Source organism: Dasypus novemcinctus, chromosome 27 (assembly GCF_030445035.2).
Source record: "Dasypus novemcinctus isolate mDasNov1 chromosome 27, mDasNov1.1.hap2, whole genome shotgun sequence".
In the NCBI taxonomy this organism is placed as follows: Eukaryota; Metazoa; Chordata; class Mammalia; order Cingulata; family Dasypodidae; genus Dasypus; species Dasypus novemcinctus.
The window spans coordinates 53,454,565-53,526,653 of NC_080699.1; the positions used below are offsets into that span (position 1 = coordinate 53,454,565).

The 72,089-nt window shown below is 43.2% G+C and overlaps 1 long non-coding RNA gene and 1 pseudogene across 3 annotated transcripts; both read left to right on the forward strand.

The window, feature by feature from the left end:
* The first annotated feature begins 14,368 nt into the window (after window positions 1-14,368).
* On the forward strand, window positions 14,369-24,162 carry LOC131276300 (COP9 signalosome complex subunit 8 pseudogene; annotated as a pseudogene).
* A 17,632-nt stretch (window positions 24,163-41,794) lies between these two features.
* LOC139437762 (uncharacterized) lies at window positions 41,795-52,645 on the forward strand. 3 transcript variants are annotated; one of them, XR_011647678.1, is made up of 3 exons: window positions 41,795-44,006; window positions 44,975-45,130; window positions 49,110-52,645. It is a non-coding gene; the product is annotated as an uncharacterized lncRNA (long non-coding RNA). The 3 variants fall into 3 exon arrangements; XR_011647677.1 differs by having other exon boundaries at window positions 44,975-52,645; XR_011647679.1 differs by having other exon boundaries at window positions 41,795-44,001; window positions 44,975-52,645.
* The last annotated feature ends 19,444 nt before the right edge of the window (window positions 52,646-72,089 follow it).

Here is a 72,089-nt window from a genome sequence, read left to right on the forward strand (position 1 = left end):
CTCCCTGTTTGCTGGCTGGAGTAAATTCATTAAAATAGAGGGCAGGAGCTGCAGGTCTGTTGAGGCTCAGGGCCTGGCTATCACATGGACAGTCCAGAGTTTCAGGTTCCCTGAGCATACTCCAAACTCCAGTCCCAACCACAGGTCTGGTAAAAGTAACAGGATTGGCTTCTGAATAAAAGATCACATCTGAGTTCAACTCCATCCCACTCAGGAATACGAACTCCAAAATAGGGCCAAGAGACATGGCACTGAACTCCATCTGCCATGACCATAGAAGCTTGAAGTCTCTGGAGCCCTCAGAAGAACCAATACCTGGGGTTGTATCTACTTTGGCTGTCTCTGGCACCCTGCTGAGGCATGCATAAAAGTGACCCCTCTGATGGTCTCCTGACTCTGTTTTGGAGACTCATAACCATATAAACTCATATTTTTTTGTACAAGGGACTCTGAGTGTACATTGGAAGGTCTTGCAAATATGTAATTTGTGTCAGAGGTTCTTCAGGCTTCGTGCATTTGTGTGATTGTTACCATGTATATCCATTATGGAAGGGAATGTCTTGCATGTGTCTGGTTGTTGTGGGACTACGGTTTCTGTGTCTGCAGAATTGTGGGTAGACGGTTGCTATGTAGTTGCTGGCACAGGGTGTCTTTTTTGTTTAATATTTTTACTATTGAAATAATGGAAATGCTCTAATAATGATTGAAGTGATGAATGTACAATACCAAATACCACTGATTGTATGTTTTGTATTAATTGAATGATTTGTTAATATGTATTAATACAATTGACTCATTTTAAAAATAAGTATTATCCATGTATGATTCCCTCCTATATAAGCAGAAGTGAAATACAGTTTTCTGAAAACTGCTTTAATATAAGTTAGAGTGTGTGTGGAGGAAAGGGATCCCTCATTAGCTGATGGTGTGAGTGGAGAATGGTGGAGCCCTTGTGGAGGACAGTTTGACATTTCCTCAGCAAGCTAACGACAGAACTGCCAATTGCTCCAGCAATCCCACTTCTGGGTATATAACAGGAAGAATTGAAAGCAGGGACATGAACGGATCTATGAACACCAACATTCATAGCAGCATTATTCGCTATTTTCAAAAGATGGAAGCAACCCAAGTGCACATAAATAGAAGGATGGATAAGCAAACAGTGGTGCATACATACCATGGAACACTACTGAGGTATAAGAAGCAATGCAGTATTAACACACAGGATAACCTGGATGAATCTTAAAGACCTCATGTTAAGTGAAGTGGGCCAGGCACTGAAGGGCAAATATTGCATGACCTCACTGGTTTGAATTAAGCATTTTGAGCAGTCTCATGGAGCTAGTGTCTCCAGGGGACACAGAGGGAATAGGGGTTATGAGCCTATGCCCATATGGGCAGTAACTAGGATAAGGTGGAAGGGTGTCATTGTGCAGTGCATGAGGATGACAGTGGTGCAGTGATGATATTGAGATCAGCAGTGCTGGTCTGTGATCGGGTAGAGTGGGGGTTTGCACTATCCATGGGTTGGGAGGAGGGTCAAGGGAAGGAACAGATGAACTCTGGGGATTTGCAGATCTGTGCTTAAAACTACAATGTGGGTGATATTCTTTTAACAAATATGGCAGGTGAAGATTACTGGTGTAGGTATTGGATGGGAGTGGCATACAGGAGAGGTTGTACTTGGGGCAGGTTTCTGTGGAATATATAAGTGCTCATCTTGTCATTATGTGTTATCTCAGTGGGTGGAGACTCACACAATAAGCAAGAAAATATTAAATCCCAATCCGGGGGAGTCATGCTATCATCTCAAATAGAGGGGCAAGAGTCTCTCGAGAGCATAGGCAGTGTCTCATAACAGAAAAGAGACAATTATGCCAAGTACTCAATATTATTGCAAGTAATTATGAGTCATACTCCTCAGAAAGTGAAACAGTGGGTACCATAGTTGCTGGGGGTGGGGAAACACAGGACAATTTTAGGGCATTAGAATTGTTTTGCCTGATCTTTTTAAGGGTAGACTCTGGAAATTTAGGGTTCTAAATAGTAGAAGACTTTAGAAAACAGAAAAATATTTATTATTGTGTTTTGAATTTTGATTCATGATACGAAGAATATTGAATGAATTTGAGTACGTTTTGGTCAAAATATGCCAAAACCCAGAGGCTAAATCACAGAAATATCCCATACACTGAAATATCCTCATACTAAGTTACTTTTTATGCATGCGAAGGATTTTGGTTGATTGATGTTTTAACAGACAGACTTACCCCCTCATTGATTCTCATAATTCAGTGGGAGATTCTGGAGAGTTTCTTTGGCTATATGATGGTTGAGCACATGATTTCCAAGCTTTAAAACACATTTCTTTTTTTAACTTTTTAATTGCCCTTGTAAAGACCTGTACTGCACTGTTGAATAGAAATGGTAATGACTACTCTTCTTTGTCTTTTCCCTAATGTTAGGGATATGGTGCTAGCATGCCGCTGGTACTTGTAATGCTTGCTGTAATTTCTGTTGGATGTATTTCTTTTAGGTTGTGGAAGGTCTATTGATAATAAGTGGAAACTGTTAACTACAGGCTATTTTCATCTGTTTCTGTTTTCATAACCATTTTGTTTTTGATTAAAGTGTACTGTAAGGATAATATTTTTAAAACTTCATCAAAAGTGTAAGGGATTTGCATATAACCCACCCTTCCCCCTCCCACAAGTTTCCCTCTGAGTAGGATCTTACCATTGTGTGGTACATTTATTACAATTGATGAATAAAACATTAAAGTATTACTGCTAACCAAGGTCAGTAGTTTACACTGCAGTTTACACTTAATTCCAATGCCTTAAAAATGCCCTATTTTCTACCTAATATTCCCAGCCCCTCCCCTCAGAACCTCTACTAAGCACTATCTTTGCATCAATGTTACATGTTCTTCCATTGTTACAATATTTTTATTTATTTATTTATTTATTTTTATTGACTTTGTAATAATATTACATTAAAAATATATATGTGAGGTCCATTCAACCCCACCCCCCCCCCCAACAACACTCGTTCCCATCATCATGACACATCCATTGGATTTGGTAAGTACATCTTTGGGCACCTCTGCACCTCATATACAATGGTCCACATCATGGCCCATACTCTCCTCCATTCCATCCAGTGGGCCCTGTGAGGATCCACGATGTCCGGTGATTACCGCCGAGGTGCCATCCAGGGCAGCTCCACGTCCCAAATACGCCCCCACCTCTCATCTCTTCCTGCCCTTCCCCATACCCATCGTCCACCATGTCCACTTTTCCCAATCCAATGCCACCTCTTCTATGTGGACCTTGGATTGGTTGTGTCCATTGCACCTCTATGTCAAGAGGAGGCTCAGATTCCACATGGATGCTGGCTGCCATCCTCCCATTTTCAGTTGTAATCACTCTAGGCTCCATGGTGTGGTGATTGTCCTTCTTCAACTCCATCTTAGCTGAGTGTGGTAAGTCCAATAAATCAGATTGTAGGTGCTGGAGTCTGTTGAGGCTCAGGACCTGGCTATCACATTATCAGTCCAGAGATTCAAATCCCCTAACTATATCTTAAACCCCAACGTTAACTGCACCTCCAGCAGATTAGTATGAAAGTCTTATGAAGGGAGATCCCATCTGAGTCCAGATTCATCACACATAAACACCATTTCCAGAGAGGGGCCATCTGCCCTGGTAGTAAACCCCATCGGCCATGACCATAACTCTCATGGGTCTCTTTAGCCTTCATAGGAACCAATATCTGGGGGTTGTATCTGCTTTATCTGTCTCTCTGACTCTGCTCAGTTGTGCATGAGGGCAATCCTTCTGCCAGCCTCCAGACTCTTTTTTAGAAACTCGTAGCCATATAAACTCATTTCTCCTTTCCATTTCCCCCTTACTTTAGGTCAAACAGCATTTTAAAGTCATGTTGTTTTATGTAGACATGGATATTCTGCTGATCCGCATTGAACCTTCCATATAAGGTCCTTTTCCAGTTGCATCATCAGTTGGTATTTGATAGTGGTCCCTCGTTGCCAGGGAGGCTCATCCCCGGGTGTCATGTCCCACGCTGGAGGGAAGGCATTGCATTTACATGCTGAGTTTGGCTTCGAGCCTGGCCACATTTGAGTAACATGAAGGCTGACAGGAGGAAATTCCCAGGCACAATGTTGCTCTAGGCCTTGTTCTTATTTTAGGTTTATCAGCTCACAAGCATAGTCATTAGCATCAGGGGCTCACTGTTGAACCCTCACTCCCTCCCGGTCCCCGCCGCTGTACCTGGGAGACTATCGCTGCTCCCCTAGGGACCACGACAGAGCACCACTGGCCAGGAACCCAGTACCCCCCCTGCTGGGTTTTTAATTGTTGCCACTATGAGTATATCCAATCATTACCATGCACCCTGGACATATGTTCTGTACAGCTCCCTGTCAGCCATATATCACCTGTCATTGGTATCCCATACCAGTATCCCTCCATTGCCATTGTTGAAACACTCTGTGATCCAGAACTCCCCGAAATTTGAAGCCCAATATAATGTCATGGTCCCTTACTAGGGAATGGCATATAGCGATGGGTTTAAAGGATAGATAAAGAACTTGGATAAAGTTAGATAAAGAACTTAGATAAAGAATGTTGACTTGAAAAAATTCCACATCCTATCCTTTTTTTCCCCCCCCCCCTAATTATTCAGCGTTTCTTCGTAGGAGTCCTAGACCACAGCAATGCATATATATAATATACAGCACTCCCATACATCCACCACAACACCTTTTTCCTTCCACAGCGATACTCTTACACCCTATTCACATCATATTTACTTAAGGTGATGTACAGAGTCTGAGATATTAGCTTTCTAACATGGTAATATCTGTGCTTACATTATGGTGCATACTTTAGGATACACAGTTCTTTACATTTTTAGTTCTCCTATGTTTTACATTATGGTTTACATTATCAATCTGTCGTCTCCTATATGTTATGGTGTAATATTACATGTTTTATATCCATCCTTGTGTACTCTCAAGAAACTCCTCCCTTGCCCCCCATTTACTTTGGTTCCACACATTTAACGTCCATTTTCCCTTCCACCTTGGTGCCCACAGTGACAGTCAACCTCTGTTTCCTGAGGAGCCACTTCCAGAGATAGATGGAATAGTGTTTAGGGCCTAACTTGCTCATTTGCCCCAATGCCCTGGGAGCCACCTTTTCTCTCGAGGGATAGAGTTCCCTCTATTTGGTGGCATTAGTCCTCCCCAGGATGTGGGTCCACCCCCACTCTCACTACTTGGGATACTACCCCATGGTGTCACCCACTCTGGCAGAATGAGCATTTAGACATTCCCCAGGAGCCCGTCCTGCATCAGACCCTCCCCTCCGAGCATTCTAAACAGGTAACCCTCTTTATTATATTTTGATATTATTTTCTCGGCATTTTACTCTCCACCAACACCTGACCCTCTCCTGTGTTCGTATGCTACCCCTCCCTCCCCCCACTTTTGGGCAACATTACCCAACCGTCCCTCCCCAGCCACCCTCAAACCCGTAAAGCCCCAACCAAAGGCAACCCCTTGCCCCCATTTTATCTCTTCTTTGTGTTCATACTTACCACCATCTCGTCTTAAGTTCCACCCCTGCAGACATCGGCTCATATCCTTCCTCCACCCTCCGATTTCCTGTAAGCCTATCGTTCAGTCTCTTGCTATCTAGGGCAGCTTGTTTATTTCATAGCATTGAGGTCATGTAGTATTTGTCCTTCAATGTCTGGGTTGCTTCACTCAACATAAGGTTCTCAAGATTCATCCATGTTATCACATGTGTTTGTAGTGTGTTTGTTCTTACAGCCGAGTAGTATTCCATTGTGTGTATATACCACATTTTATTGATCCACTCATCTGTTGATGGGCATTTGGGTTGATTCCAACTTTTGGCAATAGTGAACAATGCTGCTATGAACATTGGTGTACATATATCGGTTTGTGTCCTTGTTTTCAGTTCTGCTGGGTATATACCCAGCAGTGGTATTGCTGGGTCATATGGTAAATCTATGGCTAGTTTTTTGAGAAACCGCCATACTGTCCTCCAGAATGGTTGGATCCTTCTGCATTCCCACCAGCAGTGGATGAGTGTTCCCCTTCCTTCACATCCTCTCCAGCACTTGTATTCTTCTGTTTTTTTCATAGCTGCCAATCTTATGGGTGTAAGGTGGTATCTCATTGTAGTTTTGATTTGCATTTCCCTGATAGCTAGAGATTTGGAACATTTTTTCATGTGCTTTCTTGCCATTTGTATTTCTTCTTCGGAGAAGTGTCTGTTTAAGTCTTTTTCCCATTTTTTAAATGGGTTGTTTATCTTTTTATTTTCAAGATATAGGAGTTCTTTATATATGCAAGTTATAAGTTTCTTATCAGATATATGATTGCCAAATATTTTCTCCCACTGTGTGGGCTCCCTTTTTACTTTCTTGACAAACTCCTTTGAGGTGCAGAAGGCTTTAATTTTGAGGAAGTCCCATTTATCTATTAGTTCTTTTGCTGCTCGTGCTTTTGGTGAGATATTCATAAATCCATTTCCTATTACAAGGTCCTGTAGATGTTTCCCTACACTGCTTTCTAAGGTTTTTATGGTCTTGGCTCTTATATTTAGGTCTTTGATCCATCTTGAGTTGATCTTTGTATAAGGTGTGAGATGGTAATCCTCTTTCATTCTTCTACATATGGCTATCCAGTTCTCCAGACACCATTTGTTGAATAGGCCACTGTCTCCCAATTGAGAGGGTTTGGTGGCTTTATCAAATATTATGTGGCTATATATGTGAGGTTCTATATCAGAGCTTTCAATTCGATTCCATTGGTCTATGTGTCTTTCCTTATGCCAATACCATGCTGTTTTCACCACCGTAGCTTTATAGTATGTTTTGAAGTCAGGTAGTGTGATTCCTCCAATTTCGTTTTTCTTTTTCAGTATCCTTTCCAAATTAATTTCATAGTTAGTTTTTCTAGTTCCTTAAAGAAGGCTGTGTTGATTTTTATTGGGATTGCATTGAATGTGTAGATCAATTTTGGTAGGATAGACATCTTAATAATGTTCAGTCTTCCTATCCATGAACAAGGAATAGTCTTCCATTTATTTAGGTCTTCTTTGATTTCCTTGAACAATCTTGTATAATTCTCGTTGTATAAGTTCTTTACCTCTTTAGTTAAATTTATTCCTAAGTATTTGATTTTTTTATTTACTATTGTGAATGGTATTTGTTTCTTGATTTCCTCCTGATCTTGCTCATTATTGGTGTACAGAAATGCTACTGATTTTTGCGCATTGATCTTATAACCTGCGACTTTACTAAACTCATTTATGTGTTCTAGAATCTTTGTTGTAGATCTCTCAGGGTTTTCTATGTATAGGATCATGTCATCTGCAAATAATGAAATTTTGACTTCTTCCTTTCCAATTTGAATGTCTTTTATTTCTGGTTCTTGCCTCAGTGCTCGTGCAAGTACTTCTAAGACAATGTTAAATAGAAGTGGAGACAGTGGGCATCCTTGTCTTGTTCCTGAGTTTAGAGGGAAGGAGTCTAGGATTTCTCCATTGTAAACAATATTGGCTTTAGGTTTTTCATATATACTCTTTATCATGTTCAAAAAATTCCCTTGTATTCCAATCTTTTAGAGTGTTTTTATCAAGAAAGGGTGCTGTATTTTGTCAAATGCTTTTTCTGCATCAATAGATATAATCATGTGATTTTTTTCCTTCAATCTGTTTATATGGTGTATTACGTTGATTGATTTTCTTATGTTGAACCATCCTTGCATACCTGGGATGAATCCCACTTGGTTGTGGTGTATAATACGTTTAATGTATTGTTGAATACGATTAGCAAGTATTTTGTTAAGTATTTTTGCATCTAGGTTCATCAGAGAAATTGGTCTGTAATTTTCCTTTCTTGTGATGTCTTTGTTTGGCTTTGGTACTAGGGTAATGTTGGCATCATAGAAGGAGTTGGGTAATGTTCTTTCCGTTTCGATGTTTTGGAATAGTTTCAGCAGGATTGGTGTCAGTTCTTTCCGGAATGTTTTGTAGAATTCACCTGTGAAGCCATCTGGCCCTGGGCTCTTCTTAGTTGGGAGATTTTTGATAACTGATTCTATCTCTCTGCTTGTGATTGGTTTGTTAAGATCATCAATTTCTTCTTTCGTCAATATGGGCTGCTTATGTGTTTCTAGGAATTTGTCCATTTCCTCTAGATTGTCATTTTTGTTGGAATATAGTTTTTCAAAATATCCTCTTATGATAGTCTTTATTTCTGTTGGGTCAGTGGTGATATCGCCTTTCTCATTTCTTATTTTGTGTATTTGCATCTTCTCTCTTTTTTTCTTTGTTAGTGTTGCTAAAGGTTTGTCAATTTTGTTAATCTTCTCAAAAAACCAGCTCTTGGTCTTGTTTATCTGTTCAAGTGCTTTCTTATTTTCTATTTCATTTAGTTCTGCTCTTATCTTTGTTATTTCCTTCCTTCTTCTTCCTGTTGGGTTACTTTGTTGTTGTTTTTCTAATTCCTTCAAATGTGCAGTTAGTTCTTCGATTTTTACTCTTTCTTCTTTTTTGATATATGAATTTATGGCTATAAACTTCCCTCTCAGTACTGCTTTTGCTGCATCACATAAATTTTGGTATGTTGTGTTATCATTATCATTTGTTTCAAGGTAGTCATTGATTTCTTTTGAGATTTCCTCTTTGACCCACTGTTTTTCTAAGAGTGTGCTGTTTAATTTCCAAATCGTGGTGTGAAGTCTGGGCTTCTGTCCCTTGCAAATCTCCAGCTTGACTCCACTGTGGTCAGAGATAATGTTTTGTATGATTTCAATCTTTCTGAATTCGTTCAGCCTTTCTTTGTGGCCTAGCATATGATCTATCTTGGAGAATGATCCATGTGCGCTTGAGAAAAATGTATATCCTGCTGTGTTTGGGTGTAGCGATCTATATATGTCTATTAGATCGAGCTCCTCTAATATACTATTCAGATGTTTTGTTTCTTTGGTGATTCTCTTTTGAGATGTTCTGTCCAGAGTTGATAGTGGTGTATTAAAATCCCCCACTATAATTGTAGATGTATCTATTCTTTCACTTAGTTTTCCAGCTTTTGCCTGACGTATTTAGAGGCACCCTTGTTAGGGGCATAGATATTTATGATTGTTCGATCTTCTTGACAGATTTTCCCTTTCACTAAAATGTAGTATCCTTTTTTGTCTCTCACAATTGTTTCACATTTAAAGTCTATTTTGTCTGATATTAATATAGCTACTCCTGCCTTTTTTTGGTTATTGTTAGCTTGTATGATTGTTTTCCAGCCATTCACTTTCAATCTCCATGCGTCTCTGGGTCTAAGATGTGTCTCTTGTAGACAGCATATGGATGGGTTATATTTCCTTATCCAATGTCCCAGTCTGAATCTTTTGATAGGTGAGTTTAATCCGTTGACATTCAGTGTTATTACTATCAGGGAATTATTTGTGTTAGCCATATTTTGATTGGATTTGTGTTTGTCATATTTTGTTTGTATATTTTTTTGGTCTTTTTTGTTGTTGTTGTTGGTCTTATACTCTCCTCCAACTTTGCCTTTCCTGTTTTTTCCTTTCTTCCTGCAGAACTCCCTTTAGAATTTCTTGAAGGGGAGGTTTCTTGTTGGTATACTCTTTCAGTTTCTGTTTGTCTGCGAATATTTTGAACTCTCCATCATGTTTGAATGCTAGTTTAGCTGGATAGAGTATTCTTGGTTGGAAATTTTTTTCCTTTAGTACCTTGACTATATCATACCACTGTCTTCTTGCCTCCATGGTTTCAGAAGAGAAATCAGCACTTAATCTAATTGAGCTTCCCTTGTATGTGATGGTTTTCTTTTCTCTTGCTGCTTTTAGGATTTTCTCTTTGTCTTGAGCATTGGATAATTTGACAAGTATATGTCTTGGGGTGGGCCTGTTGGGGTTTATGACTTGTGGAGTGCGCTGTGCTTCTTGGATATGTACATCTGTCTCTTTCAGTAGATTTGGGAAGTTTTCAGCCATTATTTCCTGCAACACTCCTTCTGACCCCTTTCCCTTCTCTTCACCTTCTGGAATGCCTATAATACGTATGTTTGAGCGTTTTGCATTGTCATTCAGGTCCCTAAATCCTAATTGGATTTTTTCTATCTTCTTATTGACCCCTTCTACTATCTGTTTGATTTCTGATGTACTGTCTTCCACATCACTAATTCTCTGCTCTGTCTCTTCTAGTCTGCTGATATTTGCTGCAAGTGTATTTTTGATTTCTTGAACTGTGGTGTTCATTCCCATCATATCTGTTATGTTTTTGCGTATGTCTGCAATTTCCCCTCCAAGTGATGTCTTCATGTTGTTAACCTCTTTCATTACTGCATCAAATTTGTCGGTGATGAATGTTCTGAGTTCTTTCATTGCTTGTGCCAAGTTTTGCTCCCCTTCGTGCTTATTGGTTTGTTGATCGGATTCAGTCATGTTTTCCTGATTATTGGTTTGGTTTGTAGATTTTTGTTGCTTTCTGGTCATCTCTTTATTTTGATGAATTTAATCAGTTCCTTAGCTTCTTTGTCTGCTCTTGGAGGTTAATTAGTTGTTATTTTTGCATAGGTGTTATATCTTCTCTTTGTCACTTTTTTCTTCTTACTCAAGTTACTTGTTGTTGGTTAAGTTCACTTTAGAAGAAAGTATTAGTGTTGGGAAAAGACAATTGTGTCAGCAAGGGTAAAGTGTAAAGTGGTATTGGTAATGTATGTTAACAAAGCAAGAATATGAGATCTGGGAGGTTGGAGGTTAGATTCATGTAGATTGTATAGAGTTATAGCTGTAGGTAGAGTATCTTTTATGAAGTAGATGACTGAATATAGGCGGAATATGGTATGAACTACAAAGCTATTGTTTTCATTAGAGAAGGAAAAAGAAAAGAAAGGTAATAGTTTCAAGAGTGGATAACAGACAGAAAACAGAACAAAGGTATTAGAAATTAAGAGTTAGACACTTTGTGCATCAAAGAATGGGAGGTGGGGGGTGGAATATAGGAGAGACAGTAGATGATAGTGGTTATCAAGATGCAGGGGAAGAGGGATAGTGTAGGTAGCCTAAATCAGTTCACACAGAAATGAGGCAGTGGAGGATGGGAAAACCCAGCAAATGTGAGGTGTTCCCTGTAGCACGTATTGTGTACTTGAATTAAAATAAAATAAGTGGAAAATGAGGGACAAGAGGGAAAGAGAGAACCAAAAAAAAAAACACTAATTATAATAAAGAAAAAAAGAAAGGCAAGAAGAAAGGAAGAAAGAAAAAGAGGATAGGCAAGCGGTGGGGAACAGATGGGGGGAGAGAGATACAGGTATACACGTGTCACAATTGCAACACTATCTAAAACAACAACCAAAAAAACCCCTAAATATCTGTATATAAAAAAAAAAAAGGACTTTGGGGGAGACGCTAGGAGAAAAGACTAGGGGATAATGCAATATTAGCAATCAGGGCGTCAAAAAGAGTAAAAAATAAGATAAAGTGAAAATAAAAACAAAACAATATGAACCATTAAAGATAAAACTCAAACGTTGAGGTCCAGGGCACTCAAGGACCCCAGGTAGACCCCAGAGCGTGATGGATTCAGGGGTGGAAAGTCTGAGACACTGAAGACTCAAGAGGTGTGAGTCTGGGGTGTGGACCGCCAGAGTTCAGGGGACCCAGACCTGGCAAGCTCAAATCTGGTCCACAGAAAGCTTAGGAGCCCCGCAGTGCAACACAGCCCTCAGGGATCCCCGTAGCTGGGTGCCAGCCCTGTGGGGGAAGCCAGATCCGCGAATTTTATATTGAATTTCTGATCCCTGAAATTCACCTAACTCCTCAGGGTATCAGCCTTTGGACAGCTCCCTCCCTGTGCTCCCTCGCAACGGCCACTTGAGGGCGCCTCTACACCACGGCCAGTTCAATGACCCAGATCCCAAGCCCCGCCGGGTGGGGTGGGCTTCAGCTGGAAACGCCGAAAACAGACTCTAAGATCCGAAATCCCAAACTTCGCAAAATATCCTCCAATCAGCTTCCAGACGTGTCCTCCTCCCTCACTGCACCCTACAACAGCCTCCCAATTGTGTCCCCTTATTGTCCAAAATCCAATTCCTTTGCAGATCGGCAGCCGGCCCTGTGGGGATGGGGCTCCAGGCGGAAGCGCTGCCCCCCCTGTCCCGCGACCAAAAACGTCCCCCGCTTCACAAGAAAACACCGTCTGTCTCCCCAAATCAATCTGCAAAGGAGTCTTGTCCCAACAATCCCTCACCAGCCAGCCCAGTATCCGCGAATTTCTCAGCACCGCAAAGCCTCTAGTAAAAGAAAAAAAAAAAACAAAAACCCTGGCCGCCGCGGCTCCGGAGCTTCAGGAGCACCCGCTACCGCGGCTCCGCCCACCCAAGGAGGGAACTTCCCGAGCCCAGCTGGGACCTCCGTTTATATATTATAGATGTATCCTCTCTGTTACCTTCCCACCGAATTGACGTCCAGACACCTTCCAACCAGCAAAAATCCCCGAAACAGCGCGGTCTCAAAGAGCCTTCAACGCTGCCCAGCCGCCCCCTGCAGAGACACTACCAGGCAAGCTCACGCAGCCACCATCTTGCCCGTATTTATCCACAACGGATCTTTTTAACTGGAAAAGCCACACCTCACCATTCTCAGAGAAGCCTCAAGCCACGATGGACATTTTCCAGTCCATCATACAGACCCACAAACCCACCTGGGTTGATTGTAAACAATTTATAATGACTTTATTAAACTTTGAAGAAAGAATGCGTGTCATGCAGGGAGCTCTAACCTGGCTTAGCATCCACCTGAGGAAAGTTTGGACAGTGACCAATATGCCCACTTGCAGTCCCCAGAGGAGGACCCCCTGTGGGATCCAAAGAGCACAACCAGGCTCAACTGACTAGAAACTTTCCATAGGGCCTCAGGTGAATGATTCATGGTGGGGAGCCACAAGACAGTAAACATGGCAAAAACTACTCAAATTCTACAGGCTCTGGATGAGAGTCCAGCTCAATTCTATGAGAGGCTGTGCAGCATGTTTTGTGTATGCACACCCTTCAAACCCAGATGCTCCTGAGAGCCAAACAATGGTCAACACAGCATTCGTTTCCCAATCACAAGCTGACACCCAAAGAAAACTGCAGAAGTTGGATGGGTTTGCTGGAATGAATATCTCTCAGCTCATGGAAGTAGCTAGTAAAGTCTATGCCAAACATGATGTAGAAACAAGGAGGGAAGAAAGTCAGAAGATGAAGAAGAAGGCAGATCTGACAGTGGCAATCATGGAAAAATCCATTCCTGTGTCAAGGAGAGTAAATTGGGAATCCCCTGTCCCAAGGAGAGGGAAGGGCCTATGCTAGGGCAAAATTAGTGTGTGTACTGCAAAGAAGATGGGCATTGGAAGCAAGAGTGTCCCAGCTGGCCACTCAACCCTGCCACTGCAGTTAAAACATTAACAAGGAAAGCTAGTGGGGCATCACAAACCAAAACCTGGGTCCAAAAAAGTTCAGGAAAAAAACCCTGCAAATCAGATAATTGGGCTGGCAGGAATAGAGGACTCTGATGGAGATTATTAGGACAGACTGGGCTCCTATTCTCCCGGCCCTGCAGAGCCTATGGTCAGAGTCCAAATTGGGGGCCACACCATACATATGATGGTTGATGCTGGGGCTCAACATTCTGTAATGACCAAGCCAATTGGGCCTCTCTCAAAAAGACAGGCCACTGTCATAGGTGCAACTGGCACGCAGCCACCATCTTGCCGAAAAGCCTTCCCATTGTTACAATATTAACGTTTACTTTGTCCATGGTTGCTGACCACCTTAAGTTGGTTCTTTCCTAAACCATACATTTTTTGGGGTTTTGATGCCCACTCTGTCTCAGATTCAGAGGCAGTTTAGATCTCATGGGGCAGATGTAAAGGGCTGTTTTGCTTGCAGTTGTAAATACTCTGTTTCAGATGACAGTTGTCCTTCATCATCATTTTGTCCGTTGTCTTTGGCAGACCCCTATAGGTGAAACACAACACTGTCCTTAGGATTTTGGAGCAAAACCCTGCCATCCTATGTAGATAATGACTCCCCTTTTGAGAAACAGCTTTTGGCCTGCTGCTGTGTCTTAGTAGAGCCCAAATGCTTAACTATGGGTCATCAAGTTACCATGAGACCTGAGTTGCCTATCATGAGCTGGGTATTGTCTGACCCACCAAACCATAATAAAGTGGAAGTGGTATATATGAGAAGGGCTTGAGCGCATCATGAAGGCATGAGAAAGTTACATGGGGAAGTAGCCCAAATGGCCATGATAACCACTGCTGCCATGCGATTTTCTCCTTCCCAGCCCACAGGTTTGGCCTCTTGGGGAGTCCCTTACAATCATTTGACTGAGGAAGAGACAACACAGGCCTGGTTTACAGATGGTTCTGCACGGTATGCAGGTACCACCCAAAAGTGGACAGCTGCAGCATTGCAGCCCCTTTCTGAGACATCACTGAAGGACAGAGGTGAGGCAAATCCTCCCAGTGGACAGAACTTTGAGCAGTGCACCTGGTTGTTCATTTTTCTTGGAAGGAAAAATGCCCAGAGGTGCATTTGTACACTGATTCATGAACTGTTGCCAATGGCTTGGTTGGAATGTCAGGGACTTGGAAGAAACATGATTGGAAAATTGGTGAGAAGGAGGTCTGGGATAGAGTTATGTGAATTGACCTTTTTCAGTGGGCAAAACACATGAAAATTTTTTGTCCCATGGGAATGCTACCAGAGGATAACTTCAGCAGAGGAAGATTTTAATTATCAAGTGGAAAAGATGACCCAGTCTGTGGCTAATGCTCAGCCTCTTTCCCCAGCCACACCTGTCATTGTCCAGTGTGCTCATGAACAAAGTGGCCGTGGAGGTAGGAATGGAGGTTATGCATGGGCTCAGCAACATGCACTTCCTCTTACCAAGGCTGACATGGCTACATCCACTGCTGAGTGCCCAATCTGCCAGCAGCAGAGACCCACACTCAGCCCCCAATAGGGCAACATTCCTTGATGTGACCAGCCTGAAACCTGGTGGCAGGTTGATTCTATTGGACTACTTCCACCATGAAAGGGGCAGTGATTTGTTTTAACTGGAATAAATACATACTCTGTATATGAGTTTGCATTTCCTACATGCAATGGCTCTTCCCAAACTAGCATCCATGGACTTAACGAATGTCCTATCTACTGCCGTAGCATTCCACACAGCATTGCTTCTGCTCAAGGAACTAATTTCCCAGCAAATGATGTGCAGGAATTGGCACATGCCTATGGAATTCCCTGGTCTTACCATGTTCCCCATCAGCCGAAGGAGCTGGATTGATAGAATGGTGGAATGGCCTGTCAAAGACTCCTTAACAATGCCAACTAGCTGCTGGCAATACCTTGCATGGCTGGGGCAATGTTCTCCAGGAGGCTGTGTATGCTTTAAATCAGCATCCACTTTATGGTCCATGGGTCCAGGAGTCAAGGGGTGGAAATGGGAGTGGCACCACTCACTCTTACCCCTAGTGACCCACAAGGACAATTTTTGCTTGTAATCTTTTTGCTTCCATAGTCTTAGTAGTGATGTTACCATCCTTTTCCTGGTTTTGGTAATTTAGTCCTCTTTTACTTCAGTTGAGCTCAAGATTTGACTATTTTATTGATCTTTTCAACATAATATTGCTTTTTATTGGTTTATAGTATTTCATTGGTTTCCTTTCTGATGTTTATTATTTCCTTTCTTCTCTTTGCTTTGGACTTAGTTTGCTTTTTTCTACTATCTTAAGATGAAGTTTAACTTACCGATTTGTGGTGCTTATTTTCTGACTTGAGCATTTAAGCAATAATGTTCACTCTGAGCATTACTATAATGTGTTACACGTGTTATTCTCAACCCCATTCATTTCCACTCTATTACAATTAACCAAATTATATCACTACATACATCAGTCATCAGCTCCCATTCTCAACCCTTATTCCATTTCTTAGTAACCCATACTCCAGAGTTTATTTCCATGAGTTTCCTCATCCCTGGGAGACATAAAGCATGGTGGGGGGAAGTTATTACATTTATATGCTGATTTTGGCTTAGAGAGAGGCCACCTTTGAGCACAGGGTGGTTCCCACTAGCTAACTCTTCCGCACCTTGCAATAGTAGGCTAAGTTTTAATTTCAAGAGTGAAGGCTCACAAGCAAAGTCATCAATATCAAGGGCCCATCAGTGGACCATCCTCCTTCACTAGTGATTGCCTCTGTACTTGGGGGATTCTTGCTGTTCCATTAGAGAAAGTGGAAGAGCTCCTCACAATGGGAATTTGATATTCGTATTTATTGTGTGAATCGCCACTTACTGTAAAAATGCTCCATGAACACTAAAATACATTTTATGCCTTATATGTATGCCCAGGTGAGCTTCCCAACATATATCCCCCACACTGGCACCCCACACCAATGCTCCTCCCTTACCATAGTTGAAACCCTTCTGAGACCCAAAACTTCCTTAAAAATGAATCCAAGGATATCACCAAGTATAATTAACAGGAAAATGAAATAATAAGTTTAAATGTAAGAAATAGATAGGATGTAGAATTTTTCCAAGTCAACACGTATTCTATATCTAACCTTTAAACCCATCGCTATATCCCATTTTGCTAGTAAGAGATCCTGACATGATATTGGGGCTTCAATATTCAGGAAGTTCTGGATCCCAGAGTGGTCCAACAATGGCAGCGGAGGAATACTGGTATAGGATACTATTGACAGGGGACATATGGCTGACAGGGAGCTATACAGGGCATATGTCCAGGGTGCATGGTAATGTTTGGATATACTCATAGTGGCAACAATTAAAAACTAAAGCTGGGGGGGTACTGGGTCCCTGGCCGGGGGTGGCTGTGCCGTGGTCCCTAGGGGAGCAGCAGCAGTCCCCCAAGTGCAGCGGCAAGGACCGAGAAGGAATGAGGGTCCAACAGTGAGCCCCTGATACTAATGACTATGCTTGTGAGCCTATATGCCTGAAATAAGAACAAGGCCTAGAGTAGCACTGTGCCTGGGAATTTCCTCCTGACAGCCTTTATGTTACTCAAATGTGGCCAGTCTCAAAGCCTAACTCAGCATCTACATGCAATGCCTTCCCCCCAGCGTGGGACATGACACCCGGGGATGAGCCTCCCTGGCACCGAGGGATCACTATCAACTAACAACTGATAATGCAACTGGAAAATGACCTTGAATTGAAGGTTCGATGTGGATCAGTAGAATATCTCTGTCTACATAGAATAATATGACTTTAAAATGCTGTTTGATCTAATGTAAGGGGGAAATAGAAAGGAGAAATGAGTATATATGGCTATGAGTCTCTAAAAAAAAAAGAGTCTGGAGGCTGTCAGAAGGATTGCCCTTATGCACAGCTGAGCAGAGTCTAAGAGACAGATAAAGTAGATACAATCCCCAGGTATTGGTTCCTTTGAGGGCTAAAGGGACCCACGGGTTCTATGGTCATGGCAGATAGGGTTCATTGCCATGTCAGATGGCCCTTCTTTGGAGCTGGTGTTTCTGCGTGATGAAACTGGACCCAGAGGGGATCTCTTTTCATAAGACTATCATGCTACTTTACTGGAATTGTAGTTGGTATTGGGGTTTCAGATATATTTAGGGGATTGAATCTTTTTACTGACAATATGATAACCAGGCCCTGAGCCTCAACAGACTCCAGCTCCTACAATCTGATTTATTGGACTCACCTCACTCAGCTAAGATGGAGTTGAAGAAGGACAACCACCACACCATGGAGCCTAGAGTGCCTACAACTGAAAGCAGGAGGATTGCACCCAGTAACCATGTGGAATCTGAGCCTCCTCTTGACATAGAGGTGCAACGGACACAACCAATCCAAGGACCTCAGAGAAAAGGTGGCATTGGAGTGGGAAAAGTGGACATGGTGGCTGATGGGTATGGGGAATGGCAGGAAGAGATGAGATGTGGAGGCGCCTTTGGGACTTGGAGTTGCCCTGGATGGTGCTTCAGGGGCAATCACCGGACATTGTTAATCCTCCCAGGGCTCACTGGATGGAATGGGGGAGAGTGTGGGCCATGATGTGGACCAATGACCATGAGGTGCAGAGATACCCAGAGATGTACTTACCAAATGCAATGGATGTGTCATGATGATGGGAGTGAGTGTTGCTGGGGGGGGGGGGAGGGGTGCGGTGGGGGTGGTGGGGTCGAATGGGACCTCATATTTTTTAATGTAATATTTTTACAAAATCAATAAAAAAACAACAACAAAAAAAACAAAACAAAATAAAGAGCTGATAGGAATCTTACAGTACAGTTAATTAAGTAAAATGTTGGCTATTAAAAAACAAAAAAAATACATAATAATTTAGAGAAACTAAAATTAAAAATTTAAAATATGAATATTAAAAATACAATGAAAAATATTTTTTTAAAAATTTTTGTATGTTTTCCCTTTCATCACTGTAATATATATCGTCCTGCATGTACAGTGATCTTATTTTCTTCAATTCCTCCAGTGTCTTTCTTTTTTTTATTTTGTCTTCCAAGAAGTTTTAGGTCACAGTTATGTCACATATAGAATACAGGTATATTAGTCAGTGAAAGGGGTGCTGATGCACAATACCAGAAATTTGCTGGGCATTATAATGGGTATTTATTTGGGGTAGGAGCTTACAGATCCCAGACCATAAAGCATAAGTCACTTCCCTCACTAAAGTCTATTGGAGCAAGATGTCTCACAGTGTCTGCAAGGGTTTTGGCTTCTGGGTTTCCTTTATTCCTGGGGTTTGCTTTTCTCTGGGTTCAAGGTTCCCTCCTGGTGCTGGCTTCCCTTTCCTTTGGGTGCTGACTTCCCAGGTCTTCAGCATCAAACTCTAACATCAGAAATCCCGAACTCTGTTCTTCACCATGATATTTATCTGTGAGTCCCCACCCACCAAGGGGTAGGGACTCAATGCTGTAATCATAATTCAATCATGCCCATGTACAGATCAGATTCCAAGCATAATCCAATATTTCTTTTTGGAATCCATCAATTATATCAAACTACTACAACAGGGGACTCCTATATAACCATCATCTTTCCCCCTTTACCTCTTCCCATATTAATAACATTTTTATATGTGGATGGTATATTTTTTACAGCTGATGTACCCATATTGAAATATAGCTGCTAAGGGTGGGCCATGGTTTACATTATGGTTTACATTTTGAACCATACATTTTATAAATATTTGATGAAATTAAACATGGCCTGTATCCATCATTGAAATATCATGTAGAACACTTCCGTTGCTCCCAAAATGACCCCAGTTTCTTCTATTCTTCCCTCCCCCTCCCCTTGGGGCCCATGGTGAACACCAGGCTTTATTTCTTGGAGAACAAGATTCATAGTTACTTGCAATAACACTGAGGGTTTGAAACACTGGTCTGTTCTCCCCTATAAGGCACCACCCATACTCTCAAGGGACTCCCACCCATCTGTTTGAGAACATAGCAGGCCTCCCTGGGATGGGAATCCAACAACATCCTGTGGATCTTTTCCCATTGAAAGAACACACTATGGCAAAATGACCTCTTGAACACTCCCGAAAAGGCTGTCCCAGGTATGCCTTGTCCCAAATGCCCTTCCATCCAACACACTAAATTAGTAACTCTTCCTTGTAAAATTGACAAAAGAGCATTCCCTACTTTGTACTTTTAATCACATCCCTGCCAGTCCCCAGTGTTTACCTGCTCCCTTCTTCAGTCATGTCCCAGTTCTAAGGACTCCCTCCACATCCTACCCCCGACAGATCTGCACCAAACCCAATAGTATCACTACACCCCTGCCATGTCATTTCACTGCACAGCTACACATTTCCACCTCATCATAGATTTCACCCATATAGGTTTTGGCTGACAATCTTCTTATCCATTTCTATTTCCTGTACACCTATCTTCCAGATGCTTGCTCTGTGAGTCAGCTCAAATTGCTTAATTTATATCAGTAAGGTCATGAAATATTTGTCCTTCAAAGCCTGACTTGCTTCACTCAACATAAGATCCTCAAGATTCATCCATGTTGTATTATCCGTTGTGTTAGTGCTATATTGTTTTTTCCAGCTGAGCAATATTCCAATGTATGTATGCACCACATTGTTTTTATCCATTTATCTCTTGATGGGCATTTGGGTTGATTTCAACTGTTGGCAATAGTAAATAATGCCACAATGAACATTGGTGTGTATGTATCTGATGTGTCCTTGCTTTCAATTCTTCTGGGTGTGTATTCAGCAGTGGATTTGCTGTATCATGGGGCAGACCTCTAGTTAGTTTTTTGAGAAACTGTTGAACTATCATGCAAATGACTGCACCATTCTACATTCCCACCAGGAGTGGATGAGGGTTCCCATTCCCCCACATCCTCCCCAATACTTGTAGTCTTCTGCTTTTTTATATGGTTGCAAGTCTAATGGGTGTAAGATGACATCTTGTTGTAGTTTTGATATTGATTTCCCTAATAACTAGTGATGTTGAGCATCTTTTCATGTGCTTTTCAGTCATTTGTATTTGTTTTTTGGAGAAGTATCTATCCAAAGCACTTGCCCATTTTTGGAGTGGGTTTTTGCCTTTTCATTTTCAAATTGTAGGGTTTCTTGATCTATCCTGGATATTAGGCTCCTATCAGATATATGGTTTCTGAATTTTATTCTCCCCATAGGTAGGTTGCCTTTTCACTTTCCTGACAAACTCCTTTGAGGTACAAAAGTTTTTAATTTTGAAGAGGTCCCATTTATCTATTTTTCTTCCTTGCTTGTGCTTTGGGTGTGAAGGCCATAAAAGCATTTCCTACTACAAGCTCCTTTAGAGGCTTCCCTACATTATCTTCCAAGGTGTTTATGGTGATGGCTCTTATATTTGGATCTTTGATTGATCTTGTCTTGACTTTTGTATAATATGTGAGATGGTGTTCCAGTCTCATTCTTTTGAATACAGAAACCCAGTTCTCCAAGTACCATTTGTGGAAGGGGCCATTCTCTCTCAGTTGAGTGGGCTTGGTGACCTTGTTGAATATCAGATGAGTGGGTATGGAAGGATCTATATTAGAACTGTCAATACGGTTACATTGTTCAGTGTGTCTTTGTGCTAATACCATGCAGTTTTGGCCACTGTAGATTTGTAGTATGTTTTAAAGCCAGGTAGTATGAGTCTTCATATTTCATTTCTCTTTTCCATGCATCGTTGGTTATTCAGGGCCTCTTGCACATTGAAATAAATTTTTGTAGTTTTTCCAATTCAGCAAAAAAATGCTGTGGTGATGTTTATTGGGATTGTGGTAATTCTGGAGATCAGTGTGGGTAGGATAGACATCTTAATGATATTTACTCTTTCTATCCATGAACAGGGAATATTCTTCCATTAATTTAAGCATTCTTTGATTTCCTTAACAGTGTTGTGTAGTTTTCTGCATAAAAGTCATTTACATCTTTAGTTAAATTTATCCCTAGGTGATTCTTTTAGTTGCTATTTTAAATGGTATTTTTTCTTGATTTTCTCCTCAGATTGCTCATTTTGGTGTGCAGAAATGTTACTGATTTTTGCACATGGATCTTCTAATCTGTGGCATTACACAGAACTCATTTATAAGCTTAGAGGCTTTGTTGTCAATTTCTCAGGGTCTTCTCTATGTAGGATCATGTCATCTGCAAATAGTGAAATTTTTACTTCTTCCTTTCAAATTTGGATGCCTTTTATAGGTTTTTCTTGCCCAAGTGCTTGAGCAGGTACTTGTAAAACAGTCTTAAATAGGAACAGGAATTGTGGGCATCCTAGTCTTGTTCCTGATCTTAGAAGAAAAACTTTTAGAATTTCACCATTTTATGTAAGGTTAGTTGTGGGTTTTTCATATATACCCGTTAACATATTGAGATAGTTTCTTTCTCTTTCTATCTTTTATAGTGTTTTTATCAGGGAAGGGTGCTGTATCTTGTCAAATGTTTTTATGCATCTATAGAGATGATGATGTTATTTTTTCCTTTTGATCTGTTTATATGGTGTAAAACATCGGTTGATTTTCTTATGGTGAGCCATCCTTGAATACCAGGGATGAAGCTCACCTGGTCATGGTGTCTAATTCATTTGACGTGTTGTTGAATATGATAAGCATGTATTTTGTTAAGGATTTTAGCATGTAGGTTCATTAGAGAGATTGGTGTGTAGTTTTCCTTTCTTGTGGCATCTTTGTTTGGCTTTGGTATTCGGGTGATGTTGGCATCACTGAATAAGTTAGGCTGTATTCCTTTCGCTTCTTTTTTTTTTGGAAGTAGGATTAGTGTTCTTTCCAGCATGTTTGGTAGAATCTACCTATGAAGCCATCTATTCCTGAGCTCTTCTTAGTTGTTAAGTTTTTGATGAGGTGTAAACAAGGTGATGCTCTCCCATAAAGACCTTTGCCTTCTGAGGCTGCCTGCCAGTGACTCTTGGGCATTGGCTTATCTATTGCATGACAATGCAAAGCACATCACCTTCCCTTTTGTTTTCTGAGTTCAACTTACTTGCAGCTTCTGACTGTTGACCATAGCTACTTCTTCTGTGTCCATTTTCTTTGGCTTATAAGGACTTGAGCTATTTTGGAATAAGGCCCATCCACATTCACTTTGTATTCCATTTGGGCATACCTTTACTCGTACCATCTTCAAATACCTTAATGGCAAATGGGTCTGCACCCATGGGACCAGGGGTTTGGATCAGAAGTTGCCATTTGTGGGGCACATGATTCAGTCCCCAATACCTGCCTTGAGAAGGAAGTGTCCATCCCATATGGACAAGAATTCTATGGGAAACTGTGATAAGCAGAATTTTAGGATATCCCCAGGACTTCCCACCCTCTCGTGTCTAGTGTGTGCATAAGTCCAAGCTCTGTGGATGAGATGAACTTCACTCCCTTAATTATGCAGTAGATCAGGACAAGAATCAGGGACTCAAGGCTCCTGGAGAAATTGCTACACCCCTATGCGGTCAGCTTGTAGTTTTATTTTATTTTTTTTTTTCTTTTCTTTTTTTTTTTTTTAATTTTTTTATTTTTTATTGACTTTGTAATAATATTACATTAAAAATATATATGTGAGGTCCCATTCAACCCCACCCCCCCACCCCCCCTCTCCCCCCCCCAACAACACTCGTTCCCATCATCATGACACATCCATTGGATTTGGTAAGTACATCTTTGGGCACTTCTGCACCTCATATACATTGGTTCACATCATGGCCCATACTCTCCTCTATTCCATCAAGTGGGCCCTGTGAGGATTTACAGTGTCCGGTGATTACCTCTGAAGCACCATCCAGGGCAGCTCCATGTCCCGAAGATGCCTCCACCTCTCATCTCTTCCTGCCTTTCCCCATACCCTTTGTCCATTATGTCCACTTTTCCCAATCCAATGCCACCTCTTCTATGTGGACACTGGATTGGTTGTGTCCATTGCACCTTTATGTCAAGAGGAGGCTCAGATTCCACCTGGATGCTGGATGCAATCCTCCCATTTTCAGTTGTAATCACTCTAGGCTCCATGTTGTAGTTTTATATCTGCTCCAAAATGACATGCATAATGCAAACTCTCTTTGGAAAGGAATGCCACCTGCTATAAAATCTGCCCATTCTGGACTTGTGGTAGTTTGGTCAATAGGACAGAGAATCTTGTGGAGCTATTTTCCTGGGATCTTATGACCATCAAAACTTACCTGTGTTCTGAGATGGTTCAGCTAATCATGGAGATATGAAGAGATGCAATGAGGACACTTGTGTCTTTGCCAATGACTTTGCCTATCCTTTAGTAATTGCCAGTGGCTTTGCAGCTTTTGTGAGCCTTCATGGTGAAGAGGCTGTGAAAGGGATATTGTAACACCGATTGCAAGCTGACTCCACTACAGAAGATTTATACTCAAAAAGCCAGTGGTAGGGACCTGGAATGTTTCCTTTAACAGGTTTATTCTCTTACCAGAGCTGCCCCAGACCCACCAATCCCCAATGCACAGCAGGTCGTTAGAGTGACCAGCACCATGGCTTTCCTTGAAAACTGATGGGGCATTCTGACTTCAAGATCCACCTTCAGAGTCCTGAATACTAACAAATAAAAAAATGTAAAACTATATATATATAGTCCTTAAAAAGTATGCTGAATTTTTTGAAATAATTCTCACTTTGTATTATTTAATCATTTGGATGGGCCACATTGGTGTTATGTGGTTAGATTGTGTTTCCTGTTTACCTAAAATATAGCTCTCGTGTTTTATGTAGAGCATTGGTGGTCAACTGTGTTTTCCTTGCTCTTTCCCCAAAACACACATGTCAATCCCATCTATAGCACTGATTGATAGTTATAGTGAGTCATTTAGAAATTGAGGACATCCTCCCACAGTAGAAAATGCACAATCGCTGGGTATTTGACTCATCCTCTTTGGAGAATATGCTCTCTATGACTTCCCACCTCCTGAGAATTCTTGATGTCGAATACTAAAACATAGCTGAGGAAACAGTGTTTTAGTCAGCTAAGCCACGACAATGCAACATAACAGAAATGAACTAGATCTCACCATTAAATTTTATTATCTTACAAGCTTAGAGATTTGAGACTGAGATAAATGTCCAAATCAAGGTGCCATCAGCTGAGAGACTGTCCCTAAAGACCAGCTGCCAATGACCTTAACTTCCTTTGTCACATAGCAAGGCAATGGTGGTATCTGCTGGACTTTCCTTTTTCTCTGGTTTTCATTGCTTCAGCTTCTTGCTTCTGGCTTTCTCTCTTAGCTTCTTGGTCTTTCTCTTTATTTCTCTCAGTGTTTTCACCCCATTTATAAAGGATTCCATTAAGAGGATTAGGAACCAGCCTGGGTCACACCTTACCTGAAGTAACCTAATCAAAAGGGCCCACCCTCTCTAAGTTCACACCCACAGGAATGGACAGCTTTAAGAACATGATTTTCTGGGGTACATGCAGTCTCAAACGACCACAAACAGTTTGTTAGCTTTAGACTTTTTTCTGATGCTGTGAATGGATTCTCTGTTGGCAGTGGATGACTTGGATGTAAAAGAAAATATTTTTTAAGATTTTATTTATTTCTCTCCCCTTCCCCCCCACCCCAGGTGTCTGTTCTGTGTTTTCTGTGTCCATTTGCTGCGTGTTCTTCTTTATCTCCCCTTTTGTTGTTGTCAGCAGCACAGGAATCTGTGTTTCTTATTTGTTGTTGTTGTTGTGTCATCTTGCTGCATCAGCTCTCAGTGTCTGCGGCACCATTCCTGGGCAGGCTGAACTTTCTTTTGCACTTGGTGGCTCTACTAATGGGACTCACTCCTTGCACATGGGGCTCCCCTATGAGGAGGACAACTCTGCGTGGCAAAGCACTCCTTGCGGGCATCAGCACGCTGCATGGGCCAGCATGCAGATGTCTAGGAGAAGTTTTAAGTTACTCCTTCCTTCAGCAGAAGGGAAAAGTAAGTGCACAGTTCATGATATTGGAAAAGAGACTATTAGATCATTGATATGCTTGTACAACTATCCTGCCTCCAGTTGTTTGCTAATACTTATTACTTAGTTTAAGCTCTGCCTTTTGAAGACATACTGAACAGCCAGACTTTCACTTTTTTATATGACAATCTGCAGAATATTTGAACATCCTTATTTATCTTAAGTTTTAACATTCTCTCCTTCATGTATTCTGCAGGTGCTCAATAAGTATTGTTTCTTTTTTAATGTTTTTTGAAGATACATAGATCACATGAAATGTTACATTAAAAAATAGGTTCCCATATACCCCATTCCCCACAACCCCCACTCATCCCACATTGACTTCTTTCATTAATGTGGTACACTCATTGCAGTTGATGAGTACATTTTAGAGCACAGCTACATGGCATGGATTATAGATTATGTTGTAGTTGACACTCTTTCCCAGTCCATTCATTGGGTTTTGACAGGATATATAATTTCCTGCATCTGTCCCTGCAAAGGCATCAAGGAAAACTCCAAGTCCACACAAAGCCCCAATATCACACCACTTTTTCCTTCTCCCTGCCTTCAGCAACTCCCATGGCCACTGTCTCTACATCAATGATAAAATTTCCATTGCTAGAGTCACAATAATTTTGTAGTTGAATATAGTAGAATACCTCTCTGTTATGAATTAAGCAAATCAAACTGTCTCAGAGAGTTAGAGAGTGGAAGATAGGCTTACAGGGAATAGTTGGTGAGAGAAAGTTTGTGAGTTGACACTAACATGGGGGAAACCTATGATAAATTAGAGGTAAGTAGTTATGTGTGAAGGGATACAACAGGGGCATAGGGACACTAATGAGTTTGGCTTTGAATGATTGAGGTGAGGATGGGTCAGATGGCCCAAGGAATTGGTGGTAGGGTTGGGTGGAGCAGGGGAACAGAAGAGATTTTCAGGTAGTGGTTGAAACTGTAATCATGAGAAACCTCTTTAGAAAATATAATAAGGAAGGGTTATTGGTTTAAGGTGTTTGATGCATCTTCTGGCACAGGTGCACCTGGGTCAGTCTTCTAGGGAGTTTGTAAGTGCTCATCATGTCATAGTGTATAAGTGAGTGTAGTCCCATACAATGAGTGGGAAGGTGTTATGACCCCATCCTGGGGAGGCCTGATATTTTCCAACAGAGGGGAGGATGTCTCTCAAGAGCATAGGTGGCTCCCAGTGGGGGAGGACAGACTAGTGTGTCAAGCCCTCAGCATTTTTGCAAGTATCTACAAATCTTGTCCTTCAAGAAGTGAAGCTTGGCTGTCAGTGTGGGCCCTGAGCACAGGGGGAGAGAGGAATAGAATAATTGGGAGAGGGGATCACTTGGGGGCAAGGGAAGTGTTCTGCATGATCCTGAAATGATGGATACAGGACATGTTAGATATCACCAAAACTTTATAAAGATTTATAGCCTAAACTGTAAACCATAATGGAAACTTGGCTGGTATCTAATCTTTCAACATATGTAATTGGATTCTTAAAAAAAAAAAAAAAAAAGGAGCACACTATTGATGTATGCAATAGTTTGGATGTAACTTGAGGGCTTTATCTTGAGTGAAAAAAAATTGAGTTCTATACCTGTATATTTACATACAATTCTGGAGTAAACAATTGCAAGAGTTGTTTACTATGAAATATAAACCCTGGGGAGGACATTGATAGTATACAGTGAGGTGGTTGTGGACAGTGGAATGTGTGTGTGTGAAGATATGTGGTTAGGATGTGTGTGAATTCGTAAACGTCAAGCAGACGTGAGGGCAGCAAGTTGGACTTCTCCAAATGCTTCCTCCATTCCTGACCATCTTGGGAGAATATTCAACACTTCAAGTCACAAAATCTGCCCTTCTGTATGTTCCCAAAGAAGAGATAGAAACCAGGAGAAAAAGTAGCAATTCAGTGGAATGAATGCCTAGTATGTGCCAACACTTCTGGTGGGCTTTGGCACATGGTTGTCAGATGGTGGTCAATGAGAAAGTTCAGGCAGAATGGCCCTTCAGGCAGTTCTCACTCTGCAGGCTCATGGACATATTTTAGGGAATAGGCATGGAACAGTTTTGGACAACACCAGAATCTCCCACCTGCTGTCAACTGTTCAACCAAAATAAGGATGGGAGATGGAGATGACACCCAAGTATGTGAAAACATGAGAGCAAAGCCAAAAAGCCCTGGTCTAAATGTGATGATGAATTCTGTCCCTGACTGAGAAGAGAGACCACAGGAGAGTTGCACTAGTTTCTTACAAGCAGGATTCATTTACTATTTCAAACATCCTGAGCTGAACTATATTACATCCAATTTGCAATAAAGAACTTGGACTGGAAAGGACTTGGTGACTTTCCCAAAGTCATACAGCACTGAATGGTGGAGCAAGGGCTCTTTTGTTCCCTCAATATATTATCAATTAATGACTGATGTGGTCACTGATTTAAGCACCAGGAAGAAGCAGTATGGGAACACATGATGAGGATGCTCTACCCAAGTGGAGCCTGCATGACCTGGTACTTAGGAATCTTCTAGATATTTGTTGCTTGGTGTCCAACCCTTGTCATCCTGCCTCTGTGACATACAGCCTATGAGTCCCACATCACTTTGGTGAGGTCCAGCTTGGAACAGAGAGAGGGCATCAGCTGCGGAAGCATGGTGAAGTAAAAATTCCATTATAGAAAGGGCAGTAGAGGGCAGACAGCCCCTGGATGCTGCTCGCTTTGGAGAAAGAAGTAGAGGTGAAGGAGAAATTGTGGACAGAATTGTGGGTAATATGTGAAGATGACAAGAGGAGAGGATCCTGATATGTGACTGTTTCTATCCCAAGCTCTTTGCAGGCAGCAAACATGGGTTGCCAGGAACCCTGGTAAAAGGGCAGCCTTATCGCCATTTTGCCTATGTGATGGGACACCACCTTGCAATGCAACCCCAGCTGTGTGTGCTGAGCTTTCCCAGAGGACACACTCTGGGAGTCACGGATTGCCTGAAACCACAAAGTCAATGGGGAAGGAATCAGAACTTAGAGAAGGCAGCACTGGCCAAGAACAAGGGTGTGTGTCTGGGAATCTCAGAGTCTTTCAGGGCTGACAGGATGAGTCAAGAGACTGGACCATGGACACCTCAATTTGAGAGGTTAACTAGAGATTGGAGGGTGACAAAAAATCTTTCAGTACAACGAGGGTGTGCACCGTATCTCCTTGATCTCAGGTTTTTTCCTCGATTGTAACCTTATAGGACACTTACCGCTTAACTCAGGTCCAGAACATGTCCACCCAGTGCTCAACTAAACTCTCCACACCCCCCAGAATCAAATCCTAGTCACTAAATCCCACATCCCCATCCTGTCTAACTGCTCTAACCATGGGCCCAGACAAGAGCCCAGGTAGGGGGTGCTTGAGTGTCTCAGCCCTTCTCCACCTTCCTCCCAACTTAAATATACCCTGCACATGCAGGGCAGCCCACAACGTGCTAAACAAAACAAACCATTTATTTTTCTCTTTATTTTTTTTTACAATGAAGTTGGTTTGACATTCATTATAAAGAAACAATTTTAGACATGAATATACTTTTCTACCTGTGCTCCGTATAAAAATTTCAGTCGTTATTTGGTGAGAAGAGGGAGCAGTGCTTGTTGAGTGATCCTCAGAAGAGCCCAAAGTTTCCTGATATCAGTCCCCTTGGCCACAAAAATGAATCCCTCCCCAGCTACTTGGACAAGACACATTCCTGCACTGATATACACAAAGTGACTTCATATCCTCTGTCCCTATATCATATTGCATACAAATACATTTTTATGGACTCGTGAATCTTCTTTTACCCCACATTCTTTTTCTGTCCTTATTAGCATTAAGAAATAGGCCAACTCTAATAACACATTTAGTATTCCTGAGTCTTACTGTGCTATCTCCTCTATAGAGGCGGAAATACACAGATTCATGCCCCTGGGAGCAGCCTTGGGGGTGTCTACTGAAACCAACCACACAACACATGGCCTGCATGTGCTGAGGACCATGGAAGCTCCAATGTCTACATCCTTTAGGTAAGGAAAGCACAAGAATGCTCGGGGAGGGTGTTGACTCACATATCAATTATAGAAAATTAGCTGATATTCCAGAAACCAAAAAAGGTAGAAGAGCAACTTTCCATGAGGAAAGTATTAGGAGATACAGGTAATATGCTGATGGCCATCCACTGATGGCCACCCACAATGGAGCCAGGGCTTGTGAGAAGACATAAGGAAAGACCAATGGGGACTTGTCACTAAACAGGAAGACCATGAAATTTCTCTTTTCCCAGGAGCAGGCTGAGAGAATATAGACTGAAGCAGGAGGGCAGAACTAGGTCAGTCACCTGTGGATCCACTGAGACTGCAGCCATCCGTATTCCTCCACCTTCAACATCCCACCATCCCTGAAGCAGCAATGTTGGACATATACAATATTGCAGAACGGAGAGCATTTTAAATCAAAACTAACTTTATATAAAATTTCTATAAAACTCCCCAAACTACCACTCCTCATCCCCTACCAAGCGTATCATAGTCATATTGGAAAGCTTTGAAGGCCCTCAATGTCCTCCCCACAGTCTCTAGAAATGCCAAGGAATAACAGTTAGACCAGAAAGCAGCATGTAGGGTCATTTGCTTAAAGCAAGAGGAAATCTACTCAGCGGGTCCACAATGGAAGGTCTGTTATGTGGAGAGTTTGGCCCCTGCTCCCTACTCTCTGCATCGGGGCTTCTTTCTAAGATCCAAAATTCGGTCACACCTTCTTTTTTGCGAGTAAGAGGATTGACTGGCACCCAGCACCAACATTTGCCTCCCAGAAGCCCCAAAGTCATCTATGAGGTGGGATTTTCTTCCAGCAGAAGATGGACCTTCAGCTAAAGCTGTGTTTGGAGACTTGGCATCAGGATGAGGAGTTTGATTGTGACCTCTTTTCAGAGGTGATACAGACAGGGATTCTCCACGTGCTCTCTTGATTCCAGAGGTGTGATGGCCTGAGTGAGCAATAGGACTCTTGACAAGTCCCCATGGCAGCAGTTGATGTGGCAGTTTCAAGAAGAATGCAAGGCTGGGGAGCTCCTCATCCTCCTCTTCATTGGACCCATCTGCCGACTTGGATTTGGTACTTCTAGGAAAGGTTTCTTGCAGAGCCACCTCATCTCTGCTTCTGAATCTAAGGGAAGAGTGTCTTTGGTGTTGGTGATGATAAGAGACTTGTTTCTTTCTGATTTGTGGATCGTCTTGACTCCTTGAAGAGACAGCAGTGTCTTTAGGGAGGTCCAGGCTGTTGTCTGCTTTGCCATCCCAATGTAGGGCATCAGTACTGACTTGAATCCCTAGAAGTTGGCCATGGTCAGCTTTACTCTCTGCACCATTGCTGGACTTGCATGTGGAAGGAACAGTGTCCAATTCAGGTATATCATACTTTGGAGGTGCTTCCATACCCTCTACATCTTTCAAGGACAGCAGACGCTTCTCAACCAGCTGTTGTCAAGGAAATAGACAATTAATGACTGCAGATGTTTCTCACATGAGGTGGCTGAATGTGTGGTGAAGATGACTGCACTTGGGCAGAAGGCAGGTAGGTTTGGTAGGCATATATTATAGCTTCTTCTGCCCATCTTCCTATGCAGGATTCCCAAACTTTCAGTCCTAACCACACCCAGCCCGTACCTCTCCATAATTTCCTCCCTACTGGTTGTCCATTTGCCCCCACACCTTCCGCTATTTTTCTGCAGAAGCCATGCCACCCAAGACAAAGTAGGTTAGACAAGGTCATGTGAATTACATGTTGTGAGGCCCTCCCACCCTTGGTTTACCTGGATGGGTGTGAGTCCTTCCTCTTGCTGCAGCTCCTCTGTTAGGGACAAGAAGTCTACATGTGCTCCTGGGGAAAGCAATTCTGCTAGGAATCAAGGATGAATGACAGCCTCCACCTGGGAACAGTAATAAAAGGGGACTGAGCACCCTTGAGAAAGAGCCACCTGTCGGTTTTGGAAGCAGGAGGGAAAGCATTGACACTGCACCTCAATCTGCAATCTGTGGATGTTTGGGATCATGACCTCCACCAGCTACACATACAGACACTCACACATGCACACACACACACAGACTCAAAAACACATACATGTACCCACTGCACACTGCTCAGGAGATAAGGAATTGACCCCAGTTTCAACAGACTGGGAAAGAAGCACAGACCTGAACATGCTGACAGTGCTCAAACTAAGGACTCTGCTAGACACCTCACCTAAAATCCACTCACCTTGGTGATGAAGTCTTCCTCTGCACACAGCTGGTGGATGTAGTTGAGGAGATCTGGGTCTGCATAGATTCCATCCCATTCCTGCTGTCCATGTTCTTCCTCTCCCCATTTTCCATCTTCCCCCTCAGAGGCTGAGTGTGAAGACCCCATCAGCCCATCCATGAGGTCAGTGTACTCTTTTATGGCTTCAGGTGGGATCTCCTTGGGGGCCTTTGTCTTCAGAGCCCGCTGCTGTCTGCGTTGCCTCTGGCTGGAAGCCTTGGCCTTGGGCCCTGACTTTTTTGGATTGGACACTAAAGGTAGGACAGAGGTCAAGAAGTAAAAGTGGAATGAATCTCCAGCTTTTACTTTCCAGCCATATATTGGTTAGAGTAATATTTGAGGGATAGGAAATGCTTCCACTTGGTTCAGGCTAATCTGAAACTACATGAACATTTATAGGATAAAATTTAAAAGATGAATGATGTTAGAGAAAGTTTCTCTTCAAGAAAAAGAGGAACTTGGGATGTTGAAAGCTATCCCTTCACCCATCCCCTCCTCATCAGGAATATTATATAAATGTATCCCTTTTGACAGTGAAGATGGGAGTGCCATTATGACAGCTGACAAAATTGACCTAGCCCATGGCAAAGGGTAACTGAGCAACTAGGTTCTCGACGGGCTTCTCCTTTGGAAATACAGAAGGCAAATCTTGAAAGGCATGTAGCTTATGAGTCCTATTGCCTTCTCTCAGTCCCCTTTGCACCTAGTCTTCTGTTGGATTGTGACGAGCCATACCTGGCTTCTGGCCTTCCATAGTGCCTGGGGGCACCTGTGGATGAAGATTTGGAGGGGCTGGAGGTGGAGGGCACTAGAAACCATTCCTCTCCTCCAACATCTGAATCTGCCTCTCTTCTTCAATTTCAAACTCCTTGAACCTAGCATGGGAGGAAGGCACAAGCAGTGTTGTCAAGATGGCCTGGCCCACTGTGATGCCTACAAACAGAGATCAGCACCAACAATAGGGGAAACTAAGTGTCTTGGGAGGGATATCAAGGTCTTGGATAAGTGCTTTCCCAAGAGGGATTTTACTCCTGGCAGTACAACCACAGTTTGGGGGTACTTCATGAGGCCCCCACATCCTTCATTAACCTATAGCAAAACTCAACATCACTTAAGGAGAATGTGAAAGAAACGAATCAATTTGGTATGTGGCAGATTTTCAAAATTGAGTCTACAGGTTGTAATTGTTTAACTATACACTCTTTTAACTAGGATCTAGTGGGATTCAACAATCTTGATATAGGTTGTTGAATTAAATTAGTGTGATACATGATAGGATCACAAAGGTGGCCATCATCCCCAAGTCAAGTATGTCATAGCAAAAACTATACTGATGAGCTGACAGTAACCACATGCTGGGATCTGGGATGTTAATATCATAAATAAAGGAGGGATCAGTGCCCAGATCTAAGAATCCTAGAGCCTTGGAGCAGTAAACTGAATGAAGACATGGGGTGAAGAAATGCTTGGAAAGAAAGAAATGCTTGGAAAGACACATAATGGAGGGGATTCAATTTCCAATGCTGTACTTTTTATTTTATTTTTTGTCATTGCTTTGTGTTTTAGCCAAGAGTTTAACATGCAGTTGAACAAATTGTTCACAGGATATCTGAGATCCTGGCTTCCCCTAACCAACCTCATCAAACTCTAACTCATCTGGAATGACAGGGAGCCATTTGGACATTATCTCATGAGGAGAGGTGGGCCCGAATTTCTATCCCAATAGGCTCCAGCTGCCCAGACACCCAGACCGGCAGAAACATGCCTTGTAAAGCATGTCACCCCTGCAAAGTACCTACAACCTAGAGGCTTAACGCCATCAGGATCTGTAGGAATTACCCTCAACCCCATCCTAAGACCTTCAATTTCGTGACATCTGCAGACCCAGTATCAGAGAAGGGTTGAGCATCCTATGAAAGAAAGGTGAAAAACCGTCCAGTACTAAAGGTGAAAGTGACTGCACAGAGGAGATGGTCCTTCCATATCCAGGGAATAGTGACCTAGTTGATACCCCCTCTCTCAGTATCCCTTCTATTGACCAGCAACAAAGCTAGACCCCTGCCTGGCTTCGTCCTCCCCAATCACACCCAGCCACAAAACCTCACAAATTAACAAGGATCCCTGGACTCATTTTGCTGCCATCTCGTAGTAGATCATCTGATTGAAGTTGCTTGTGTGCCGCCACTCCTGCATGGCCCTCTGCAGTCCCTCATCCAGGGTCATGGTAGGCTTCCGACGGGCCAGTGATTGAAGCACTGGGCTAAAATTCCCCGTGTCAGTAATATTCTACATGCACCTTCTCCTACCCCTTCCTGACACTACCCAGCCAACATCACCTGAACCCCATCCCATCTAGCCACCATCTGTCCCTTCATGCTCTCCTTTCTATGTGTACCCTGTGATTTTAAGTGCAACTGCCTTGTATAATCCCTGACTGACTATTGAATTTCAACACAGGGATTCATTTCTGAAAGTCTAGCTCAATGAAATGATTGTTTTGGAATCTCTGACTTCCCTCTGTATCTTCAATGGCACTGTGTAGTGAATGAACTGGGAGAGCACTTTACAAGGAGATTGGGGACCTATTCCCAGGGGTCCAAAGCTAAGTAAACAACTTCCCAGGTGACTATTAGGTGATTAGTGCTTTGGAAAACAGAGCATCAGAATATGAAGAGGAGTTAATATGCAAAGGCAAGGATTGTTAAAGCCCATGCCCATGGACAGCCATGGGCTGCCTCAAGACACAGAAGATCATGCTGCTGACTGCATTGGAGAGTTTGCTCCAGGAGTGTTCAAGGATGTGGGAGAATCATTAAGACTCTTAAGCTGGAAATTTGGGGGACTTCCTTGAATTCTTCCCTGGGGCAGGAGATATTTTTGGGAGGTCAAAAATTGAAAAGCATTGTGTAAATAAAAAAAAAGTGTGTCATTATTTGATATAGGCTCTACTGCAGTTGACACATAATCTTACTGGAGGCAGTGCAGAGCAGAGACAGATGGCAGTTCAGGGTGTGAAAAGAGGAAAATATTATCATCACGGTTTCTGTCTCAGTCACAACAGCCCATGGTCTTGGGTCACATTGCTAATCATTCATTCACACTCTTCAGTTAGGGTAATTTCACCTTTTCTGAGCTCTTTTGCTCTCCTTGTCCTTTCAAAATCTTAAAATGATAATATAACAATTAAAAAAATGAAGAATTACAATAAAAAGGAAAAAGACTAGTTATGTAATGTAGGAAATCATGAGAAATTGTGTCTATGATGTACTTTGTCTATTAGCTCAGGTAAGCATCTCAGCAATACTCTGAAATAAATGGAATAAACCCTTACAGGTAAGGTTACCAAGTGAGGTAACCTCTCCAGGGTTACAAATCGAGTTGTACTTCACAAGTACTTCACAACTCTACAGTTTTTACCACCTCCCAGTTCTAACTGGAATTCTCCAGAACAATGTGTATGGGGGCAAAACTAGAGTTATTTGCCTGATCTCTGTGGATTTTGCTTTCTCTGGACAACACGTGTTCAAATCTTGTGCTGGAAGGTAGAGTGCAAGGGGAAGAGTGTGGTGTCTGTAGTCATACCTCAATTCAAATCATGGCTCCTCACTCAATCACAGGACACCTCTCTGTTAGTTTTTATGTCAATGGTTACTAGGATAATGATACCAAAGTAGAGAATGGCTGGACCCCCAATAGAGGGAGGTATCACTTGAGATAAGACACCTGATACTCAGTCATAAACCAGGGATAGATCTTCTCTCCTCATGACCTACTGTCAAGAAATTCTGGAGACATTAACCTGGGGTATCCATCCCCTAGCCCTCTGTATCTGAATGGTGCAGAACAGTCCAATGTGCCTCCCAGACGAAGCCACTCACATGAGAAAGCAGGAAAGAGCTTCAGCATCAGGACTTAGGTGAATGTGCCTCCGGACCAGGGACTTGAAGCACTGCCAACATCGGAAGTTCTAGTAAACACTCATGGGCTTACAGGAGTCATCCTTGGACTGGGTGGAGGGACGACCTCTGTCCATGGAGGCCCCCTGTGGCCTGAAGAAAGCATTCCCTGGAGGAATACTGGGGTCCAACTGGGCAGCTGGTGGTGGAGACTGAGGAGGAAGGCCTGGGGTCCAGCCTTCCTCAGCAGACTGGGTGCACCCCACAGCTGAGGCTGGGATCAAGGGCTCCAGAGCAGAGGCCCTCAAGACCCCAGAAGGGGCATGCTGATCACCCCCACAGAGGATCCTTAGGTCACTTGAAATGTGGGGCATCTGAGGAAGGACAAAGGGCTGAGTAGGAGGTGGCTATGCTGGTGCCCCTAGTTTTCTGATTTGAAGACTGATCTTCTCACCTCCAGTCCCACTGGGGACAAGGTCCCCCTTTCCTGTCACCAACTGTGGCCTGGGGAACACAGGAAGTGGCAGAGAGCTGCCAGGAAGGAAAGATGGGTGTAGGTGCTGCCCCCAGGGAGGTGGGAGTGGTGGGCCAGGAATGGGTGAAGGGATTCACAGGGCGGTGCCAGGATACAGGGAGACTCAAGAGTTCATGGTCTTGTCTGGTCCCAGCACTGGAGATGCTGTAGAGACAAGGAAATCAGTGGATTTAGAGGCCACAAAGGCAACACTCTTGAGGCTCTCAGGAGCTGTCCTTTACTCATTAGGAATTTGAGAGCTTATTAAAAATTTCTTCACCTACACAGCTCTGGATCTACCCAGGCATAACTAAGATAGTTTTCTCTTAATCCAATCTTAATAGTTACTCTTTGTTCTTAGCTCCCAAAAGGACATCAACCAGACCTTCCCAGTTCTGCTTGCAGGAATAAGAAGAATAAAATATCAACTGAAGGCAAAACCAGAGAATAGCATCAGATACACCAATATCTGAATCTAAATGGTCACTGAAAATCACTGAAACTGGAACAACAGTTATGAGTTTAACGTGCTTGAGACGACACAGAACTGGAAAATTGCAGGTACTCTCATCACAAGACCCCTGGAAGGTCTAAAGTCATCACTTGTTTCTTGTTTTGCACTTGCTTTTCTTTTCGTCTCTCCCCTGGCTTTTTCCCTATAAAAATTCAAGTTCCCATTCTCCCCTTGAACTGGTTTTGGGAAGATTCTCCCAGTCCCTTGCTTGTGCACTTGCAATAAATCACCTTCTCACTGGGAGATGTGTTTCTACTTTGTGGTGCTGGAACAGGCATGCCGTTCTGTTGGAATGGCCATGCATACATCAAGAGAATCAGAGCTATGAATTTCAAAAAGTGAGCAGGCACCAAGGTGGAGGAAATTCAGAATAGCACCTGTCCCTCTAGTGATTTTAGGTTCTAGAACTCCAGATCAGGGTTTTCCCATAAGAGACCTTGCTCCCACTCAGTGAGGCTCCCAGACTTCTGGGTGCTAAGGAGAAAGAAGCACGTGCTATCAGGACAGCCCCTCTCTGAGGATATCACTACCAGAAATGCAGCCAGACTCAATATTTGGTGAAGGCATTCTGTCAGCCTCTTGACCAAAGAGCTGGTGTCAAGGAATTCTTTGGAAAAAATACCCCTCAGCATGCTCACGAGCAGATAAGGGATGTTCTTTTGGGTAAGTTCTAGGCAGCACAAGGGCGTCATGAAGGTGGTAAATTCTTAAGATTATGTTCTCCATCGTCTCTTCAGACTGTTACCAATACTACTGTTACTGCTAGTACTATTAGTGATAGAGTCACATATACCTAATTGTATCTCTTCTCCTTCCCCTCTTTAGAAAGAAACCACCCTTCATTGAATGTTTTACTGAAAATAAATAGCACCCACTTTCTATTCCATGACCATGACATATGCATGGACTATGAACAACATCTTCACCTCAACTTTAAAATGAAAAGCTGAGGGTTCACCATGAGGAATTAGAGAAGATGAATTGGTTGGACATCTGAGTTTACACAGTTTAAGAAAAAGTCCTAAAATCCAGGTAAACCCAATCTCTAAAACTAGCTGAAGTTAACCCAAGTGCCCTGTAAATATTGAATCAAATAAAACATTTGCCAGGAGTGAAAACAAAAGGCCTCTGGACTGGGACCATTAGAATAACTTCCAGGCTGCCTCACAGACTGGATATTTCACTGCTGACTTGGCCACGATGAACTCTACTGAAAAGTGTTTTTATGTGAGACCATTGATTCTAACTGTCCCCATAGGATGTCATTTACTGCAGGTCATATTCTTCCAGTAAAACCATAAGTTTCCAGGTGCCTGAAATAATGACAAAGGGTGGAGACAAGCCTCTCTACACTACCACACAATGTAAACCCTCTACCATTTAATACACTTGTTATGTGACTTTTTTCTAGAGAGCAACTCTTCCTGCATCCAAACTTTCTCATGCCTATTGTAGCCCTCTCACATATCTAAGGAGACCCCTTCCTCAACTCTAAGTCTTGGCTTTCCAGCCTACCCCACCAATTTCCAGGGGACAGGTTCTTGGTGGAGTCCAGTGATTTCTCCTTCCTTGAGATTCATCTCAAGTCTTGTTCCAAGAAGATGGGTCAACTGTGAATTTCTATGAATTTGAAGGATATCAGGGACCCTGATAACACACCACCTTATCCTAAGTGCTTACCTTTTGAAGTCATCTCAGTACACTTGGACACTGACCACCGCTCTCTGACAACCTCTAGCAAAGATTCAATTCTACGCCCTGAGAGTGAACCGCTGCCAACAGATTCTCAGGAATCCACGGAAAGGGTGGAGAAGTTTGAATCTAAGCAGGACTAGAACGGGGCACTCAGACATTCTACAGGGGGGAGGGGCAGAGGGCAGGTGGGCTTGAAGTGGGGGAGGGTAGAACTTCATCCAGGACTCTGACAGTGGAATTGCAGGTGGTCCCGTCAAAGGATAATGGGACAGCACAGTTATTAGGGACTTTGTTAGAGCAATTTGTTGATTCTTCCTAATTCATAGCACAAAGACTTCTTCCTAAGTTCTATATTTAAATTGTTTATAAATAAACATTGGTTTGTGCTGGAAAGCCCCTCCACATCAAAGAACTCCAGGCTTGTAGGGTTACAGGGAAAATCGATGCTTTTTCCTCATTAATTGGTTGTGAAGATTTTAAAATTTACATTTCAATGATTTTGACTGCTTTTAACAGGTGAACATTGCATGGTATGAAAGTCAAATTTTGCACAATGGAAAATGTAGTGAGAAGTCTTCCACCCACCCACTTGCCCTGGCATCCCAGTCCACATCACCAGAGGACACTAATGTTTTTGCTCCTTTTGCATCTTTCCAGGAAAATATCATGCAACTAAAAGCAAACACGATGTAAATTCGTTATAAACATTTTATGTTTATTTCTGATTTTAAACAGTTTAGACAAGAGTATATATATGTTATCTAGTGTCAGTTTTACTGCAATTACTGTCTTTTGGCTGGTAGTTTGTTTTCAACTCTTCTTTCCTTAGCATACGCTACAAGGAGACGTTCTTCAATTAATAAAACCTTTAAAATAGGCCTAAGAATAATGTTCCCAGTTTCAGCAAATAAAAAAATATACCTCAGTAAATTTTGAAATTCAGTCATCAATGAATTATATTCTAGCATAAGTATGTCTCAAATTGTATATGACATGTATCGTAATACACATTGTTTTTATGAGATTTAAGTTTAACTAGGTGTTCTCTATTTCATCTGGCAATGCTACATAAAAAGTGTAACCCATTACGTTTTTGTTTTTTGTTTTTTTAAAGATTTATTTATTTATTTATTTAATTCCCCCCACCCCCTGGTTGTCTATTCTCTGTGTCTATTTGCTGCATCTTGTTTCTTTGTCCGCTTCTGTTGTCATCAGCAGCACAGGAAGTGTGGGCGGTGCCATTCCTGGGCAGGCTGCACTTTCTTTCATGCTGGGCCGCTCTCCTTACGGGGTGTACTCCTTGCGTGTGGGGGTCCCCTATGCGGGGGACACCTCTGCATTGGCGTGGCACTCCTTGCATGCATCAGCACTGCACATGGGCCAGCTCCACATGGGTCAAGGAGGCCCGGGGTTTGAACCGCGGACCTCCCATGTGGTAACAGACGCCCTAACCACTGGGCCAAGTCCGTTTCCCCCATTACGTTTTTAATGGTTACTCCATAAAGAAAAAGAAAACACTGAACCTACGGTAAAGACAACTGAATTTGTATCTATGCTCCACCCAAACACACGATTTTTACATTTCTACTGAATCAGAAAACCGTCACAGGAAGTATTACAAAGTCTGGATTTATATTCTACTTCATTGCTAAGAAGCTTGCTAAGAATTTGGCTCAAGTTTAAGGACCCAAGAAAGCCATGAACTAGTTTCTGGACTCAGATTATCAAATGTCCTGATGAAAGCTATCATAAAAATAACCTTCAAACAAAATCTTACTGAGTCCACATTTACTGTACATATTAAATAACCTAACTAAAAAATATTCTAATATGGGAAAAGTCCTAGGATGCAACCAGCAATGGAGTTCAGAGAAAGCATATCTTCAAAGGAGTTTCCAGATCCCAAATACTTTGCCAGGATGGTTCTATAAGGAACCCTGCCTCTGAATAGGAAAAAGGGCATATTCTTTGAAAGGCCATGAGCCAGAAGAAAACAAATGCAGCCAAGATGTGCATCAGCAATCGTTCCAATCTGAGGACATGGCCCTAGGCTAGACTTCTTCTAAAACACTTCACGGAGGACCCTATCTCAGTGCACGGGACTGTCCTCCACATCTGTGAGTGTAAAAATCGTGAGTGGTCCTTTCCCACATGCTTTCTCCCAGAGCCAGGGATGGCTGCTCGGGTTCCTGGAGAGGAGGCATTGCCTGAACATGCCTCACAGAGCCTTATGAAGCTCCATCACCTGCCTCTCCTCCATGCCCCTCCTAGGACCAGGTCCCTGTAGGACCTGGAAACTTGGCGCTTGGGCACGTGGCTCTGGGGGCGGGGCTCTGTCACGTGTTTTCTGGTCCTCCAACCGCCTCTGATGTCAGTTGGGAACCAGTTCCAGAAGGGAAACCCAAGTGCACAGGGAGGAGGGTGAGTCCCTAACTGTGAACCCCAGGGTCTGGGGGGGAGGGGTGTCCCATCACCCTAGTCCCACCACTTCCACCTGCTTTTCTTTGTCAGTTGCATAAAAAATAAAGGTGACGAGTGCACCAGCTCGTGACTTCCTAGTGGTGTCTCTGGGCTCAGGACTGTGTGTGCTCCTGTGAATCAGGAGCTGCTCCGTAAGGCTGTGGCTCTGCCCTCACTTGTCCCTTCCACTGTGGGGGGAGCATCTGTACCACAGGAGGGAGGAGCACTGCAGACCAGACCAGCTGCATTTGTTCAACTAGATGGTATAGAGGTAAATTAACTTTAAATTGTTAATAATGTGACCTAAATCTGTATCTGTTACATTGTGATAATACAAAAACTGAGGAAAAATATTTCAGTATATAAAATACCTTCTATTGGGGAAAGAGGGAACACTAAACATTAAGTGGAAATCCAGCATATCTTGGATATTTCACTATATTACTTTTTAACATAGAAATATTAACCACTGTTCATGATGAAACCATTATTTTATCACGAACGCGAGAGTCTTTGCTTCATGGAATAATACACAGTTTTTCAAGGTCTGGTGTCAATTGTGATGGATTTTCAAGCACAGGTTATATATATAAGATATAAGGTTCGGGCAAAAACGGACAAAAGTATGTGCAAATCAATTGACTAAATGCAATTTACAAAAGATAATGTATATTTTCTAATTAATTGTAAAATTTGTGCTGCACATGCAGTATGCTATTAAATGATTGAAATGTATTCTCTATATTTATATATATACGCACAGAATTATTTTAGAGAGAGTTGTTTCACAGTGTTAAACCTGGCTACATACCACTACGTTCATAACTGGGGCTTTAACTACTTTTATGATTGTATCCAGGAGCTGAGTTCCTCCGGGTAGAAGTGTGTTTCATGGGGTTGTTAGGAGGTCAGGTAGTGTATTTGAGGGTAGAAGGATGTTTTGTACCTGATTGTCAGTATGCAGAGAAGAGGTTGATTGTGTATCTGAAAATGTGATATTCTATACATGTATTGCTGGGCCTCTTATGGACTGTAGAAATTCAGTGTGTGTGAGCTCTATTGTGCATGTCTTTTGGAAGTGTGCTCACATGAATTGAAAGTTTGACACTCGTATTTGCATTTTATAGGTTGGGTGGAATGTGATAGATACCTTGAAATCTGTGAATCATGGTGTCTGTGTGGATAATTAGGGTTAAGTGGAGGACCTGACCATTTTTTCAGTGAGCCTGAGTCTTTGGGTTCTTGGATCCTGTGAGAGGCAGTGCATGTATATCAAGGAATTGGTTATGTATTTGCAGTTTGAGGCTATGGAAACATTATATGCTGTGTGTGCTTTCCCCATGATTCTTTAGGAATTTTGTGTGTTTAAGTTTGGAATTGCCTCTGCATATGCATATGGGCAATGCTAGGGAACATGTCAGTATATTAGTTGGTACAGACTGTGTATCTTCTGTATATTGGTTGGAAGTGTGGGATCATTGAAATGTACTAAGGTATGTTGAGTGGTGATGTATGTTTGGGTGACATTCAGGAGTTGTGCATAGGTATTTTGGTGTTGAAGGGAAACTGTATTATAATGTGTGAAGCTGGCAGATGTATAAGTTCAGATGGAAGGATTGTTGTGTTTCATGTGCCTATTCTGGAAGATGCTGGAGATATGCTGATGACCATTAGCAAGTGTAGGGGCTAAGTAAATGTGGGAGCTGTATTTGTATTTGGTGATACAGGGTGGTTTCTTTTTTTCATATTTGTATTGTATAGGGGAATTGTGGGTAAAATTGAGGCATGTGGTACATTTTAAATGTAATGAGTGTGTATTCTGGGTCACAGTGATTTGGATGTACATTTCCCAGTAGTATGTTATTGAAGCTTTCAGTAGAGAGTTATTAGTATGTCTTGTGGGCACTTAGTATGTGTATATATATCTCATTGAATGGTGGGGTTTTGTGTTTATACGTGGAAGTGAACATCTTAGTGTGCTTGAGCTGATCTCACAAATCCCACACCATGGTTTTGCTTAAACAGCATATGTTGGTCTCTCCTTTGAGACTGGAAGTCCAGGTCAAAGTGTGGGGAAAACTTGCTTCCTCTGAAAGCCTGTAACATTCTGGTACATCTTCGGGGAATCCTTGCAGTTCCTTGGATTGTTTCTCAGCCTCCGGTCAGTTGGTGATATCCTTTCCTTCCTAGCTTCTATGACTTCTTGCTTCTCTTCCTCAGGCCTACAGCCATGTGGAGCAGGACCCACCCACCATTTAGATGGGCTGTGCATGACCTGAAAATGAAAACCAGAGGAAATCCTGTTAACACTGGGTTGACAGCCACAGGAAAGTGGATTAAGGTTAAACACAGGTCTAAATTGCAGGACCTAATTCAGTCTACCACAGTGGGATGATTGTTTGTATTGGAAGTATGTCTACAATTTCAAGTTGTGGGAGTGGGGGTATCTAAAACCCCCACATAAAAACCACAAAGACACAATGTGGGGAGAGACAGAGGGTGTGCCTTGACCTGGGAGGATGGAGCACGATCTGAGGGCAGCAGACCTCAGCCTGGCATTGCCGCCCCCGTGTTGGATGTGAAGATTGAGGCCTGGAGGCAACAGCGCTCAACCTGGGGACAGGACATGTCTTACCCTCCTCTTCCCATCTCAGGTCTTCACTGAGTGGCCCTTATGACCAGGCTCCCTGATGCCCCAGACTCTTCTACTCTCCAAAGGCTGGTGACCGGCCCTTTTCCCTTCAAATTCTACACCAGGGCATGGGGTCACATGGACCCTGCCGTAACACACTGGTAAGGTCTGAGGAGACTCTGAAGGTTATTTTGCCACCACTGGGAAACTGCTCCTAAACGGAAGTCTTTCTGATTTCTGCTGTAGGAATGTGGGACTGAAGGTGGAGGTTGTGTTCCCAGAGCCAAGGAAGGAGGCCGAGGACCTGCAGATGTGGAAAGCAGAACATGCTGCATGGAGCCCAGACAAGGCCTGACAGAGGCCAGGCATCAGGGGTGAGGTCAGAACAAGTTTGGCTCTGCAGTAGCAAGTGGAGAGAGTATGTGAGGGATGAGAAGACCCCCAACCCCAACCCTAACCTTAACACCCACACCTCCCCTTTTCCCAGACTCACCTTCTGGCTGCTGCTTCCTCAAGCAGGAAGCCCTGTGGTATCATCAGCCCAGAGCTTACCAGTCTAGGTCCTGACTGCAGCCCAAGTTCCCTGTTTACCCATCCTTCCATCAGCAAATATTTCTTAATAGGATAGCCCCAGATGAGAAATGGGTATTAAAGCAAACCCAGTATCTCATCATTGGGCTTCTAGAAACCATAAAGTTGAGAAACCTGCTCAAACATTGAGACAGATGTGGCTGGAGGCAGCCCTAGCATGAGCTAGCCATGGCAGCAGGGGAAGCAGCAGCAGGAGAAGAGAGTATCCTCTGGGTGAGGAAACTGCTGCCCCTGTTGAGAGGGGTCACCTGGAAAAGGCCTTGATGGAGAGGTCCTGACCTTGGAGGGTCAGCATTGTTGGAGGTAGCTCCATCCCAGGGAGGTACCTGAGCTGTCCTTCCTGTGGTGGGTGGATTCTCTGCATTCTGCCCTTCCCCAGCTTCAAGAAACACAATCAAGAGGGAGCCTGGAGTCAGGGCTATAGCAGAGCCTGTGCTTCCAGAAAGCCTGGCTCAAATTTGGTTCCCCCATGTTGATTCCATGCCCTTTGAAGCTGTTTCAATAGTCTTCCTCCTCTGAGCCAGGTCTCACTTATTTGTGAAATGAGGATAACACTGCTAGCTCTGTAGAGCTGTAAATATTGTAGTTAGTACATTCAATTTATAGGAGCTGTGATTGGCATATTCTGAGTTCCCAGAAAAATGTTCCTTCTTACTTTTACTAGGTAGAACACATCTGCCCAGTCTCCTAATGGAGTCCACTCTGATTCCAAACAAAATTAATTACAAAACCCTCTATGTGATTTCGATCCTCCAGCACTGGGACCTGACCCATTCAGCTCTGAATTCTGCACAGCAGCCTTCACAGTGTTTGCATAAAGGACGCCACAAAGAAGTGTTTGCTGAATAAGGAGTAGATGACCTGAGAATGTGTTTTTAGCTGCCTCCCAGGGTCAGAGTGCAGTAACATGTAGTAAGTCTCTTCTAAACTTGGTGAGTTAGAAGTCACAGCTACCTGTGGCAGAAGGCAAAATGACAGAGTGCTTCCCCCCAGGCCTCCTTGGTCTTCCCCTTGTCACATGCAGTGCCTCCCACTCTGCCTCTGGGACCTGGTTCTGGGCCTTCCCCTTGCACGTCAGCCAGTGACAGGTGCATGAGCTCATGCTCTCCTCCTGAGGGTGAGATATGGGCCAGACTGCTTTTCTTTAGTGAACCCTGACATGTAAAGGAGCCTAGATCAGAGGAGAACTTCCAGAAGAGGCAAGCTGCAAACCCACACCCTCAGACTCCTGAGGAAAATCTACACCTATGGCTGTAATCAATTGAGCTTTGCAGTAGTTTGTTTATCTGCACTATTGTGGCAATGCATAAGTGGTATACTTGGAAAATATCTTGAGCCTCAGTGCTCAGATGCAGATATCCCAGGAAGAGGATTCCAGTGTAGGGTAAATATTTTTATGTGAGGAAATTGACTCTCTCCTTGAGCATTCAATTCTTCTCTTACATTTTCAATCAAGGGCTTTTTGTTAACACTCAACCTTATTTTCCTTTCCCAGTTTCTATCTGCAGAGTCCACTAGGATTATAGCACTAAATCTCATTGCTGAGTGTACATTTCAGAAATTCAGTTTGCATGTGAGTCCAGGCTTGAGATATTTGTTTATAGCTGGTTTCCTGCACTAATATGTAAGACCTGCATGAGGCATCATTAGCATGCCATTGATGCTTCATAAATAATTGTTGAATGAAGAAATGGTTTGTTTCTGTTTGGATTCTCTAAAATGCAAACTGGAATTCAGAGCTTATTGAACAAGATGGTTACTAAAGAACCTCTGTAAAAAGATCGGTAAATGGGTATGGGCAGATGGAGCAGTCGAATTGTGACATAGACACCAAAACTGTCTCAGCTGGCCAGGTGGACGGTGGCTCTAGAAAGTCTGCCATTTCCTCAGTTGAACTGAGTTGTCCAGATGTTTTTCATATGCTTCCATCAGGCAATGTATTATGAGCCTCCTGGGAAAGGGCGAGGCCTGGAGAAAGTGATTCCCTGTCCTGTAATCTCTGCAGGTACTGCCATCTAGGCTGTTTCCCACCTATATTCCTATCTACTAGAGATGGGAATTTGCAGATGCAGAGAGTTCTGTGGCCCTTCCCACTCTCCACAAAACTGTTCCCCTTTTAGCTTCGGTGACATTTCTTCATACACATAATTTTTTAATTGTATTTTTTGAAGATACATATATTATAAATAATGTTATATTTAAAAATATAAGAGGTTCTCATTTACACCAGCCCACCCCTCCATGCATTCTGAGTGTGTGTGTTTTCTCAAGGTTGTGTGAGATGTTGGTGTCTTTAGGGAAATGGGAGTTTCTGTGTATATAAGTTGTACTAGTACTTGTGAATTCCAAGGGTGGAGACTGCTGTGTGTGTAGGAGGGAAGTTTGGAAGGTAAATACATGTGTGAGTGGTGTTGGAGGTTTCTGTATATACATGAAGACTTGTGGGCTGGGTATCCTAGGGCTGTGGACAATTTATGTGAAAATTTAGGGAGCTTGTAGGTAGAGTCTACAGGTTTGGAGAGTGCAGGAAGCTCAGGCAAACTCTGGAGTGTGTGTTAATTCACAAGGCTATGTTTACTCTTCTAATGCATGCATTGGAGGATTGGCCATTAGTAATTTGTGGGTATTCTTGGAACAAAGCAAGTCAAATGGCCACCTCTGGGTTCAACAGGGAGGAGATTGTAGTATTTTCTCATCAAAGACACTGCAGAAAGGAACAGCAAATATTCTGCCTAGCAACACAGTGGACCACTTTGGAAACTTTTGCATATGTGTGTTTTGGGGTGGCTCTGTTTATTTTGAGGGGGTAAAGTGAGATATCGTATATGTGTCTCTTTGTGAGGTGTGAATTGGGTGTGTGTCTTTTCAAAGCATAGGCATTAAATATGTGCTCACACTGCCTGGGTGGGAGTTCAGGACATTTGTTTTTGGTGTGGACCAAATTTGTAGAGGACTGACTGGATTTTGTGGGGGGCTGGGTTTGTGAAGGTGAACATATTATCGAGGCCTATGGGCACATTCTGTTCATAGTTTCTCAAGATGGAGGCTTGTGTGAGTTTGTATTTGGGTGTGAGGTTATTGTGTCCATTTGGGTGAAAGAGGGGATGTTGTGTGTTAGATTTAGGAGAATGTGTAAAAGTTGCTCTTCGTGTTCAGGTTCTGTGGCATCATACCTAGGTGTGTGTTCACAGGTTTGGGGGATTGACTGTTCCTTAAGTACTTGGTAATATCCGAGTTTATCTTGAATGTGTTTTGTTCTTGTCAGAGTCTCTGGGATTGATTAGGGGTTTGTGAGTTTTGGTGTAGTTTTTTATGGGATACGAAGATATGTTTACTAGTAAGTGCTTGTTTGTCCATTGATGTTTAGAGGTGGTGTTTTTGTGTTAAAGGTTAAATTTTACTGGGATTTGCGGGATTTATATATATACATATTTTTTAATGTTACATTAAAAAATATGCAGTCCTCATATAGCTCCCTCCCCCCTCACCCCACTCCTCCCACATCAACAACCTCTTTCATCATCATGGCACATTCATTGCATTCGGTAGAAACATTTTGGAGCATTGCTGCACCACATGGATAGTGGTTTACATTGTAATTTACACTCTCACCCAGTCCACCCAGTGGGTCATGGCAGGGCATACAATGTCCAGCATCTGTCCCTGCAGTACCACCCAGGACAACTAGAAGTCCTTAAAATGCCCCCACATATCTCTTCTTCCCTCTCCCTCCCCTCAGCAGCTCCATGGCCACTTTCTCCACATCAATGCTACATTTTCATCCATTACTAATCACAATAGTTCCAGAATAGAATATCAGTAAGTCCACTCTAATCCATACTCTATTCCTCCATCCTGTGGACCCTGGGATAATTATGTCCACTCCTCCTCTATATTGAGAGGGAGGTTAGATTCCACATGGATGGGATGGATGCAATTCTCCTGCTTGCAGTTGTAGGCACTTTTGGCTTCCTGGTGTTTTGGTTAACCTTCTTCACCTCCCTTTTAGCTGACTGGAGCAAGCTCATTAAACCAGAGGGTAGGAGCTGCAGGTCTGTTGAGGCTCAGGACCTGGCTATCACATGGACAGTCCAGAGATTCAAGTCCCCTGAGCATACACCAAACCCAAGTGCCAACCATAGGTCTGATAAAAGAAACAGGAGAGGCTTGTGAACAAAGATCACTTCTGAGTTCAACTCCATCTCATCCAGAACACAAACTCCAAAGTATGGCCAACTGACATGGCACTGAACTCCATCTGCCATGACCATAGAACCTGTGGGTCTCTGTAGCCCTCAGACAAACTAATACTTAGGCTTGTATCTACTTTAGCTCTCTCTGGGGCCCTGCTGAGGTGTGCATAATAGCGACCCCTCTGATGACCTCCCGGCTTTTTTGGAGACTCAGAGCCATATAAACTCATATTTTTTATGTACAAGGGACTCTGAATGTACATGGAAGGTCTGGCAAATATATAATTAGTGTCAGAGTTTCTTTAGGTTTCTGTGGATTTGTGTGATTGTTACCATGTATATCCATTAGGCAAGGGGGTGTCTCGTGTATGTCTGTTGTGTGACTGGGTGTCTGTGTGTCTGCAGATTTTTGGGTAGAAGTTGGCTATGTAGTTACTGGCACTGGGTGTCTTTTTTGTTTAATATTATTACTATTGAAATAATGGAAATGCTCTAATAATGATCAAAGTGATGAATGTACGACTATGTGATTATACAAAATACCACCAATTGTACGCTTTGGATTAATTGCAAAATTTATTAATATGATCACTACAATTGACTCATTTTTAAAATAAAGTATTATCAATGTATGATTCCCTGCTATATAAATAGAAGTGATATACTTTCTTCTGAAAACTGCTTTGTATAACTTACAGTGCATGTGAAGGAAAGGGAACCATCATTAACTGATGGTGTGAGTGGAAAATGGTGCAGCCCTTGTGGAGGACAGTTTGGCATTTCCTCAGCAAGCTAACTACAGAACTCCCATTTGCTCCAGCAATCTCTGAACACCCATGTTCATAACAGCATTATTTGCTATTGCCAAAAGATGGAAGCAACCCAAGTGTCCATGGACAGAAGAAGAATGGATAAGGATATACATACCATGGAATATTACTCAGGTATAAGAAGGAATGCAGTATTCTTTTTTATTTTTAAGATTTATTTTTTCTCTCCTCTTGCCCTGCCCCCCAGTTGTCTGCTGTCTGTGTTCATTCACTGTGTCTTCTTCTGTGACCACTTATATTCTTTGCAGCAGCACCAGGAATCTGTGTTTCTTTTTGTTGTGTCATATTGCTGTGTCAGCTCTCCGTGTGTGTGGCTGCCACTCCTGGGCAGGCTGCACTTTCTTTTGCACTGGGTGGTTCTCCTTACAGGGTGCACTCCTTGCATGTAGGACTCCCCTATGCAGGCGACACCCCTGCATAGCACAGCACTCCTTGCACTAATCAGCATTGCACATGGGCCAGCTCCACATGACTCAAGGAGGCCCGGGGTTTGAACCATGGACCTCCCATGTGGTAGGCATATGCTATATCCACTGGGCCAAGTCCACTTCCCAGGATGTGGTGTTAACACACAGGATAACCTGGATGAATTTTAAGACCTCATGTTAAGTGAAGTGGGCCAGGCACTGAAGGGCAAATATTGCATGACCTCACATTATTTGAATTAAGCAGTTTAAGCAGTCTCATAGAACTAGAGTCTCCAGGGGATACAAAGGGAATAGGGGTTGTGAGCCTATGCTCATGTGGGCAAAGCCTGTGGTAGTTGTGCAGTGGATGAGAATGACAGTGGTGCAGTGATGATATTCAGATCAACAGTGCTGGTCTGTGAGTGGGGTAGATTGTGTGTAGGGGGGTCATGTTGGTCTATCCATGGATTGGGAAGAGGGTTGGGGGAAGGAACAGATGAACTCTGGGGATTTTCAGGTCTGTGTTTAAAACTACAATGTTGGGAATATTCTTTTAGCAAATATGACAGGGGAAGATTACTGGTCTAGGCTTTTGATGGGGGTGGCATACAGGAGAGGGGGTGCCTGGGCCAGGTTTCTGTGGAATATGTAAGTACTCATCTTGCCATTATGAATTATCTCAGTAGGTGGGGACCCACACAATAAGCAAGAAAATATTGGACCCCCATCCTGGGGAGACATGCTGTGTTCTCAAATAGAGGGGCAAGAGTCTCTTGAGAACATAGGCAGTGTCTAACAAAAGAAAACAGACAATTATGTCAGGCCCTCAATATTACTGCAAGTAGCTATGAATCTTACTCTTGAAAAAGTGAAACAGTGGTTACCATAGGTACTGGGGGTGGGGGAAGAAAAAGTAAATAGAATGAACACAAGACAGTTTTAGGGTATTAGAATTGTTCTGCCTGAACTTTTATAATGGGAGACTTTGGAAATTTAAGGTACTAAAGAGAAGAAGACTTTAGAAAACACAAAGTACTCAATTTACTGTTTATTTGGTGTGAATTAAAGCTTTTGACCTCAAATCATTTATATTAAAGCATGTAATGAAAATAAAACTTAACATACCTTACAGAAAAGTTTAATTGCATCCTTCTGAACTCTGAAAAATATTTATTATTGTGCTTTGAATTTTAATTCAAGATATTAAGAACACTTAATGTATTTGAGTACGTTTTGGTAAAAATATGCCAAAACCCTGAAGTCAATCAGAGAAATGTTCTGTACACTGAAATATCCTCATATTGAATTACTTTTTATGCATTCAAAGGATTTTGGTTGATTGATGTTTTAACAGACAGTTTACCCTTTCATTGATTCTAATAATTCACTGGTAGATTTTGGAGGATTTCCTTGAGTATATGATGATTGTGCACATGGTTTCCAAGCTTTAATACATTTCTTTTTTAATTTTTTAATTGCATTTGTAAATACCTGTATTGCACTGTTGAATCGAAATGGTAATGACTGCTCTTCATCTTTTTCCTAATATTAGGTATATGGTGCTAGCATGCCACTGGTACTTGTAATGTTTGCTCTAATTTCTGTTGGATGTATTTCTTTTAGGTTGTGGAAGTTCCATTGATAATAAGTGGAAACTGTTACCACATGCTATTTTCATCTGTTTATGTTTTCATAAACATTTTGTTTTTGATAAGTGTTCTATAAGGATAATATTTTTTAAAATTTCATCAAAAGTATAAGGGATTTGCATATAACCCACCCCTCCCCTTCCCACAAATTTTCCTATGAGTAACATCTTACAATTGCATGGTACATTTATTACAATTGTTGAATAAAATATTAAAGCATTGCTACTAACCAAATTCAACGGTTTATACTGCAGTTTACACTTAATTCCAATGCCTTAAAAATGCCCTATTTTCTACCTAGTATTCCCAGCCCCTCCCTTCAGGACCTCTGCCAAGCACTACCTTTGCTTCAATGTTACATGTTCTTCATTGTTACAATAATAATAAGTTTACTTTGTCCATGGTTGCAGTACCCCCCTTATGTTTGTTCTTTCCTAATCCGTACTTTTTTTGGGTTTTGATGCCCACTCTGTCTCAGATTCAGAGTGGATTTAGATCTTATGGAGCAGATGGCAAGCACTGTTTTGCTTGCAGTTGTGGATACTCTGTTTCAGATGACAGTTGTCCATCATCATTTTATCAGGTGTCTCATGTCTGTTATTTGTAAATGATGAATTATGTTAATATAATTTCTAAAGTTAGATTAACCTTAGATTCCTGGCATAATGCCTACTTGGTCATGGTCTATAGTATTATTTATAGATTGTCAAGTTTTATTTGCCAATAAACTGGAGCTTGAAATTTCTGCTTGCATGTGTTTGAGAAAGATGGGCTTACATTAATTCCGTTTTTTCTATTACTGCCCACATTGGGTTCCAGTGTTTAGATTGTACTAGCCTCCCAGTTGGGGAGTTTTTTATCCCTATCTGTTCACTGAAACACATGAGATTTTCATAGTAATTGTGTTAAATCCATATGTTGCTCGCCATCTTTTCTATGTGAGTACTGTAGCTGAATAATATTCTATCATATGCATACAGCACATCTATTTATCTATTCATCTGTTGATGGACACCTGTGATTTTGGGATGCCAGTGGAAGTGGGTGGGTGGAAGAATTGCTACTGCATTTTCCATCGTGCAAAATCTGACTTTCACACCATGCAAAGTTTACCTGTTAAAAGCAATCAAAATCATTGAAATGTAAAATGTAAATACTTAACAACATAATAATGAGAAAAAAAAGCATCGATTTTTCCTGTAAGCCTACAGGCCTGGAGTTCTTTGATGTGGAGGGGCTTTCCAGCACAAACCAATGTTTATTTATAAACAATTTAAGTATAGAACCTAGGAAGAAGTCTTTGTATTATGAATCAGGAAGAATCAATAAACTGCTCTAACAAAGTCCATAATAATTGTGGTGCCTCATTATACTTTGAAGGGACTACCTGCAATTTCCCCTGTCAGAGTCCTGCATGAAGTTCTATCCTCCCCCACTTCAAGCCCACCTGCCTTCTGCCCCTCCCCCCTGTAGAATGTCTGAGTGCCCCGTTCTAGTCCTGCTTAGATTCAAACTTCTCCACCATTTCCTTGGATTCCTGAGAATCTGTTGGCAGTGGTTCACTCTCAGGGTGTAGAAATGAATCTTTGCTAGAAGTTGTCAGATAGTGGTGGTCAGTGTCCAAGTGTATTGAGGTGACTTCAAAAGGTAAGCACTTAGGATAAGGTGGTGTGTTATCAGGGTCCCTGATATGCTTCAAATCCGTAGAAATTCACATTTGACCCATCTTCTTGGAACAAGATTTGAGATGAATCTCGAGGAAGGAGAAATCACTGGACTCCACCAAGAATCTCTCACCTGGAAATTGGTGGGGTAGGTTGGAAACCCAAGACTTAGATTTGAGGAAGGGGTCTCCTTAGAGATAGATCTAGATATATGAGAGGGACTACAATATGTATGAGAAAGTTTGGATGCAGGAAGAGTTTCTCTCTAGAAAAAAAGCCACATAACAAGTGTATTAAATAGTAGAGGGTTGACTTTTGTGTGGTAGTGTAGAGAGGCTTGTCTCCACCCTTTGACATTTCTTCAGGACCTGGGGATTTATGATTTTACTGGAATAATATGACCTGGAGTGATGTTTTGGGGTTCCTTTGGCTTTGCCCAGGCTGCTTGGGATGAGGGGCTAGACAGACGCACAGTGGGCGCGAAGAATGCTGCGGAGACGGCAAGTGGTGGCAATGTGCAGTCTGCTTTATTCAGGAAGTGCTGGACAATATATATTGTGGGGTGAGGGGACGGGGCAGGCAGGAGACGGCGTGTGGGGCATTGGTCGGTTGGAGCTGGTGGGAGTTAGGTGATGTGAAAGTTGGCCGGCGGGGATTGGCTGGTGGTCGTTGGATGGCATGGCCCCGGCGAGGGGGAAGTGGGGGAGGCAGTAGGTTGGGCTCGGCAGTTAGGCAGGAACGGTCGAGAGGGCGTGGCTTGCCCGTACCTCGGCGAAGAGCAGGCGGCCCGTTCACCAGACAGGGAGGGTGGGACTCGCCCATGCCCCTGCTTAGAGCAGGAAGCCCATCCGTTCTACCAGTTCCCTTGGCCCACCGCAGCCCGCCTAGATAGTCTTCCCTCACTGGAGTAAATGAGATCTTATGGGGACATTTAGAATCAATGGTATAATGTAAAAAAACTATTTGGTAGAGTTCATTGTGGCCAAGTCAGCAGTGAAATATCCTGTCTGTGAGGCAGTTTGGAAGTTATTCTAATGGTCCTAGCCCAGAGCCTTTAAGCTCCTACCAGCCCAGAGGCCTTTCACTTTCACTCCTGGCAAATGTTTTCTTTGATTCAATGTTTCCAGGGCACTTGTGGTAACTTCAGCTAGTTTTAGAGATTGGATTTACCTGGATTTTATGACTTTTTCTTAAACTGTGTAAATTCAGATGTTCAACCAGTTCATCTTCTATAATTCCTCACAGTGAACCCTCAGCTCTTCATTTTAAAGTTGAGATGAAGATGTTGCTCATAGTCCATGAATACTTCATGGTGATGGGATATTGGCTACTATTTGTTTTCATTAAAAAACTCAATGAAGGGTGGTTTCTTTCTGAAGAGGGGAAGGAGAAGAGATACAATTAGGTATATGTTACTCTGTCACTAATAGTAGTAGTAGTAATAGTAGCAGTATTTGTAACAGTCTGAAGAGACGATGTAGAAAATAATCTTAAGAATTTACCACCTTCATAACCTCCTTGTGCTGCCTAGAACTTACCCAACAGAACATCCCTTCTCTGCTCGTGGGCATACTGAGGGTTATTTTTTCCAAAGAATTCCTTGACACCAGCTCTTTGGTCAAGAGGCTGACTGAAATGCCTTTACCAAATATTGAGTCTGGCTGAATTTCTGGTAGCGATTTCCTCAGAGAGGGGCTGTTGTTATAGCATGTGCTTCTTTCTCCTTGGCATTCACAGGTCTGGGAGCCTCACAGAATGGGAGCAAGTTGTCTTATGGGAAAACTCTAATATGAAGTTCTAGAACCTAAAGTCACTAGAGGGACATGTGCTATACTGAATTTCCTCCACCTAGTGCCTGCTTACTTATTGAAATTCATAGCTCTGATTCTCTTAACATATACATGGCCATTCCAATAGAATGGCATGCCTGTTCCAGCACCACAAAGGAGAAACACGTCTCTCAGTGAGAAAGTGACTTATCGCAAATGCACAAGCAAGGAATTGGGAGAATCTTTCCAAAACCAGTTCAAAGTGAGAATGGGAACTTGAATTCTTATAGGGAAAAAACCAGGGGAGAGATCAGAAGAAAAACAAGTCAAAACAACAATAAAAAATACAAACAATTGATGACTTTAGACCTTCCAGGGGAGTTGTGAGGAGGGTACCCGCAATTTTTCAGTCCTGTGTCATCTCAAGCATGTTAAACTCATAACTGTTGTTCCAATTTCAGTAATTTATCAGTGACAGTTTAGATTCAGATATTGGTACTTCTGATGCTATTCTCTGGTTTTGCCTTCAGTTGATATTTTATTCTTTTTATTCCTGTAAGCAGAACTGGGAAGGTCTGGTTGATGTCCTTTTGGGAGCTAAGAACAATGAGTAACTATTAAGATTAGATTAATAGAAAACTGTCTTAGTTATGTCTGGGTAGATCCAGAGCTGCTTACATGAAGAAATTTTTAATAAGCACATTTTCCAGCACTCAATTTCCTAATGAGTAAAGGACAGCTCCTGAGAGCCTCAAGATTGTTGCCTTTGTGGCCTCTAAATCCACTTATTTCCTTGTCCCTAAAGCATCTCCAGTGCTAGGACCAGAAAGACCATGAACTCTGGAGTCTCCCTGTACCCTGACAGTGCACTGCCATTCCCCTAGCCCATTCCTGGCTCACCACACCCACCTTCCTGGGGCCAGCACTTACCCCCATCTTTCCTTCCTGACAGCTCTCTGCTGCTGCCTGCTTTCCCCAGGTCACAGTTGGTGACAGGAAAGGGGGACCTTGTCCCCAGTGGGACTGGAGTTGAGAAGATCATTATTCAAATCAGAAAACTAGGGGCACCAGCATAGCCACCTCCTTCTCAGCCCTTTGTCCTTCCTCAGATGCCCCACATTTCAAGTGACCCATGGATCCTCTGTAGGGATGCTCAGCATGCCCCTCCTGGGATCTTGAGGGCTTCTGCTATGGAGCTCTTTATCCCAGCCTCTGCTGTGGAGTGCACCCAGTCTGCTGAGGGATGCTGGACCCAAGGTCTTCCTCCTCAAGCTCCACCACCAGCTGCCCAGTTGACCCCCAGTATTCCTCCAGGGAATGCTTTCTTCAGGCCATAGGGGGCCTCCATGGAGAGAGGTCCTCCCTCCACCCAGTCAAAGGATGACTCCTGTAACCCCAAGGGTGTTTACCAGAACTTCCGATGTTGGCAGTGCTTCAAGTCCCTGGTCCGGAGGCACATTCACCTAAGTCCTGATGCTGAAACTCTTTCCTGCTTTCTCATGTGAATGACCTCCTCTTGGAGACACATTTGATTGTTTTGCAACATTCAGATACAGAGGACTAGGAGATGGATACACCCTGTTAATGTCTCCAGAAATTCTTGGCAGTAGGTCATGATGAGAGAAGATATATTTCCGGTTTATGACTTATTTTCAGGTGTCTTATCTCAATTGATACTAACTTCCCTATATTGGGTGTCCAGCCACTCTCTACTTTGGTATTATTATCCTAGTAATCATTTGCATAAAAACTAACAATCAGAGAGGTGTCCGTGATAGAGTGAGGAGCCACAATTTGAATTGAGGTCTGACTAAAACACCACACTCCTCCACTTACACTCTACCTTCCAGCACATGATTTGAGCATGTGTTGTCCAGAGAAAGCAAAATCCACAGATATCAGGTAAATAACTCTAGTTTTGCCCCCACACACATTGTTCTGGAGAATTCCAATTAGAACTGGGAGATGGTAAAAACTGTATAGTTGTGAAGTACTTGACTCTCCCTCACTCAATTTGTAATCCTGGAGAGGTTACCTCACTTGGTAACCTCACTTGTAAGGGTTAATTCCATTTATTTCACAGTATTGTTGAGATGGTTACATGATCTAATAGACAAAATACTTCCTAGACCCAACTTCTCAGGCTTTGCTTCATTGCATGATAATTGGTGTTTTTTATTATTGTTGAAATTCTTAGTTTTTGTTATTGTTATATTACCATTTTAAGATTTTGAAAGGACAAGAAGAACAAAAGTGCTCACAAAACATCCTAGCTAAAGAGTTTGAATGAATTATTAGTAATGTGGCCCAATACCATGGGCTGTTGTGACTATGAGACAGAAACCGTGATGATAGTATTTTCCTCTTTTCACACCCAGAAGTGCCATCTGTCTCTGCTCTGCACTGACCCCGGTAAAATTATGTGTCAACTGCAATAGAGCCTATATCAGCTAACAAGACACTTATTTTTTTATTTACACAATGCTTTTCAATTTTTGAACTCCTAAAAATATCTCCTGCCCAGTGGATAACTCAAGGAAGTCCCCAAATTTCTGGCTTAAGAGTCTTAACGATTCTCCCACATTTTTGAACAATCTTGGAGTAATCAGCAATTAGATACCAATAGACAAAAATTAAAAAAGTACCATGACCTGAAACTTATCCTTGTACAACATCCTCAGAGATAGATCTAGATATGTGAGAAGGACTACAGTAGGTATGAGAAAGTTTGGATGCAGGAAGAGTGTATTAAATTGTAGTGGGTTTATGTTGTGTGGTTGTGTAGAGAGGTTTGTCTCCACCCTTTGTCATTCCTTCAGGAACCAGGGAATTTATGATTTTACTGGAAGAATAGGACCTGGAGTAAATGAGACCTTATGGGGACACTTATAATCAATGGTCTAACATAAAATGCAAAAGCATTTAAATCTGAGGAAGTCCCATTTATATTTTTTTCTCTCACTGCCTGGCTAGGGGTATAAAATCTAAATAAAACATCTCCTGCCACACGATCTTAAAAATGCTTTCCTACATTTTCTTCTAAGAGATTTACAGTTTGGCTATTATACTTAATTTTTTATTTTGAGTTAATATTTGCATAAAGTGTGTAATAGGGGTCCTCTTTCATTCTTTTTTTTTAGGTACCAAAGTGGGGATTGAACCCAGGACCTCACATGTGGGGAAGTCATCTCTCAACCACTGAGGCACTTTGGCTCCCCTGTGTTGGGTTTTTAGGTTGTCTGCTTGTTGTTGTTGGTTTTTGTTTGTTTTTTATGAGGCACTGAGAAGCAAACCCAGGTTCTCCCTTGTGGGAAGCAATCACTCAACTGAGCCATATCTGCTCCCACTCTTTTATTCTTTTGTATGTGGATATCCAGTTCTCCCAACACCATTTATTGAAGAGAATTTTCTACCCCACCTGAGTGGGTTTGGTAGCCCTGTCAAAATTCAATTGACTATAGAGGACAACCAGCAAGATGGCAGAAGAGTCAGGAGCTCAGAGAGTCAATTTGTGCTACCGGGCAGTTGGTAATCTAGCTTTAGAGCTATCTAAAGCACCTGTTTGTTGACACCAGGACAGTAGAAGAGCATCCTGCCACATTCTTGAAAGAATGGAAGCAGGAAAATTCCCATCTGCAGAGAAGATTGATAAGTAGCATGCTCCATGCCCCAAAGGACTCTGCCCATCCTCCACTGGTGGGGCAGGCCACCTAGGGAGGTATTCCATAACTTGGAATCGGAAGCTCTACTTCCCAAAAATGGGGTAGGAAGAAATGATTGAGCACCAACTTCAGCTACTGATGAGTAAATTCAGCGGGCTAAGGTATAATCCTAAGAACAACTATATTTTGAACTGTCCAGGAAGAAAAAGGCCAGAAGGAACCATTTTAACTCTGCCCAGTGGAAGGACTAAAAATCACAGTGCTGGTAGGGACTGGCTTCTTTCCATCCAGATTAGATTGCACAACTCTAGCATAAGACCCAACCCCACCTCCAGTAGGGAGGAAGCTGGGGGGCCTGGGCCAGTCTTTCAGGTAAAATACAGACCTCACATCAGAGGCAGGTGATCATCCTACTCTGGTGGCACAAGTTGCCTCAGGAGCTATTTTGTGGCTGGAATTAGAAACTTCATTTCCCAAAAACAGGATGAAGAGATTATTGGACATTGATTGGCTACTGATTAGTAAATCAGTAATAACCCCTAGAACAGCTTAGAACAGCTCTTCTAAGGGCTAAGTATAACCCTTAGAACAGCAAAAGTTTGAACCTGTCCAAACTTGAAAGAGGCCAGTAACTGCTATTTTGACTCTGCCCCTACATGAGGTGATGTCTGTCTGGCTGAAAGCCAAAGTGAGTGTAGGGACCAGCTTCCTTCACCCAGATTGGCCTGCAGCCCTAGCCTAGGCTTAAGCCCCATCTGTACCAGGAAAGAAGCTGGTGATCCCTTTGCCAGGCTATCCAGGTAACTGCAGGTTCATTCAGCAGGCAGACTGGATAGTCAACCAGGGCAACTGCAGTCATTTTGAGCCCACACTGCATAGATTGCTGCCCATACCTGTAGTTCCATCCCCACCTAGGCAGGGGAGAAAGGGGTTTTGAGCTTCATAAGTCTCTCTGAGCCACTATACTCTAGGCCTGCATGACATGGATTATGGCACACAGTTGTGGCTCTGTGACCAACCCTGGCAAAGGAGAAAGTTGGGGAAATTTCATCAATCCCTGGGGAAATGAAGGCAGCTTGAACTTCCAAAATAACAGCACCAACTACATCTTTGGCTCTTACTGCACAACCAGCATGGAAGATAGGGCAAGAAAGCCCTAAACTAATGAGAGAAATTGCACCCTGAATAAAAACATCTAGTAAGCCACATGCCAAGGTACCAAAATAAAATGAAAATCCATACCAAGAAACAGGAAGATAGGATCCAGTTAAGAAACAGGAAGATAGGATCATAGATGTTCAAACAAATGTTCTTAACAAGTTCAGTGAAATGCCTAAAGAGATAAAGGATAGTAAGGAGACATTTGATGAGAACAAGAATTTGAAAGCATACATAAGTGGCAGATCTTATGGGAATGAAAGGCACAATAAATGAAATTAAAATTACAATGGAATCATATAATTGCAGATTTGAGGAGGCAGAACAAAGAATTGGTGAGCTTGAAAAAATGGCCTCTGAAAGCGAACATACAAAAGAACAGATGGAGAAAAGAATGGGGAAAAAATTAACAAGGTCTCAGAGAACAAACGACGGAGGAGACATGCAAGCATACATGTTACGGATTTCCCAGAAGGAGAAGAGAAGGGAAAAGAGGAAGAATGAATATTTGAAGAAATAATTGTGGAAAATATCACAACCATATTGAAGGACATGGATATCCATGTCCAAGAACCTCAATGTACTTGCATCAAAATAAATCATAGTAGGAACGGTCTCTCAAGAGTATTTGTGGCTTCCGATGGGCTAGGGCAGTCTAGTATTCAAGCCCTCAGCATTGTCGCAAGTATTTGTGAATCTGTTCCTTCAAGTAATGAAGATTGATTTTCACTGTGGGCCCTGAGGGGAGGCAGAGAGTGTTATAGAATAGATGGAATCATTCTATACTGCAATGGAAGAGTTCCACAAGATCATGCAATGATGGATAGAGTACATGTTAAATTACACCAAAAATGTATAAATATATAGGCTGAAATATAAAACATAATGTAAAACATAAGGTAACTAAAAATGTAGACAGTTGTGCAGTCTAAAATATAAACCGCAATGCAAACCAAAATGGAATCATATTTGAAAGCTATGTTTCAGTATCTGTATATCAGCTGCAGCAAATTTAATATGAACATGAAAAAAGATAATTGCTGGGGAAGGGGAAAAGGGTTTGATGTTGGATATATGGGACTCCCTTATAGTGTATATGTGAAATACTGTGATCTAACACTTGTGTGAAGAGAAAATTAGAAGAAAAATTTTTAAAAAAGGATATAGACACTGTGGAAGAAATGAAAGAAATTGCCTTTCCACTGTACATACAGGGCGATACCTATTGCAGTGATGAAAGGCAAAACACTAAAAATAAAGCTTTATAATATTTCTCATTTTTTAGTATCCCAGTTTATTTTTACTTTATTTTAGTTTTTCTAAATTTGTATATATTCTATCTCTAATCCTTAAATGCATCACTATATTTCATTTTCCTATTTTATATTTGGCAATATATTGGGTTTCAATTTTGAAGAATTTTAGACCACAGAGAGGTTCAACTATGGAAGGGGATGAACACTGGTGTGAGGTGTAATTGATGGAGGGCTCATGGTTGAGAGTGATTTCTCAGGGCATGTATGTAGGGTACTTAAAAAGGTTTCGATAGATGTTGGGTATTTTCATAGTAGTTACAGTTACAAATGACAACTACAGGAGCGCTAAGTTGTTAGCCAAGGGAGCTCTATCACATTCCCAGTGGAACAGGAGCAATCCCACCAGGGGAACAGCAAAGACCAACAAAGAAAGATGGTCCAATAATGAGCCCTTGATACTGATGACTATGCTTATGAATCTGTGTGCCTGAAGTATGAACTAGGCTTAGAGCTGCAGGGTCCCTAAGATTTACCTCTGGTGAGCCTCTATGTTGCTGAAATGTGGCCACTCTCTTTTTTTTAAAAGATTTGTTTTTATTTATTTATTTCCTCTTCCCCCTCCCCCCAGTTGTCTGTTCTCTGTGTCCATTTTCCTGCGTGCTGCGTGTTCTTTGCCCACTTCTGTTATTGTCAGCAGCATGGGAATCTGTGTTTTTCTTTGTTGGTTCATCTTGTTATGTCAGCTCTCTGTGCAGTGCTGCACTTCCTTTCATGCTGGGTGGCTCTCCTTATGGGGCAAACTCCTTGCACATGGAGCTCCCCTACGTGGGGACAACCCTGCGTGGCAGGGCACTTCTTGCACTCATCAGCACTGCACATGGGCCAGCTCCACATAGGTCGAGGTGGCCCGGGGTTTGAACCATGTACCTCCCATGTGGTAGATGGATGCCCTAACCACTGGGCTGCGGCGGCTTGCTCGGTCGGTAGAGGTGGGGTCTGGCTGCGGACGAGGGGTCGGTCCAGCTCTGGACGAGGGGTCGGTCCCGCTTGTGACGAGGGGTCGGTCCCACCTGGGACGAGGGATCGGTCCGGCAGCAGACGAGGGATCGGTCTCACAAGGGGTTGCGCGGTTCGGCTGACGGGGTCGCCCGGCGAAGCCGGCGACGAAGGGGTCACCCGGCGAAGCCGGCGACGAAGGGGTCGCCTGGAGAAGCAGGCGACGAACTGGGGACAAGGGAGGCCAGGCCCTTGTCGGGGGCTCTCAGGACTGGAGGGCGCACGGCAGAAGAACTACCGCGGAGACAAGGTAAACACGCAAGTCCACTTTACTGAGGGAGAGGCAACAGTTTTATAGGGGCTGGGGAAGGCTGATTGGTCGAAGCCACGCCCTGTTCTGATTGGTTGCCGGCGAAAGGTCAGTGGGCGGTACTGGGCGGGGGAGGGGAAAAGGGCAGACTGGAATTTTCTGCCCTGCGCCTGCGCAGGGAGAAGGAAGAAGGGTGCCGCCCCACAAGGCATCGGGTGGCGCCATCTGGGAGGAGGGGCGGCCGCGGAAGCATGGCTGCCGAGAAGGGGAGACCCGAGGGCACTCTGCGCCCATGCCGAGCTTCCTTCAGGGGTGGCGGTGAGTCCGACCAGCCACCCTATTATGGGGGCAGCGGAATTAGGCCTACCGCGGCCGCTCCCCTGCCAGGCCAGCAAACCACACTTCAGCCCGAGGGGTGACCGCATTTCCCCCTACTTTTCAAATAAGGGCCAGGATGGGAGCAGCAACAAGTAGCCGAGGCCCAAGAGGCAGTAAGCAATGAGGGAAGCGGGGCTGAAGAGGGAGGTGAGTATGACGGGGATACAAATGTACAATTTGGGGGGCAGTATCTTGCCGTTGCAAGCAAGGGTGGCCAATGTCCAATTCTTGTTGATCTCGGTGGCTATAAGGTCTATCTGCTTGTTAAAAGTCCAGGATGACAGCGCGTTACAGGTAGTTGATCTCTTCTTGGCGGCGAAGAGCGGTAGAGGCAGACTGTGTGATGGTCTGGAGGATCGCAGCGGTGAGGACAAGTCGCGTCAGGGCACCAGCGACGGTGGTGGCGGCAGCGTCGGGAGTGGTGGAGACGTAGGTGAGGACAATAAGAAGGCCAAAGTCTTCACGGGCGCGAGAGAGGCCGATGTTAATGGGGCAGGCCGATATGGGGTGGCCCAATCTGCAACGCAGTAGGGGTTCAAGCGAAAAAAGGAGGGGGGCGGGGGACGAGAAAGGACGCTTTGGATGGCTGAGAAGAGGAGTGAGGTCGAGACAGGAGGAAGCTCCGCAGAAGTATGGGGAGGCAAGAGCAGAAGCATTATTGGATGCTAGAAAGCAGGCCGCGGGCCGGGGAAAGCGGGTTGCGGGCCGTTTAGCAGGGCTGGAGCTGCTTGAGAGCAATGGCGGCATGGGGGGCCGTGGTTACAATCTTCTGGGGTGGTAGCGGCTAGACAGATGGTGGAAAATATTATCAAGAAAGCAAAGGTTATGAGAAAGAAATAGAGTATTAAAGGCTGTGGGGGAAGTGAGAAGATCATTTAGAGGATAGGGTTGAGAATGGTATGTTTAAGACAGAAGCTTTGTGGTTTGTAGGAGACTGCTTTATAAACGAAGGAGAATGAGGGCAGTAAATATAGTAACGATAGATAGGAAGATGACAGTGAGGAGGAGTCTTTGTTTAAGGTTCCAATCGTCCGGCGCAACAGTGGCTAGGCTGATAGCGAGGGGTGTTGCTAAATAGACAATGGCTGCAAAGACAAAATCATCCTCTGTTTCCTTAAGAATAACTTTTCTTTAAATACTTAGTAGCACGCAATATTAGAAACCGTTTCTTAAAAGCAAGTTGGCAGGGGAGCTAGGTTGCTGTTAATCTTTCCTGTTATAAAATTACCTTTTATTATTATTATCATCAATTTAGTTTTATATATATATATTTAAGAATGACCTTTTGGAATTAGCCATTTAATACCTTAATGTAAACTATTGAAGATAAATTTTATCTTTACAGAACACATTCCCTTACGTAAAGTTATCACAATACCTTTTACACTTGCCGCATGCAAATTAAATTTCAAGAGTTTATGAAAAATTAGCCATCTTACTTTAGGACAAAATACGTCTTTTTGCAAAACTTATTACATTTCCGTTAGCATTTTTACAAACTTTTAACCTTTTTAATATTCATATAAGTTTTACATTCTTTATATTATCCTGTGAAGAAAAATAAGTTATTTATTTTAATCTAGGCAAGAACAACTTTTTATGAAGACGTACAGTTAATTTTGTTAATTAAGACTTACAATTTTTTTTTAAATTGTAGATATCTTATTAACATTTAAACTTATGTATTAATATAATAAACTTAAGTATTAATATAAGCGCTTATTTAATTTTTGGCCATTTGAATAGAGCTCTTTTAAAGATTTCTAGTAATTTATATTTACCATCCGGAGGTATCACAATATACGTTGACATTGAACGAACAGACAGACAAACACAGAACAATTACAACACATTAACAGAAATATATAATTTATTTACAGTTGACTCATAATTCTTACTTTCTTGGTATAGCTGCTTTTAAATCCTTTTTTATATAGCATATCATAGATTATACCCTTCAAGATTTCTTCTGGACTTCATGTTGCCTGTAATAAGCCAGGAGGGAATCTTTTACCTTCCTGCTCCACAGCAAAAGTGACCCTATCTATAAGGCGAGTATAGGTGTCCGGGTCCCAAAGCTGACACGTGGTAAGCCATGGATTAAAGGGGAGAAGAAGGTCCCGATATACTTGAAGCTGTTTGAAAGAGATCTTACCGGTGAGTGTCTAGGAGACCGGCGAGAGCCCGAACTTGTGGGGCTTGCTTAGCAGATAGGATGTTACCCATTGCTAATGGCCTTTTGGAGCTGATAAGAAAAGGGGCCCTTACCTTGAGAGCACGGCGATGGGAGCCGAGGTGCGCGGTGAGACGAGGGGTCGGAGCCGGTGGGGCTCCGACGGTGGTCGCGGGCCAAGAGAAGGCCCCGACGAGGGGAGGGCGGGACGACGAGCAGTGGAGCAAGGCAAAGGGGAGCAAGCGCAGAAGGGAGGAGGCAGAGGTGAAGGCAGGGGTGGAGGTGCTCAGGCACGTGCTCCTGAGAGTTTTATTGGCGCCTCTTAATCATAGCGGGTCGGTATAAGCCCCCGACATGGAAGGAGAAAGCCATCCAGCGATTCTCCCAGACCGCCGTGGATCATATGAGGTCACCAAGGTTCAGGAGCAGCAATGCAGAGCGAAAAGATAGGGGTGAGAAGAGAGGAGGGCGTAGGGCTGTGGTAGGGTTACTTCAGACGTGCAAGCGCGCGCTCCCGAGAAATCCAAGGCTCCTCTTAATCATAGCGGGTTGGTATAAGCCCCCGACATGGAAGGAGAAAGCCATCCAGCGATTCTCCCAGACCGCCGTGGATCATATGAGGTAGCCAAGGCTCAGGTAGCAGCAATGTTGCACGAGAGAAGTCCCAAGGTGAGAAGAGAGGAGGGCGTAGGGCTGTGGTAGGATTACTTCAGACGTGCAAGCGCGCGCTCCCAAGAAATCCAAGGCTCCTCTTAATCATAGCGGGTCGGTATAAGCCCCCGACATGGAAGGAGAAAGCCATCCAGCGATTCTCCCAGACCGCCGTGGATCATATGAGGTAGCCAAGGCTCAGGTAGCAGCAATGTTGCATGAGAGAAGTCCCAAGGTGAGAAGAGAGGAGTGGGGGGGCCGCCAGGTTATGGAGTGAGGCTGTGGTGGAGTTGCCTTGCCCCACGTTGTGCTGTGGTGGGGTTGCTTTGCCCCACGTTGGGCGCCAACTGCGGCGGCTTGCTCGGTCGGTAGAGGTGGGGTCTGGCTGCGGACGAGGGGTCGGTCCAGCTCTGGACGAGGGGTCGGTCCCGCTTGTGACGAGGGGTCGGTCCCACCTGGGACGAGGGATCGGTCCGGCAGCAGACGAGGGATCGGTCTCACAAGGGGTTGCGCGGTTCGGCTGACGGGGTCGCCCGGCGAAGCCGGCGACGAAGGGGTCACCCGGCGAAGCCGGCGACGAAGGGGTCGCCTGGAGAAGCAGGCGACGAACTGGGGACAAGGGAGGCCAGGCCCTTGTCAGGGGCTCTCAGGACTGGAGGGCGCACGGCAGAAGAACTACCGCGGAGACAAGGTAAACACGCAAGTCCACTTTACTGAGGGAGAGGCAACAGTTTTATAGGGGCTGGGGAAGGCTGATTGGTCGAAGCCACGCCCTGTTCTGATTGGTTGCTGGCGAAAGGTCAGTGGGCGGTACTGGGCGGGGGAGGGGAAAAGGGCAGACTGGAATTTTCTGCCCTGCGCCTGCGCAGGGAGAAGGAAGAAGAAGGGTGCCGCCCCACAAGGCATCGGGTGGCGCCATCTGGGAGGAGGGGCGGCCGCGGAAGCATGGCTGCCGAGAAGGGGAGACCCGAGGGCACTCTGCGCCCATGCCGAGCTTCCTTCAGGGGTGGCGGTGAGTCCGACCAGCCACCCTATTATGGGGGCAGCGGAATTAGGCCTACCGCGGCCGCTCCCCTGCCAGGCCAGCAAACCACACTTCAGCCCGAGGGGTGACCGCACTGGGCCAAGTCTGCTTCCCAATGTGGCCACTCTAAACCAACCTCAGTTTGTAAATGTATTACCTTCCCCATAGCATGAGACATGACTCCCAGGGATGAGCCTCTCTGGTGCTGAGGGATTACTACCAAGCACCAGCTGGTGATATGACTAGAAAATAGACCTTGAATAAAAGGGGCATCTCAGACCCACAGAATATCTCAGCCTACATGTAGGATCGTGTGTTAAAAACTGCTTTTAACCTTGAATAAAAGAGGAAAATGGAAAAGACAGATGAGTTTACATGACTAAGAGTCTTCAAAAAAGAGTCAAGTGGTCATCAGTGGGGTTGCTCTTTTGCACACCTTTGCAGGACCCCAGGGACAGCCAAAGTAGATACAACCCCATGCACTGGTTATCCTGAGGGCTTCAGAGACCCACAAGTTCTATGGTCATGGCAAATGGCTCTGGAATTCAGTGCTGTGTCAGTGGCCCCTACTTTGCAATGTGTGTTTCTGAGTGGTGCTGGTGTATTCATATGTGACCTTTCTAAGCATGCCTTTTCTGTCATTTTTACTGAACCTGTGTTTGGTGCTAGGGTTGTTGTATACTCAAGGGACTTGAATCTCGGGGCTGCCCATGTGCCAGCTGGGCCCTGAACCTAAGCAGACTTGCAACTCCAGCCCTCTAGTTCATTGAACTTACCCAAGCCAGCTAACAGGGGTGAAGATTGTCAACAACCACACCAGGGAACTGAGAGGGCCTACAACCGCAAGCAAGAGAATTGCATCCAACATCCATGTGTGACCCGGCCCGCAGGTCAAATGAACTGGCACCTGAAAGAGGGAGTGGGTATTGGGGGACAAGAGGCGAGAGAAATGGAGACAAGACAGGATTCTGATCAAGTCTCCATTTATTGAGGGTAGAACATCAGAATATATACTAAGGGGAGGGTATTTAGCAGGGGGTGATAGGCTGATGAAGTGGCTCTTCCATATAAGGCAATAAAATGCTGTTACACCACTTGCTATAGGTTGCGAGTCTTCAATGCTGGTCATGGCTTCAACATCTTGTTGCGCAGGTGCAACACTTTTTGCCCGGGAAACTGGGGAAAGGGGAAGAAGAATGCGGAAGCACAGGGGTGGAGTAGGCATACTTATGAAAACTGCCATGTTGCTGGAGACCGCAAATGCACATAGCTCCAGGCGGCTCCCCACAGGTCCCCCTTCTTTATTATATTTTATGAAGCACCCTGAGTTCAGGGGGAACTGTGTCTGTCTTAGGTCGGGACGTGCACATGGTTAGGCGGATTGCCTTACCCATCATGGAGAATGCAACAGCAGCGAAAGGCTGTGTCTCTGTCTTAGGTGGCTCTGCCATGGAACTGATCACGCCCAGTTGCCCATCATTGGCTATCCAGTTCATCACCTCAGAACCTGACAGGTTTCATATGTATTTGAGAACCACTGCCAGCAGTCAGGGTGCTCCCATTTTGGTTATAATGTGTGGAGGCCAGAGGGAGGTGCACCACATTCTCTTACTGCAGTTTCATAATGGAGGTTTGGGGAGGTGAAAGCAGGAGGGGGAGAGAGAAACATGAGGGGGTTGTAGCAAGGATGGGCTCTTCAGTCGCAAGCAGCTGGCACTGGCGGATGTGGTGTGCGGCATTGGCCGATACACTCTTCATGCATTTCTGCAAGAACTGAAGGATATATAATGCCAAGGCACAAGTTACAATGAATGCAATAAATGGGTAAATTGTTAGTGGGAGCCAGTTTCGGGGTAGTATTCACCGTGATCGGCCATGGCCAGTCTATGATAATGGACTTGGAGGGGCTGCATTTTTATGGCATCTAAAAAGAATAGGTCCTAATGATAAAAGTATTAACAAGCCAAGAAGGGGTCCCAAGAAAGGGAGTAGATAAGGCAGTAGTCCATTCAACCCACTCCATAGGGGGTTGTTAGCTAGCTCCTTTCTTCTTTTTTCTAGGTCTTCCTGAAATTTCTTGACTTTATCCCGAACAATGCCAGACTTGTTAGCATAGAAGCAGCACTGTTTTTGTAGAGCTAAGCACATACCACCCTGTTCTGCTGTAAACAGGTCTAATCCTCTCCTGTTCTGTAACACTACCTCTGCTAAGGAGTCTATTTGATCTTGAATATCCTGTATAGTGCTCGACAAGGCTTGGACATCATCAATCAATTGTTTGGATAATTTTGTATATTGAGTCATAGAAATTCCCAAACCTGCTGTACCAGTGGCTAGGGCTCCGGAAATGAACAGGTACAGGTTCAGTTCCATTAATAACATTAACATCGGGAAGGAGGATAGCAAGAGTGCATGTCCCCGTCCAGTTAGCCGGCAAGAAGGTATAAGCAAGATTACCACCACAAACGAACACTGAGCTATTGTCTGCGCAAAGGGTACCAGACGTATTGAATGTTGAGTTACATTACAAAGAAAGTAAGTAGAAAGGATCTGTACAGTGTGGTCCAGTCACTCGGAGTGCTGGCGTCACAGAAGGATTCCAGGGGGGCTGTACAGCCACATGGGTTTTAGCGTTGGTTGCTCTCTGGGGCTTTGCAACCAGGAGGCAGGTTCCCTGGCGGCATCCTCTTATTACTCTCTGATTCTCCTTTTTGATTTTTGGACATTATACTTCATCCGGCCGGACTGTCTGTCGGTGTTCCTCACTGGATCCCTCGTTTTCAGGTCCCTGTTCTGGCACCAATTGACCCAGCCCGCAGGTCAACCGAACCGGCACCTGAAAGAGGGAGTGGGTATTGGGGGACAAGAGGTGAAAGAAACGGAGACAAGACAGGATTCTGATCAAGTCTCCATTTATTGAGGGTAGAGCATCAGAATATATACTAAGGGGAGGGTATTTAGCAGGGGGTGATAGGCTGATGAAGCGGCTCTTCAATATAAGGCAATAAAATGCTGTTACACCACTTGCTATAGGTTGCAAGTCTTCAATGCTGGTCATGGCTTCAACATCTTGTTGCGCAGGCACGACACTTTTTGCCTGGGAAACTGGGGAAAGGGGAAGAAGAATGCGGAAGCACAGGGGTGGAGTGGGCGTACTTATGAAAACTGCCATGTTGCTGGAGACCGCAAATGCACGTAGCTCCGGGCGGCTCCCCACACATGTGGAACTTAAGCCCCCTCTCGATATAGAGGTGGAATGGACATCACCATCCCAGGGTCCACAGGATGGCAGAATAAAATATGGATTAGAGTGGACTTGCTGATATTATACCATGGAACTATTGTGACTAGTAATGGAAGAAATTGTACCATTGATGTGGAGAAAGTGGCCATGGTAGTTGCGGAGGGCAGGGAGATGGAAGAAGAGATGTACTGTGGGGCATTTTCAGGACTTGGAGTTGTCCTAAATGATATTGCAGGGTCAGATGCAGGATATTATATATCCTGCCATAACCCACTGAACGGACTGTGGGAGACTGTAAACAATAAGAACTATTATTCGTGTGGTGCAGCAGTGCTCCAAAATGTATTCATCAAATGCAATGAATATGACACAATGATGAAAGAGGTTGTTGATGTGGGAGGAGTGGTGTAAGGTGGGGCAGGGCATATATGGGAACCTCTATTTTTTTAATGTATCATTTAAAAAAATAGAGATTATGGGGGGAGAAAAGCAAATCAGAATAGACCAACTCCAAGACACATACTAATCAGAATGTAAAATGTCAAAAACAAAGAATTCTGAGGGCAGCAAGAGAAAAGCAATGAATAATGTATAAGGTATATCCAATAACATTTTTTTAAAGATTTATTTATTTATTTCTCTCCCCTCCCCCCCACCCCGGTTGTCTGTTCTCTATGTCTATTTGCTGCATCTTCTTTGTCCACTTCTGTTGTCAGGGGCATGGGTATCTGTGCTTCTTTTTTTGCGTCATCTTGTTGTGTTACCTCTCTGTGTGTGTGGCACCATTCCTGGGCAGGCTGCACTTTCTTTCATGCTGGGCGGCTCTCCTTATGGGGCTCACTACTTATGGGTGGGGCTCCCTTATGCAGGGGACACCCCTGCGTGGCACGGCACTCTTTGTGCGCATCAGCACTGTGCATGGGCCAGCTCCACATGGGTCTAGGCAGCCTGGGGTTTGAACTGTGGACCTCCCATGTGGTAGGCGGATGCCCTAACCACCAGGCCAAGTCCGCCACCCCCCAATAACATTTAGTGCCAATTTGTCCTCAGAAAGCATGGAAGCAAAAAGACAGTGGTGTCATATATCTAAGATACTTCAAGAGAAAAACTTCCAGGCAAGAATCTTATATCCATCAAGATTGTCTTTCAGAAATGAGGGTGAGTTTAAAATAGTCACAGATAAACAGAAACTAAGAGTGTTTATAATGAACAGACTGCCTTTGCAGGAAAGATTAAAAGGTGTCCTACAGCCTGAAAAGATAAAACAGGAGAGAGAGGCTTAGAAGAAGTCTAGAAATGAAGATTATATCAGTAAAGGTAACTGAAAGTCTTAAAAGAGTGGTGAAAATAAAATATGACAGGTACAGCCCAAATATTTAGGAACAGATTTAACTAACAACGTAAAGCACTTGTGTTCAGAAAAGTACATCTCATCGTTAAAAGACATTTAATAAGAACTAAATAATTTGAAGAATATTCCATGATCATTGATTCCAACACTAAATATGATTAAGATATCAATTCTACTTAAATTGTTATACAGATTCAGTGTAATCATGATAAAAATTCCACCAGCATTTTTAAAAAGTTGTACAGCATGATTTTCAAATGTATTTGGATGGGTAAGGGGCCCTGAATAGCCAGAAACATCTTAAAAAGGAAAAGTAAAGTTGGAGGACTCTCACTTCTGGACTTTAAATCATCTTACCTAGCTACAGTTGTAAAAACAGCATGGTGGAAAAAAAATAAAATTAAAGAAAGGAAAACAGCAAGGTACTGGCATAGAGAGAGGCACATAGATCAATGAAACCAAATTGATGGTTCAGAAATAGGCTCTCACATCTAGGACCAAAAGAATTTTGACAAGCCTGTCCAATTCAACCAGCTCAGGCAGAACAGTCCATTCAATAAATGGTGCTGGGAGAACTTGATATCCATAGCCAAAAGATGGAAAGAGGACCCTATCTCACACCTTATACAAAAATTAACTCAAAATGGAACAAATTCCTAAATATAAAAGCAAGAACCATAAATGTTCTAGAAGAATATGTAGGAATATATCTTCAAGACATGGTAGGTGGTGGATTCTTAAAGGAGATAAGAGGAGGATTGAGATGAACTACTGGTGTTTAATGTAGGTAGAAGTATTAATTAACTTTACTATAGAAGTGTGGAAATGTATAGAGTTAATGTTAACACATTGTAGAGAGTAATAAGTTGTTTATTAATGGGATTGTTGCTGAAAAGAGTAATCTAGGAATGTAAATGCCAATTTTGACAGAAAGCTAGAGAATAATTTAGAGACTGAATAACACAGTAAACCCAGAGGTGGATGAGAATGGTTGATGGCACAGATATGAGTGTCCTTTGTGAGTTAGAGCAGATAGATATCACTACTGCAGGGTGGTGAGAATGTGGAGAAACATGGGAAAATATAACTAGAATGACGTATGGACTGCAGTAAACAATAATGATGTAATATTCAATCATCTATGCCAAAGATGCAC